The sequence below is a fragment of the Cynocephalus volans genome, chromosome 3, assembly GCF_027409185.1.
Source record: "Cynocephalus volans isolate mCynVol1 chromosome 3, mCynVol1.pri, whole genome shotgun sequence".
Lineage (NCBI taxonomy): Eukaryota > Metazoa > Chordata > Mammalia > Dermoptera > Cynocephalidae > Cynocephalus > Cynocephalus volans.
Genome location: NC_084462.1, coordinates 66,532,398 through 66,604,176, shown reverse-complemented (window position 1 = coordinate 66,604,176; position 71,779 = coordinate 66,532,398). Strand labels below are relative to the sequence as shown.

Genomic DNA, 71,779 nt, shown 5'->3' with positions numbered 1-71,779 from the left:
GGAAGGAGGGGATAAAAAGAATAAGAAATGTTTCTTGCCCTCAGAACAAGCTCACAGTCTGGTAGGACATAAAAGAGCACAGACATGCTTCCAAACCATGTGATCAGTGGGGTGGTAGCAGCACTCCTCAAACTGGGGTGTGCACAGGAATCACCTAGGGTCTCGTTAAACTGCACATTCCAAATCAGCAGGTTCAGGGTGGGGTCCAAGAGTCTGAGTTTCCAACAAACTCCCAGGTGGTGCTGATGCTGCTGGTCACACTGTGTAGGGAGGGGATAGCGGGAAGCACAGAGGTTGTGGGGGCTTAGAGGAGGCACTCTGTCTGCCTTTGGGGGTGGGGGAAAGCTTCATGGATGAGGTGGGACCTGATGGGTCTTGGCTGGTAAAAGCTGGGCAAGGGAGGTGGAGAAGGTGTTCAGGAGGAGGGAGCACTGTTTGTGGAGTCCCAGAGGCCTGAAACAACACTGCAGATCTGGGAAGGGCAGGGGGTTGAGCATGGCTGGAGGGGTTGCAAGCAGGGCTGGCCTTTGGCATCAGAAGTTAACCAGACAGGTCCCTGCTGTCCCAGACCCCCACCCAGCCTGTCCCATGGGAGAGGCAGGGCCATGGACAGACCAGCACAATCCAGTGTGGCTGCTACTGAACTGGAGGTAAGCACTGGAGTGGTGGGAGCCCAGGCTGGGAGCAATGCACGCTGCCTGGAGTCAGGGAAGACAACTTGCGCAAAAGGACCATTGGGCCAGGGTCTTGGGGGGCAAAAGGGATTTTTCTGGGGGGAGAGAGGGGGTGAGGAGTGAATGTACCACTAGAGGGGCCAACATGGAGATGCAGAAGGCTTGGGGGCTTGGGAAGAGTGTGATTTCCTTGAGAGTAGCAACTACATCTCATCTGAGTCATCGGTCACTGTACTCCCCATGCATAGCACGGAGCCTTGTTAGTGTAAGGCAAGGCCAGGCCCAGTCGACAAGGTCGCCCAGGGCCTCTACCCCAAACCCTCACTCTGTCACTTTATTTGTACACACCATGGTCAGAACATCAGCGGCAGAGAAACTGGTTATATCAGCAGACTTGGTTGACAGATGGGGCTCTGGAATCTGTAGTGTTATGTAGTCTTGGGGTGTTTCAGAGTTAACAGTGCTGGGTAGTGGCCCTCACGAGGTCCCTTCCAGTCTTCTTAGGGTTTATCATAGCCCTCGAGACAGATTGCTAGTGTTCCTCCACATGCATTCTCTCCCTCTTCCTCTGGTGAATAGATCATCTGCATTTTAGCTGGGTACACAGCCTCTCAGGCACAGTGCCCACAGTTACCAGGGGAGCAGACTTCCAAGCTGGGGCAGGATGGAGACCAGAGGGGTGGCCTAGGAGGTGGGAAAGAAAGGAGTTGGGCATTTCTCCAGAGGGAGGGGCCTGCATCTCAGAGACATTTCTCAGCTGTATCTACATGACTGAGGACAGGGATGGGGATGGACACATTCATGAAATGGCCCTGAGGTCATGATGTGGCGCTTGGTTCTGGCTTGCTCCCTCTCCGCTCCCCAGGAAGGCACGCTGCATTCACTCTTCACATGGCTGCCTCCGCACACCTGCAGCCTGGGGGCAAGCACATCATACGACCTGCATGCCACGCTGGGGGCGGGGCCGCACCCAACCAGCCACTCTCTTTTTACCTGTCTTTGTGAAGAGCGTGTGTTTAGGATGTGGGGATAGGACCAAACTGGCCAGGGCCAGGGCTTATTTAAGGACCAGGGTCAATGTTCAGTCTGTGACCAGGGTCAGGAGTGTTCAGGGTGAATAGCCCAGGGCAGAATCAGGAACTGGACAAAGACAGAGACCAACCTGTGACCAGGATTGGGCTCAGCTGGGGTCAGGGTCACAGCTTAGTCTGTGACAAGGACCATAGCTCAGTCTAGAACCAGCGGCAGGAGTCTGGGGCCAGTTTTTGAAGGAGAAAGGGTGTTAAGCAAACACTGTGGGTGACTTCAATTTCATTTGTTCCCCAGGTAATAAATCAAAATGAAAGACTGTCATAGTATAAGTGTGATTTCTTCTTTTATATCATATTTAGCCTTCATTTTACTTCTGGGTCCTCTCCTTACTCTTTTCGCAAACTTGTGGTTTAGACTCTCTGTCCCATTTGGTAGCACAGGGTGTGCAGACACAGAGGGGTAAATTGAGCTGCCTGAGTTCTCACAGCAAGTTCAGAAAGGGATGCAGCCAGGAGAGAGGCCAGTTGAGCAAGTGCCCAGCACAGGGCAGCCTGGTGGACTCACAACTTCCTGCAGTGTTTTGGAGACAAGCCGCAGGTCACCCTGAAACCCATGGGCAGGCAGGTGGATGGGCAGCCGGCTGGAGGAGTTGGCAGCGGGGACGTCCCGGATCAGAGCCTTGGGCCACAGCCAAGGCTGTTTAGCTGGGGGAGAGGGAGAGGGTGGCGGTGTATTCAGCCTGCTCTGCAGCAAGCCCCAGGGCAGGTGCCAGCAATTTGCTAGTCCTGAGTGATGGAGCTGGGAACTGCTGAGTGGCCCAGAAGGGCAGGGACCCCCCAGGCCCTCGTGGGCACGCTCAGCTGCTGAAGGAAATATGAAGTGACGGTAAGTGACAAAATCGAAAATGTAATTAAGACAGATGGAACTAACCGGCGGGGATGATAAAAGCCATTCCCCAGGCCCTGAGATGTGACGCGAGGTCGCAGGACGACCCCATCCTGGCCACACAGCCGGCAAAGAGGAGGCAAGGGAATGAGCTTGAGGAGAGGAGCCAAGCTCGGGGGAGGACAGTGAGCAAATTGAACTTTGGCTGCAGTGAAAGAGATTTAGGTCAGATACAAGGATGAACTTCCTGGGGATGAGGGTGGTTAAGCACTGGGATAAGTGTGACATCATCTGCTTTTCCCAAGGACACAAATGTCCCTCCTGGACAAGCTTGACACAGGGGCCTGGACAACTTGACCTCTCCAGTATCTGTGGGAGTAAGAGATGGCTCCTTTATCAAATGAGAGGCTGCACAGGTGGAGGTGGATGATGGCATTTTGGAAGAGGACAGTGGGAAAGGGGCTTGGCATATAACCAGCTCCAGAGGGCTTCCTGCTGGCCAGAGTAAAGGTCAGCCAGGTGCCATGGGGGTGAAGTCACAGTGCTCGCACCTGACTGTAAGGACAGCTCCGAGGGACCCCTTCTTCTCCAGTGCTACTGCTCCCCAGTTGGACCAGGAATAGAGCGGGCATGGTGGCCACTCCCTGAACTCACAATGCCTGACCCTGGGCTCTGCAGAGGCTCTGATGGAGGGAAACTCAGGGCCCACAGGAAGAGCCTGTCTAGACCCTCATAAGAAGTGGGATGGCTGGGGTCCATGGGGAGATTTGTGCGAGAATCAGCGAGCTCAGCTCCAACATCCAGACAGGCTAGCTTTGCCAGCCACTAGCGAGAGAGCTGGCCTAGCTTTGCTTTGATGAGTTGAACTGGCTGGCTTTACTGGCCCCCGTTCTGCCTACATCCTGTGCCAGTTCTCTGTGCTAGGCGAAAGGGCAGGTTGGGAAAGTGGCTTCTTTATGTTTGGCAAGCTCCCAAGTGGGCGGGAAAGAAGGGACCTATACTCCAATTCAAGGCAGTCATTCAGTTCCCATTTATTGAGCATCTACTCTGCTTCAGGTTCCCCAAACCCTGACTCCTCAAGCCACAGAAAATGAAACCTGATTTGAATATATGACATCCCTCTGCTTTAATGATGGTGAGGGGTCAAAGTCACTGTGTGCCCCCTTCCCATGGCCAAGAAGTGGTCAGATGTACATGGTGGGAAAGGAAGCCCATGCCCTGTGCACTGTCCTTGCACCAGGAGCTGGACCATGAGTTCTGGCTCCAAGGCCAATCCTGCAGTCCTCTATTGCCAGGGAAAATGTAATGGAGACAGGTTGGTCTTGCCACCCCTGGGCTATCTTTCATTACAGGACACGTCCTTGTTATGGATACTGAGCATAAAACAGGCCTGCATCATCCAAGAGATCAGAGAGCCACTCCATCATTTCAAACACACCATCCATCCATCCGTCACAGGCCCAGCATTTATGCTTGCAGCTAGAACACTCAGATAGCAGACTGGGATTTATCGAGGGCGTTAAGTCGTAATTTACGCCACTCTTTTTCCCTTTTAGGAACAGTCTTCTTGAAACGTCTCTGTCTCCCTGACTCACCATTCCTAATGACCCAAGATGCGGGCTTCTGCCTACCCACCTGCAGCCCTCTTTTGGGGGTATTTTCTCTATTATCTCCCCCATCCCCATGGGTCAGCCTCTTACCCTGGGGAAGTCCTTGCCTCTGGCCTCAGAGAAGGGACCCCCAGAGTGTAAACTGTATGTCGAGGAGGAGATAGGCCCGTGCCTGATTCGTTGCTGGATCCCTCTCCAGGGGACCCCCCAGTCCCTCACCCATGATGGTGCTAGGGGAACAAAGGCCACTCCAGGTCATGGCCATGTAGCCTTGGAGGAATCACTTTCCTCACTGGGTCACCTTCTCCTCCATGAAATGAGAGGGCTCATGGATAAACTCTGCCACTTCTTCCTGCTCTAAATCTGGCAAACCACATGTCCTAGATGCCCCTGCTCTCAGGGCCAAGCCTAGCAAGGGTGAATGTTCCAGAGTGTCAGAGAGAAGTTGGAGCCAAGTACCAGGCCTGGGGCTGTGAATACAACACTCCTGAAGGGCAGGTGCTGGGGCTTCACTACTGATTTCTCTCCAACCCTTCCCTCTGCTCTTTTCTTTTCTTTTCTCTCTCTCTCTCTCTCTGCCTCCCTCCATCATCTCCTCTCTCTCCCTCCCTCCATCATCTCCTCTCTTTCCCTCCCTCTCTCTCTCTCTCTGCCTCTCTCCCCTCCCTTTTCTTTCTCATCTGACTTATGTTGGCCTTGAACTTTGCCATCTTCTTTATCATGAACTACTTGCTTCACACCGTGTCTTGCCAGACTAGAAATAGTTCCAGTGTTGACCCAGACCCAAGCCAAGATCTGAATCTGAAGCCTCAGTCCCCGAACTCTGATTGGTCTTATTTACTGTTATGGCTGAATTGTGTCCCCCCAAAATTTATATGTGAAGCCCTAACCCCCACTACCTCACAATGTGACTATATTTGGAGACAGGGCATTTAAAGAAGTAATTAAGGTAAAGTGAGGCTATTAGGGTGGGCCCTAATCCAATGTGACTGGTGTCCTTATAAGAAGAGGAAGTTTGGACACACACAGACACAGGGGACATTCTCTCAGAAAGAAGACACATGAGGACACAGCAAGAAGGTGACCATCAGTAAGACAAGGAGAGAGGCTTCAGGAGAAACCACACCTGCCAACACCCTGGTCTTGGACTTTCAGCCTCCAGAACTGCGAGAAAATACATTTCTATTGTTTAAGCCACCCAGTGTGTTGTGGGAACTGTATTAGTCTGCTTTCTGTTGCTTATAACAGAATACTTGAAACTGAGTAATTTATAAAGAAAAGAAATTTACTTCTTACAGTTTTGGAGGTTGGGAAGGCCAAGGTTGAGGGGTGCATCTGATGAGGGCCTTCTTGTTGGGGACCCTATGAGAACGCCACTCATACAAAGAGTCCTGTGGCAATGCAGGGTATCACATAGTGAGGGTTGAGCAAGAGCATGTTAACCTGCTTCTTTCTCTCCTTATAAAGCCACTGGTCCCCTCCCATGAGAACCCATTAATCCATTAACCCATTAATAGATCAGTGAATGAATCCATTTACATGGGCATACTCCTCCTGATCTAATCACCTCTTAAAGGTCTCACCTTTCAAATACCATAGTCAGATTTCCCCCTCTCTTATCACGGTTACAGTGGGGATCAAGTTCCAACATGAGCTGGGGGGACACTTAAACCACATCAGGAGCCCTAGCAAACGAATACATTGATGTTCCGTGGCCTTGGTGCCTGTCTTTAGAGACCCTCTTGGACAGACTGCAATGATGGAGAAATATTCCTGAACCTGGGTGTTGACCATTGATATTCTTAGAAGCTGGGAAGCATTTTCACTCTAATATCCTACGTCCATTTTGTATTCTTTTGAGGTTGTAGCTGTCCAAAGCCTTGAGCTCCAGGGACCCTTCCAGAGGAGGTTGTCCCAGGTTAAAGTTGTGTGAGGTAAGGATTGACATAGAGGAAACTCGAGTGGCCGTCAACATCTGTCTTAATAAAATAATTGACATAGTTGTGACTATGCATGTTAACATATGTTAACTTTGTTAAAAGAATAAAGTATCTTTTGATCATATATTTAAACATTTTTAAAAAATCTGTAATATATTTACATGGTTCAAAAATGAAAAAATATAAAAAGTATAGAACGAACGTTTTCCCTTCTTTCATCTAAGATCCACCCAGTTCCCACCACCCCCTCGCGCAAACTGCTATTAATTTCTTATGAAGACTTCTAGAGCTTCTTTATACCTACATAAGCAAAACCAAAGATGTATTCATACCTCCCCTATTTAGTATCCTATGCATGCTGTTCTGCTCCTTTCTTTTTCACCTAATGAAATATCTTGGAGATTTGTTTATTTCTTAATAAGTGCTTTCATTCATCTTCACAGCTGTGTAGTATTTCATTGCACAATTTATTTACAATTCAAAATCCTCCCACATCCTATGCATAACATAAGAATTTCTGAGACACTCGATTAAGTTCCATTATCCACAGGAAACCTCTGTTAACAATATGATAGATACATCTTTATCTGATTTTTTTGAGATTAGTCATTGTGGCTTATAGAATAATTTTTTAAAATAACAGTTCCAAATTCTTTTTCTTGTGACTTATTAACTATGCTTTTTTTTTAGTTTCTTTACAATAGGCTCCAGACGTATTTTAAATTTGGAATTTATTTTTAAAGTTAATCTTATCAATCACTTATTCTTAAGATGATTTTCAGCTACTATGTGCAGAGGTTTAATGTTATCACTTTTATTTTTCATTTTACACAATTCAATATATATCATACATTTTTAAAAAATGCTCCTGCAAGTGGTTTACAGGAGAGCATATCTTCACTAGAGGATGTTTGAGATAAAAGATCAATATGACTTATAGCAGTGGTCCCCAACTTCAGTTTGTGTAAGAATTGACTTGGGATGCATAAGACTCCCCCCACCCCAGGATTCTGATCCGGTAGATCTGATATTGGACCAGTAAGCTGCATTTTAGTAAGTTGATTCTGTCCTAGGCATCTACAGCCCTCTCTTTGGGAAGCCCTGATGAATGGGAAAGGAGGCAAGGATTATATTCTATGCTGAAAATATTGAGGCTGTTGCAATTAATCATTAAATTTAGCTCTGAGGTTCCTGGCAGCTCAGACCAAAGTTGAACCAAAAGGATATAGTGTTCTTCCAGCCAGAACAAAAGGCTAGTTTTTCAGGAGACATAAACATGTTCCTGGCATTAAATTCCAAGCAGAACTGATCATGGGAGCCATTACTTAAGGTACATTGAGCTATACAACAGCAGCATCTTCCATGACAGTCCCACAGAAAATGCAGATACGTTCTTCACCATTACTCTGCAGAAGTCATGGACCATCTCCAATCCCAGGTCAGGATGGTTTTTCTGCAGGAAGCCAAGCCAACGTGGACCAACCAGAGGGGTGATAAAACATGGGCCATCTGTGAAGGAAAGTACAGACACCTGTGATGCTGTCAGAAAATCTGAATGGGGGTGCTCGACGTGACTGAAGAGGGAGAACAAGGGGAACACTCCATTCCTGGGGCTTCCAAACCTAAGGGGAGGCAGGGCCCCTGTTCCTGATGATGCCCAACCTGAATGAGGAAGCTCCTGTTCTTACCCCAAGAAGGTCCTGGAACAATGTGGCAGGAGGGAGGCAAGGATAGACAGCTGTTTCCCCATTTTTTCCATCTAAACCTTTGAGCATTTCCTGAACCTTCAGCAACTGGGGCCACTTACTCATTCAGCGTACAGCTCAAAGATTGTAACATGGCAAACACTCATGGGGAGGTGGGGGTCGGCAGCAAGCAGTGTGTTCCCCATCCCGCTGTCCCTTGGGTATCTTAAAAACCTCTAGTGTTCTATAGCTTCCAAGGGGAGGTGAAAGTGAATGTCTAATATTCTAAATGTGGTCTCAACCCCAGCCCCTGTCTACTCACATTTAGGCAGGCCGAAACATTGTAAACCCATCCCCCCACTCTCTCCTTGGCTCTCCCCCACTCCGAATTGGAGAACGGCCTTCGTATCCCAACTGCCATCAGGATGTCCAAGAAGCTGTGGTAACTGAGGATAGAGCTGAGTTGGAATAGATGAGCATATAGCTCTGGGTGCATTCAGCTTATCAGATGAGGCCTGCTTATCAGATCCAGGACAGATGCAAGAAGTCATTTCTCCTATAAGACAGAAGAGACCTTAGCAATTTTAGTAGGGATTGCTAGTTATATACTAAAATTCATCTTCCCCTTCTTCCATAACAATGCAGTTGTAGCTAGTCATGTGGCTCCTCTGCTAGGAACTATATTTCCCAGCTCCCCTTACAACTAAGTGTGACCACAAGGCCAAATTTTCAACAGTAGAGTGGGCACATAGTATACAATTTCTGGGCCTGCCCCAAAAAACCTAGGAGGTGTGCTCCACCATGCTCCTTTCCTATGAACCCAAACTCAGACAGGCCTGGGACCCAGATGCAACCAAGCAGATAAGTACAGTGATTCTTAATCTTTAGCATGCATCAGAATCACCTGGGGGGATCATTAGATCATAGATTTCTGAGCTCCATCCCAAGAATTTCTGATTCAATAACTGTGGGGGTGGGAAATAAGAATTTGCATTTCTAATAAGGTAATGCTGATGCTGTTGGTCCAGGGACTGCACTTTGAGTAGCAAGTCCCTAAGGCATAACAGAGGAATGAGATGGAAAGAGCCTCCATCCCTGAATGACCATGTAGAGCAGAGCCTCTGTATACCTGGAATGTTCATCTTGGATTGATATATCAGACTGGTTTTTTTTGTTTTGTTTTGTTTTAAGCAACTGAATTATTACTGGGTCTCTATGGTTCAGAGTCAACTTTACACTAATTAATGTGTTAGTCATGTAGTCCCCTTGTCTTGAATACAGAAGGAGATGCTGGGGCCCAGGAGGGAAAGGATATGCCCAAGGCCACGTGCCAGTCTGGGGGTAAACCACAATGAGAATCCAGATCGCCAGCTCCTAGTGTCAGCCTGAGCCCTACTTGCAGATGCTGGGTGCCCTACAGACTCTTTTACTTGGTGTGACAGGCAGAATAATGCCACCCCCACAAATGTCCAATTCCTAATCCCTGGAGCCTTTGAATATGCTACGTTAACATGGCAAGGAGGCATTGAGATTGTAGATGGAATTAAGGTTGCTACTCAGCTGACCTTAAAATAGGGAGATTATCCTGAATTACCCAGGTTGGCCCAAGGTAATCACAGGTCCTTAAAAATGAAAGGAGGAGGCAGGAGAACAGTCAATGCCAGGGTGACACGGTGTTAGAAAGACTCACCTGGCCATCACAGGCTTTGAAGATAGAAGGGGCGGGCAGCCTCTAGAAGCTGAAAACGGCAAGAAAACAGATTCACCCCCGGGGCCTCCAGAAGAGAAGACAGCCCTGCCAATACCTTGATTTTTAGCTCTGCGAGAGCTCACTAGACTTCTGATGTCAGAACTGCAAGGAAATGAATTTGTGTTGTTCCAAATCACCAAGTTTGTGGTGATTCGTTATGGCAGCCGTGAAGAACTAGCGCATGTGGGAACTGTTCCCGCTGTGGGCTGATGAGGGTGGGCCTTTGCCTCCACTGCCTCCCCCACAGCACTGGGCTCAGGGCTAGGACCCGAGGGAGGAAGGAGGCAGAGGACCCAGCAAAGCCGTGTGGATAGGGATGTGTGTCCTTTTCCCCAAAACCAAAGAGAAAGACATGTTTGTGTCACGATTAGGAGCACGCTCTAACCCCTAACTGCTATAACTAAACCCTGACTCTGTCCACAGATTCAACCTTATTTTGGGCTCAGCCTGAGCCTTCACCAACTAAACATTTTAGAAAAAAATGCTGACCCCTCAGGGTCAAGGTCAGGGTGTGGCTGGCACAAATTAGCCCTGTTCCCATAGTTTAGCTTGTCCTTGGGGACTTTGAAGAAGAGGCTGCTCAGTTAGGACATGCTCCCATTGAACAAGGGCTGGTTAGGGAGGGGGTGCTGGTGGCAGGGGACACACGGGGACCTGGGGGAAGGAAAGGAAAGTGTGAGGATGGGATCTGGGCCCTATAGAAGCCTCCGTCTTTGGAAGTGGGAGGCTGTGGGGGGACCTTGTGGACCTGGGAAGGGCATTTGTTCTCCGGGGATGGAAGCACCAATCTTGACGGGGGTTCCGTGTCCCTGGAGGACTAAGAGGTAGTCTGAGGACACTGCTGAGTGAGGGGTCCTGCAATTGAAAGAGCAAATGTCTGCCAGAGTGGAGGATTGATTTGGAATCCTCACTGTCTCTCCCAGGCCCTCTGTGCCCCAAAAAGAGCCTGTCACCTCCCTGACATACCTCTCTGGGACCTGCTCCCACCCCACAGTGGACTGCAAGTATTCCGTAAGTGCTCTGTCCCAGCAAGGCCCCCCTGACCTCCTAACCTCCTTGGTCTCTGAGCTCTGACCCTTCGGCCCTGCCTCACTGCACCTCCCTACTCCCTGGGCCACACTCTTGTCTGTACACCCTAACAGGAGTGTCCTGAGAAGAAAGCCCTGTTTCTTCCTGGGAACAGGCACTCATGGCCAAGCCAGGAGTGATGGAGGTAAATAAAGGACAGTGGCTGAGGGAGCCACTGCAGTTGGTGTTCGCTGGCAGACTGTGGAGGGTTGGTGAAGGCAGGAACCCAGAGCCAGGGCAGGAGCAGAAATTAGGAGGCCTGGGATTTAGACTCAGCCTTAAGACTGCCTCTCTGTGTGACCTCAGGCAAGTCCCTTTACCATCACTGGCAGAGCCTTACTTTCATCACCTATAAAATGGGAGTGTTCACCACAGGGGATGATATATGGAGTAGGGCCTTAAACATGCCAGGAATTCTTACTCAGCTTGCAAATTAAGAATAGGCAGAGGGAGTGGAGCCTGCACAGCTGGCTGGATTTCCCATGCCTTCTGGGCCAGGAAGAGGGGAATTATTCCAAATCAGGCAAATGTGGATGAAACCCAATAATCTTATACTGAAATGGACTTCTGAGGCTCAAGGGGGTGGGAGGTTGTGGCCAAGAAGAGAGGGAGCATTAGGTATGTGTCATCTACCCATCAGGCCAAACAGCTCTGGAGGCAACGGCTGTATGGAATGGCTCTCAGAGTCCTGTGTTTGTGGCCAGCAGGCCAGGCATTCTTCCAGCAGGGAAGAACCTAGCCTGTCCATCATTTATACATTGGTGTGAATTCTGTGGCTGGTTTACCCCTTCCCAAGGAACTTACCTAGCAGCCTGAACCCTCCAGGCAAATACAAGATTCTGTCTCCTAGTAAAGGATTCTCAGACATCACAGTAAAAAGAATTGGCCATGAAGCCTTCAGCTATGAAGCTACCCCTTTCACTGCTCTTTCAGTTTGACTCAGGCATCCCTGGATCCCAGGAATTCCAGAATGATCTGTGTTGCCCTTCACACCAGGATGAGCAGAGAATGACCATGCCAGGAAAGCAGTGAATCCTCTACTTCCTGGGGGTTCAAGACTAGGAATCAGCCTTCTAGAGCTTGTACTAATGATATGCAGGGTCCCTCATATTCCTGAATAGCTTAGATTCCAAGATTCTGTGTGAGGAACAAGCAAGCAGGGACTGTAAACACTGGTGGGTGTCCCACAGGTCTCCCTGGATTCCCTGACCCCTCTGTACAAGGTTACTTTGTGGGAGAACATCAGAGTGCAGGCCCAGCCCTTGGAGCTCACTCCCCAGGCCTCCTGCATAAGGGACACGTGAGTGGCCGCCATCCAGGTTGCTGGTTTGCACATCATTCTCCAGTCCTGCCCAGCTGCAGGCCTGAGAATGAGTTCAGAGGCACAGGGAGCCCCAGCCTGGGTTTGCCTCCATTCCATGCCTGAACTCCCCAAATTGCAGGTGGCACATTTTGCTTCCTTTGGACCAAGAAGGGACTGGCAGTTTCTCCACCATTCTGGCTCTGATTAGATGGGAATTCATGTCAGAAAGGGCTGGGATGGAATAAAGAGGAGGAGAAGGGCAGGAAACTAGGAAGGAGCTAACATGTAGAGAGGTCCTACTCCATGCTCAGAATGGTGGGGTCCCTTTGCAAGCATTCGTTCATTCCTTCAACTACTAATTCATTCACAGATTACTTCAACCAACACATAGTGAACATCCACCACATGTCAGGTCTGGCGCTGTCTTTGGGGAATCCACAGAACAACAAATGCTATGGAGGTTATTTTATTTACCTTTCACAAGATCGCTGTGAAGGATGGATTATTCTTCCCATTTTGCAGATGAGGAAAATGAAGATCAGAGAAATTAAGCAACTGACCCAAGTTTACACCATTTGTATGTGGCAATGCTGGGAAAGAGGAATTGGCTTTTGATTCTGTTACCTTATCCCTTCCTACTATGTGCCTGTCTTCACCTGTAAAATGGGGTGCAGATCCCTATCTGCAGGGTTGTTGTGAAGATTAAATGCAATGCATGTTAACACTGCCATGATGTAGATACTCAGTAAGTGGCTCATGATGCAGTGGCTCCAAGTCCTGTGTTCTCTCACTTCCTTATGTGGTTGTTGGAGACAGCTGCCACAGAGCTGGACTTAGGAGCTGGGGAAGAAAGGAGGCAATTAGGGGCTTTGGAAAACCTGGGTCCTGTGGGAGGTGGATATTTATCAGTGTGTCACTGAGTAATAACTGAGCACCTGTCTTGTATTCCAGGGATCTGAGAAGGAGATGGGAGACCCAGAAGGTACACCCTCTACCCATCCTTGGGGAACTCTCAGCATGGCTGGGGAGGCACAACAAACACATCAAACAACATAGGACAGAGGCCTGGCTGTGTGTTCACATAAGTGCTACAGGAACCCAGAAGTGGGCATGGATAATCAGGAAGCTTCCTGGAGAAGGAGAAACTTGAGCTGGGCCCTCAGAGGATCTAGATGGGTGAAGAGAAAGCAGCTGATAAGTCTCTTAAGCAGGCCCAGCCACTGGGAACCCTGGTTTTAGTTGTTGTTGTTGTTGTTTGTTTTTTAAAATTATTTAAAAATAATTATAGCCTTCAAGAAGTTGCAAAAATAGTCCAAAAAAATCCCAATTACCCATCAGCCAGCTTTCCCCAATGGTATGTGGGAATGTGGGGATAGCTACAGCACAATATCAAAACTAGGAAACTGACATTAGCATAATACAACTAACTAATCTACAGACCTAACTCAGCTTTTACCAGATTTTGCATGCACTCTTTTATATATGTATGTATTTATAGCTCTGTGTCACATGTATAAATTCATATTACCACCATTAAAATCAAAGTATAAAATGGATTTATTGCCACAAAGGAGCTCTTTCAAAAATTGCCCATATTATGCTCTGTACAGGCACCAGGAATGTGGCCACCCCTGTGTTCTGCTCATCAGACTGGGAAGGTTTGCTTATCTTGTCCTGCTCTGCCCAGTGAGATTTTTCCAGGGAAAGCAAGTTGGGGCCTGGGTGTCCATGGGGAGATCTTCTGGGGTTGGCTGCAGTCCTATGCACAAACCCTTCTGGAAGAGGCTCACCTTGTCACTTTCCTGCAGAAGGAGAGACTGAAACCCTGAAGATGTGGTCCTAACAAGGTGAGGCTTGGACAAACACCCTGAGATTCAGCACCACGGACAGATCCAAAGGCATCTGCGAAAGCCCAGAGGACTTACAAAGGCAAGAGGGCTGGGTGCTTCTCTGGGTTGCCTCTTAATCTGAAAATGAGCCAGCCCTGGGTGAGTACTCACTCCCCACCCTCACCCCTCCAAGGTCATAGGGCAAGGAAGTGAGAGGACACTTCAGGAATGCCGATCCCTGCTTGCCTGACTCCTATCCATTATTCAAGGCTCATCCTAAGTCTTTTCTGTTCTGAGGATCTCTCCTTGACTGTCCCACCTTGCCGGCTCCTTTCTCTGAATTAATTTACCCCAAGAGCTGGCAGCACTATCCAAGACAGCCCGGGAGCACACCCTGTGCTTTTCTCTTCCTGCTCCCACATATGAAGCTGCACCCCCAGCCAGAATGTGAAAGCCTTGGGGAAGAACCAACTTGTTCTTCACTTGTCTCTTCCACTTTCTCCCTCCCCTTCCTACCCAGTATAGCTCTGCACAGGGCCAGGCACTCAGGGTCTTTCTGGAGGACATTTTTAGCCAAGGGATGACTCTGACCCTATCTGGTTTTCCTTCCAGAATCCCATCTTGGGCATCTTTTCTGTTTGGCATTGTTGGGACAGGGGGCCGAGGGAGCATATTTAAACATTAATTTGCTAAATTTTCCTTCCATAACTCCTCATCCCAGCTTTCTTCTCTTTCTCCCATAATCTGTAAGACCCTTTCCCCTTGGAAACTCTCATCCATGGCCTGTATTGTCCCTGGAAGTCTTTGTTCATCCTGAAGTTGGCCTCACCAAACCCAGGGAACAGCTTCCCCAGCCACCTCCCCCACTGGGATCATTGAGAAACCTTGTCATGGATGCTGTGTTGCATGCAGATGGCCCCTGCAGGACTGAAGAATTTATTCTCCCAGCTGCTGGGAAAGTAGTCATTTGACAGCCCCTCTGGGGATTGCCTCTGCTGAAGATAGAGTCCTTGACCAAGGTAACAACCCCTTCCCAGGCAGTCCACTCCCAATGACTGGTCAATGACAGAGTACAAAGGCCCAGCTCCCTCATCCTAACACTGGACAACTCTGAAGGGTCATCCCAGCTTCAGAGCTCCTGCAGAATCAGCTGAGACCTTCATTGAGACTGCATGGCTGCCCAACTTCCCCTCTGCCCAATCCTGCTTCCCTCCCTCCCCCATTAGTATTTGTCCTGAGACCACTCTGATAAGCTTTTTGCATACTAGTCACCTCAGAGTCTGCTTCCAGGTGAACCCGACCTGTGACATCTCTAAAGTCTTGGCCCTGTGGAATTATGCTTCTTGCTAACCATTTCACTACTTGGACCCAGGCTCACCAGAGCAGAGGAGAGTTGCCCTGCATCTCAATTTCCCACAAGTCTCCTGAAAGTCTCTGTTTACTTCACTTTCTATGACAGCCTTCGGCCTTGCTTCTGGAAGCAGGCCTCCCCTGAGGCTCCCTGGGTCACCTGGCACAGTGAAACAGAGTTTGAAAGCAAGCAGATCAGGGTTTGGGCCCCAGCTAGGTGACCTTGGGTAAGTTACCTAATCTCTCTAAGACACTATTGCCAGATCTGGAAACAGATGATAATAAAAACATCATAGGCCTGTTGTGAGAGTTAAATGATACAACACAGTAAAAGCATTTATAAAGCCCAGTGCCTGGCATATAAACACAAATACATGCTCAGTGTATATTAATTCTCTCTTCTTTTGAGTTCACTTTTCAACTAATTGCAAATTAATATATTTATCTTATTTTTTATTGTGGTAAAACACATATAATGTAAGAATTGCCATTTTAAGCATTTTAAAACATATAATTGCATGGAATTAATTACAATCAAAGTACTGTGTAACTACTACCTCTATCTATTTCCAAAACTTTTTTTGTCATCCTCAACACAGACTCTATACCCATTAAGCAATCACTTCTCATTATTCCTTTCTCCCTGCTTCTGGTAACCTCTAATCAACTTCTGACTCAAATTTTTTTCTTTTTAATTTATTTTTTTAATTGACTTATGATAATTGTATGTATTTATGGAGTACGGTACAATCTTTGGGTACATTTATACAGTGTGCAATGATCATATGCCAATTCATATTTCTAATATTGAAATATTCAATTTCAATAGTATCGAGCATCATAATATAGAGTGAGCATCACAAGTACAGATAGAGTATAAGCCTATAGAAAAGGTTTCAAATTTTCCATGTAATGGATTAGGGATGTGGGGTGGCAATCATTCAGTTTAACTCTCCCTGAATGCTTGTTTTTCATGCTGTTGGAAAATTCTTGACATCTGCAGAAAATTCCTCATGATGTGAGGAACATCAGGTGTTTTCATTTTATCCTAAGGGGAAATGGAGCCCAGCCAGGCCACCTTTTATACCTGGATGGAGCAGAGACTGTGTCCCCTTAAGACACCAGGATCAGCCCTCCTTCCTAAGCAATAGGTAAATGGGTTGGAGAGGAGGTGGTACCTTAAATCATGGCTGCTTGGGCCACATAACTAGGTGTTGGCATCTGGAAGAGAGGATGTGAGCACACAGCCTGTTAAGAGAGTTTTGTGGAAGTATAACTGGTCCCTAAAATAACAACAGTAAGTATCCAACTCCCTGACAACTATCTCTTCCCCCAAAGCAATGATCATCTGCTCCCACCACCATCTCATTGCTCACTCAGCCTTTCTTTCCCCAATCCCTCTCTCCATTCCCCAGGCGAGCAGGAGAGGCCCTGACCTCCCCAGAGCTGTGCTGCCTCCTTAGTGAGCATACTTGGTGAGCATACTTAGCATACTTGGACTGGGCTTGCAGGGAGGAGCTGGAGGGGGCCTGGGGAGCCTGGGGCAGGAAGCACACATTCCTCTCCAGCTGAACCTTTTCTGACGAGCTTGGACCAGCACACAGCGAAACCCATGCACAGGCACTGGGCTCAGAGAATGCTGAATTCAGCCCCAATTAAAGGGCCATCTCAGGGCAGGCTGCAGGCACCAGCAGCTGCTATTTTGGGACTTGGTGAAGACACTATCTTCTCTCTCTCTCCTCCATCTCTGCTCTGTTTTATTTTTCTCCTCTCTCTCCCTTCTCCATTTCCATTCTCTCTCTAGCTTTTTCTGCCTGAGTTTGCATTTCTTTTCATCTCTTGATTTCTCTGTCTCTCTGTCTGCCCCCATCTCTGTGACTGGGTCTCACTCTAGATCTCTATGATCAAATCAATTTGACAAATACTTATTCCCACCTCCAACTGTGCCAGGCCCTAGCTGGGATCTGGGGAAGAAGGGATGTGCAAGCCCCTGCCATTGGGGAGCCCCGGGGTGTAGTCTGCATTTGTCTGCTTCTCCCACCCCTTTCTGCATCTGTGCCTGCCCTGCTGCTCCTCCCCAGGAATCCCAGGGCTTGCTTCTGAAGACTAAGGAGAGGATTCACATTCCAATCATCCCATCCCCTAGTCCACCTGCAGTTTCTGTAGCACCAGGTCCCCAGCCCTGCCTTTCAGTGTCGACGACTTCTGTCCTCTTCCCCAGGCTTCCAGATCCAGCAGCAAAAGAAGGGCTGGCATTTCCAGAGTGAATCTGTGGCAGTAAAGGCTCTAGAATTCCCAAGAGGCCCAAGGCCACGCTGCCTCACCACCCTGGCCCCAGGGAGGCCTGGTCCAGTGCCTGCAGTGTAAGACTGTTTGGTGCCCCTGGGTGTTGTGATTTTTATTGTAATCTGGTCTTGAGGTCTCTCTCTTGAGAGTGGCCATAAGCCAAGATAGCCACTTTGGAGGAGAGCCCTGATGGACGGAAGTTAGGTTCGGGGGTGTGTTCAGGTGACATACAATGAGGAAGGGAAACCAAAATGCATGAAACAGAAGAAATTTATTACTTACAGATTCCAGAGGTTAGGGATGCCAATAGGAGGCTGGCAAGAAGTCCAGAGGTGACAGGGATCTTGACCGGCTGGGGGGTGGGGAGGGGAGGAGGGAGAGAAGCCATGGGGTGATGCCTTTATTAAGGTCCCTTCAGCTTTCTCTCAGGGGCTGTGGATTGGCTAGTTTAAAGAAAATACCCATGAAGGGGGAGAACATATTTACATGACTCTGGCATTGACCATTAGGTTTTATTGTGGACAGCAGCTGGGGAGTGTGCTGGGTTTGGGGTCAGTGGGATGAGGAATGAGCAGGCTGTATTGCAAATAACCACACAGGGAGAGGAAGTTTTAACTAGGTCAAAGGGATGGGGTATGACTGGGTTTCAAATAACTTGGGCCTAAAAACGGATGCTGATGTAGCAACTAATGTTAGACAAACTTATGACACTGTGTCAGCAGGCCGTGCTCCTTGTCAATCAAGACTCAGGATTCATAGACCAAGCCTCTTCTCTTCTCCTCCTCCTTCCAGAGGAGCGGGCTTCCCTGAAGGGCTCCTGGCAGGCTACACGCTGGGATTGTGCGGAAGTCTTCTCCCCATCCTCTCCTCCTTTCAAATCCTCACATCCTGCTAGGCCCACTCACTTCCCTCCTTCCTGATCATGCGGCCACCCACCATCACCCGCCCAGCTCCTGCAGCTCTGTCACCCTGTCCCGTGGTCTTGATATTGAGTTCTCCCACCATGGTACCTGCTGGCCAGATTTAACCTGACCCACTGTGCTCTTTGACACCAGGTGTGGAGTAGAGGCATTTAATAGGACCCACCTGTGAATTTCCCAGGTCTTTTCCATCTAGGTCCTTCTTCAAGGAGCTTCCCTTCCAGGGCACCCTCATGTACTATGAATGGGGGAAGAGGGAGACATGGCAACTTTTTACATACATTATTGAATTAATAATTTTTTTTAAATGAGCACCTACTATGTGCCATGCACTATAAGCCATTTTCAGATGTGTTGTCTAATTTGATTCATAGACCACAGTCTTTTTGGGCTGGCCTTATTAATCCCATTCTAGAAATGAAAGAACCAAAGCCCAAAGAGGTCACCCAAAGTCAAATCATCAGGGCTGAGGTCTCCTGATTCCTCAGCCAGGGCTTGTTCTGAAACACAGCTCCAGGCTGTAAATAAAAGATGGTGCTGAAACACTTCTACAGAGCACAGTTCTTCCTCAGAGAAGTCCTAATTTGAGATTCAGGAGCCTCACTGCCTTTAGTAGCTGCTTAAGAGCAAGACCGAGCTCTTCAGGAGAGACAGACAGGCACCCACACACTGAGCCAGACTCAGGCCTGGCCGGACCTTGTAGCAGAGCAGAGGAGCCCTCACCCTGGGCCAGGCAAGCACAGATGGTGACAAGTTCTCAGCCATGGGGAAGAAGTGGTACTTCCTGAGCTGGCATTTGCCAGAGGCTCCCAGGCGGCAGGCAGAACTGAGACCCCATCTCTTGGTGGGAAGCAGGTCAGCTTGGCCAAGCTGCCTTTGAAGCTCCCCTGGGAGAAACTACATCTTGGAGCTTCCCTGGACAATTGTTCAATCATCTCCCTCAGGCCTATGGCATGAGGGCTTCTGAAGCAGGCTTTGGAGATGGAGGGAGCTGAGCCTGGGAAGGCGCTTTGATGCTGCCTTTCTTCGGTGTCTTTTTTAAGTTCCCTCTGCTCTGTGTCAGCAGTACTGTCATGTCGGGGTGTGCCAGAAGAACAAGAAGCAGGCAGGGGAGTGCAGGCTGCTCCTTCCTTGTGCCAGGGCCCTTGTCGGCTGCTGTGCAGAGTCAGGGACCCCAAGCCTGCCCAGAGCCCTGACTTCTGAGGGCCCCTGGCTCCAAGCTGGCCTGCCCCATGTCTCCCTCGCTTCTAACCAGCAGACAGCCTCCCAGAGCCAGCCCTTAGACTTCAGAAGACCCCAGTCCTTTGGCTCCATGCCCTGAACCCAGGCCTGAGACTTCTCTCCCTTGAGTATCACAGTGATCTTAGAGGTCACCAAGTTCTACATTCTGAGTCACTTCTCTAACCCACTCCATCTTCTTTGATTCTACCACCTCTGCCAGGTACAGACTTTCCTCAGCTCCTGAAGAATGTCATCACTCATGATCTTCCGGCCTCCAATCTGCTCCATCCATCCCAGAGCCAGCTTCCTGACATGCACATTGGGCCTGCAGCCTCAGCTTCGTTTCCTCCCCTATCCTTCTCCCGACAACCAAGGCTTGGTGACTTGACTCCTGTTGACCTCTCAGCCTTGTTCCCACTCTTTCCCTGCAACATGCCCCCCTGAGCTTGGCCATGTGCAGCCATGGTCATTCCTCAGACATGCCCACCTGTTCTCATGCTGTGATTTTGCCCATGCTGTTCCCTCTGCATAGGACAGAATTCTCCCACTCCTATTTAAAGGCCCTAGTCCACTCCTATTCTACTCAGCTTCTAGACTCCATTCAGGAGGCATCTTCTCCTGAAAGCCTTTCCTGGCTGCCAGGCTGGGCCTGTTCCTCCCTTGGGCTCTCTTCCTGCCCATGTACCCAATCCTGGGACTTGCCATGCTGGGCTGTCACTGCTGGAAGTGTGTCTCCTACAGAAAACTGTGCCTCCAGGAGGGCAGGAGCCATGTCTGAGTTGCCTCCTTGGCTCCACAACCTGACACAGCAGGGATTATAAGAAACAGTCAGCCCTTCTCCAGTCCCATGTCTGGTTGAGGTGGCAACATACACACACAGACAACTACCTGAGCCCTCACAGGACCAGGCAGTGTGAACTAAGTTGAGAACTGAGTCAGCAGGGAGGCTTCCTTTGAGAAGGCAGGATTTGAGCTGGGTCCCAGAGGCTTACTCTGTAGCTATCCAGGGATGTGGGTGTAGACACCTGTGCCAAGGCTGGTGGAAAATGACTGTGGTGGATACACTGATGGGCCCAATTCTTCTGGGTCCCTGTGTCCATGCCTTTTGCCATGTACCATTTAAATGTCCTCCCACTACGAATGGAGGTGACTTACCCCTCCCCCCTTGACTCTGGACCCAGCCACATGACCTGCTTTGGCCAATGGGAAGCTAGCAGACATGCTACAAGCAGAAGTTTGAAATGGGCTTTCACACTGGAGCCTACTTTCTTGTGCCTCTGCCATCACCATGAGAACATGCCTGAGCTAGCCCACTGGAGAATGAGAGACTTATGGAGGAGAGCCAAGTCATTTCAGTCCCCCAGCCAAGGCTAGCCTAGGTTGACTAACCAGCCAACCTCCAGAAATGTGAGTGAGCCCAGTTGAGAACTGAAGAACCACCCAGCAGAGCCCAGCCTAAATTTCTGACCCACAGAATAGTAAGTTAAATACTTATTACTTGGGGGAGCTTCTTACATAGCATCATTGGACAATACAGTGACTAAGGCCAAGGTGACCAGCCTCTGGAAGGGCAGGCTTATCCACAGTGGTGCCCACAGTGGGGGGCACATAGGGAGTCTGAACAGGACCCCCTTTCCTTCAACACTGTCCCCTCCATTCCAACCATCTTGGGCTTTGCAAGACCTCATTCATGTCCTATATCTGTGCACAACCTGTTCCCTTCTCCTGGAATGCCTGTCCCCATCTTGTCCTCCTTGAATGCTGTTCACCCTTTATGACCAAGTCTTTCCCTGAAAGTTTGTGGATTCACATCCTTGCAGCCAATAGAAATCTCCTGGGAATGAGGTGAGGTATAAGTGAGTAAAACTCTCCTTTTACTCTCTCCCTCCCTCCCTGTGACTCACTGTGCTTTGGCTGCAGCTTTATTGCAGCATGTTCTCTTTCACAGCTCTCAACCTATGGGGCTGTTGCTGCTCCTGGACAATAAGTAGGTTCTGGCTGCTGAGGGAGCAGGCCTCAAGCACCTGGATCTCCCCAAGCCTCAGCACAGGGCCTGGTTTCCAGATGTGTCCTGGGAGGGGATGGTGAATAAAGATGGATAAACTTTCCATCTACTGATTTTGGAAAAATGTGATGTGACACTGTAAAAAACCCGAGTTGAAATCCAAAGACCCATTTCCAGTCCCTACCTTGCTCTGCAACATTTGGCAGGAACTGCCCCCCCTCCCAAACCTCAGTTTCCCCATCTGTATAAGGAGGGGTTGTGCTTACGCATTTCCCCACTCCCTGCCAATGTGGATTGCATGCTATGGCATGTGCTTGTGCATCCAGTCCCCTGACTGCCAGCTCTGGCCTGGTTCCTCCCACCCCTCCTCACTGGCCTCACTTGTAGCCCTGGCCAGGCCTTTGGATAGTGGTGGCTAATGAGTTGGCCTGACTTCTTTTGATTGCCAGCATCTTCCATTTCCTGAACCCATCCGTGGGATAATGAGGCCTTGGTATTGGGAGTCATCTCTTCTAAAAGCTCTGTTGGGCAAAGTTGGGTCCCTGCCTGATGGGAGAGGCCTGGCCTGTCTTCAGGAAATTCATGTGTGTGCGCACACACACATACACACTCACACACACACCATCATTCAAGGCTCCTCTCCTGGAAGTTTCTGCTGGGCCAGAAGGAAAGAATGCTGACTGGCTGCATTTTCCTCCTTTAGAACCCCCTGGGGTCAGCTGAGCAGAGGAGAGAGGAGAGGAAAATGGGCCAGTGCAAAATTAACCCAAGAGGGGAAGACCTTTCCAAACCAGCTTACTGAAAACAAGGATTCAAGATCTCAGAAGCCAACAGCCAGTCTGGTGCATGTTAGAGAGCAAATCTTCCTGGGATGCAGAGCAGAAAGGGAAGCTGGGCCACTGAGCTAGATATTATGCTCTGGCCAATATTGTCACAGCTCTCTACAGCATCATCCCCAGAGATGCTCATCTCCTGCAACCCCTCGAGATCCCATGAAGGAGCCTAGGGCAGGAGTTCATGGATCTCTGTGGCCTTTTCTGGGGCTGTAAGATAGAGGAATGCTGGGCCACTGAGGCTTCCAGGGACAAGCCATCCCCGACAGTGAGGGGCTGACCCCGTGTGGCATCTAGAGCTTTGCTTCTGCCGTCTCCCCTGCTCTGCCTCCTCCTTGTCTGCCACCTCTCTCCAGCAGAGGAGGCTTGAGGGTGCGTGGAAAGGCTGGGGTGTATGCAGATGGGCTGCTCACTCACTGCTCTGTTCTCACCCCACCCCTGTGAGAGCTAGAGGCAAAGATTAAGAAGCTGGAAGTCAGAAGCCTGAGGTTCTAGTCTGGGTGTTTGCACTTGGTACATTTGTGACCTCAGGAAACCCAACTCTACCTTTAGATACCTTGATGTCTCATCTGCAGGTAAGAAATAATAATGCCCACGCTGTCAAATGACCGCAGGGATAGGAAAGACTGTCTGAAACCATAAGGCTCTATACGTACAGATGTTTTCATTATTGACACCAGAGAGGTGGTCCCCAATGTGCTTGAGGCCTCACGTTCCTCCTTTGCTGGCCTTTTGCAGTCTAGGCTTTGGGGAGCACAGCCAGGATGTAGCCCCTGCCTCCCACCTCGATTCCCCACTTCCTGTCCCCAGCCAGCCATCTCAACAGTCTCAGCAATCTCAGAACCCCCTGGGGCTCATCCCTGGGCAGGGCTGTCAGGGAGTAGAGAGGGAGATGTTCTTGGGTCTTCTCTTCAGAAGCTCCCTTCCTGGGTGACAGAGCCCAGACAGAGCGTGAGTGGGAGCTGGTATGTGGGGCTTACACTCTCAGAGAAGGGAGAGGGTGGTGTGGGCTGGAGGAGCCAGGGAGGGCTTCCTGGAGGAAGGGAGGGGCTTTTGCTGGGCATTAAAGGATGCAATTGCTGCTGCAGTGAGTATGGGCCTGGCGGATTGAGGTCACAGAGCCCCAAAGGCAGAAAGAGAACCAAACTCTAAGGTATATACTTGCTTGGCCATCCCAGGTCTAAGGAATAGATGCCCCTGCACAGACTGCCTCTCCCAGAGTCCCACAGGAGGGCAGCTAACGGTGGCTGGTGGGGAGTTCGAACAGAGGCAGGGATGGCAGTATGGCCCAGACCTCCCCTTCTGCTTCTGTCATAACAGCTTTTGCTCTGAAAGAAGGAGCACAGGGTTGAGGAGTGGCTGACTCAGAATGCAAGCCTGTGAGTGGCTCTCTGCTTTTGCCAGATGGAGGCCAATTATCAGGCCTTGGAGCACAAGGTGTCCGACTTCCTGTCATGGTGAGAAGAGGCCAGAGAATCCTCCTCTGTCCCCACATATTCTGGGTGTGTCAGTGCAAACCACCCCTCAGAATTAAACCCTCCACATCCATGGGCTGTCTGAGCCACTTGGGGCCTGTGGGGGCAGAATGGGGATTGTCACATGCAAACTAGGGATAAGGAACCGGAGTCCCAAGGAGGAGAAGGGGTTTTGCTGGAGCATCAAAGCCCAGGACTAAAACCTGGACCTCCTGCTCCTCAGATGAGTCAAGACAAGCTAATCAAATAACCTGGGTCAGTGCAGACAACTTAACAGAATTGCTAGGGGCCAAAGAATCCGTTTTGGAGTAAAAACTAACGACTATTCATACAAGCCTGCCATACGCATCGTGCTGGACACCTTGCACAGGGTCTCACTTAGTACTCACTTCCACCTGTGAGTTAAGCATCCTCAGCTCAGAGGCCTGGAGAGTCTGGACAGGTTTTTCAAACCATCCAGGAAGACATGGCAGAGCCGGGGTCTGAACAGCGGTATCTCTGAGGCCAAAGCTCTGTGTCTTTCAGTCACCACTTGGCAACACCAGACAACTGTCTAGGGAGGAAGCAGTCATACAGGCAAGAGTGGGGGTCCTACTGCTGGCCCCTCACTTCAGCTTGGCTTTCCAACTTCCTTTCCCAGGGCCAGGGACAGGACCTGGCACCTGTGGGAATTGGCTCAGAGAATAATCACCCCAGCAACAGCAATAATTTTATGCTTGCTGCTGCCTGCTTCTACTCATACTGCTACAGCTTTCTATGCTAAGCACTCTACACACACATGTACTTTATGTATATCATCTCTCTAAATCTTCAAAACAAACCTTCATGATAGGACCTTTTTTATTCACACATTACAGATAAGGAAACTGAGGCCCAGAGGAGTAAAGCTGCTCTCTGATCTGTTTCCAAAAGCTTGTTATCTTCCACAGTCTACACTGCCCATGATCTCAGGTGGAAAGAAAGACATCTTTCCAACAGCGGGAGTTGCCTGAGAGTGGAGGAGATGCGCCCCTGTCAATGAGGGTTTTTTTGGGGGGGGTGAGGGGGAAGGGACTGTGCACACAAAAATACTATTTATAGTTACCTTTGAAAAATTAATAATCAATTTATTAAGGATACACATTTAAAAGCATAGCTCTTCTTAAGGATTAAGTTCCACTTACCAACCTTATTGTTCTATTTATAAATGTAATAAAATAAGAACAAGACCTTCACTTTTTCACCACTTTAAGTTTGATTAAATCAAGTTGAAAAACTAAACTCCTTTAAACAATCAGTGCCATTTACAATTTAATTAAATTTGCTTAAACAATTTCAGCTACATTTACACTTTAATATATTTGATTTTCCTACATAACTTAAATGTCTAATCGAATAAGCAAAACCTTTTCATCATGTAGCTGAAAAACTATTGTAAATCTAATAAATTAAAGTTATTAATATAACTTTCACATTCCCTTAAATATTGCAATACTACTTGCAAAATTAGTCAAATTCTCCCATACCTTTCAACTTAAAATTACATGTCTATAGGCTTCTGATTACAGCTAAGATGGAGTAAGCACACTTCACTCTCTCTCCCACTGCTGACAAATAAAAACCCTGGAACAAATACATACAGCAGTGTCTAAGAACTCTGAAAAATAAATAATAGTGGGTGGACTGGAGGAAAATAAATGCTCAAAGAATGGCCAATATGTCAGGGAGTTTTCTGGGTTGTTTTTTTTTCCCTCCAGTATCTCCTGGCTTGGAGTCTAGAGAACCCAAATCCCAGAACCATGCAGTAGACACACACACACACACAGTCTCTAAGAGAAACCCTCTCTTTCTGGCCACAGGACTGGGGACAGGGACCTTTCAGGATAGGGGTGGGGAGAGAATCCCAAGTTTTTTCTCTTTTACTCTTCTGGGCATGCACCAAGGAAAACCCAGATCATGAAGCTACACTCCTGTAGTGTTGGTGGCACAGGACCTAAAACTGTGGGAGAAAGTTCTTCTCTTTGGCCAGAGGAACTGAGAACAGGAACACCTGTGGGGATGTGGAGTACATTGTGTTAATTTTTTTCTTTGATCTTGCTTCTTCACACAGGAGGTGGACCCAGTCAGGGTAAATGTGCAACAATATGGGGAGGCTAAAACCCCTGATTTCTAGTCTGAGGATCAGAAAAAAAAGGCCTGTGGGAACCAGAGAACATGAGAAAAATCATGGAGAGTGGGGGAAAGAACTGTCTTATATCTGTGAATGAAGTCCTAAATTCACCCTTGAGTTGTGCATATGTAGAACTGGCTCAAAGCAGAAGGCAGGTCAGGACCTGTGGCCTGAACAGAATTGAGCTAATTACATAGTATTCGAATAGCTCCAAGTTACTCCATATACAGTGAACCAGAGAATCTCAACTATTCTCAAAGGTAAAGGCAATTTACATATGCTGGCACTGAGATAATCCAGATGAGGATATTATCACACAAAAATTTAAAGCAGCTATTGTAACTACAGTCCATGAAGTAAAGAAGAATGGTCTTTAAATGAATGGAAAGATAGAAATACTCAGCAAGAAAATGAAAACTATTAAAAAAAAACAAAAAAAGCTCTTGCTCTCTCTGCTTCTACCATCTTGCAATGTGAGACCCCTGGGTCACTGTCGCCACCACCAGATGGACTTTGGACTTCCCAGCCTCAGAAACTAGACTGACCTGCCAAACCTTGGAAAGGAAAAGAAAGAGTACATCTGCCACTCATTCCGAGAAAAGGGAGACCCCGAAAAAAGGGGGGAAAAGAAAAAAGACGCCCAGAAAAAGGAAGAGGACATCTACTCATCCCAGCAAGAGGGAAATCCCGGTCTCCAAAAGTCTGAACATCACCTGGAAACTCCACATCCCTTACCATCCCCAATCCTTGGCCTGGCCCAGTGTGCACGAAGCAGGGTGACATCCAACAGGGGAGGCAGGAGCTCCGTGAGGACCACACTGCCACTGCATGATCCAGCAGCCTGGCTCAGTGTATGCAGAGCAGGGAGATGTCCAGCGGGGGAGGCAGAAGCTCCTCAGAGACCACACCACCACCTCACGATCCAGCAGCCTGGCTCAGTGTGTACGGAACAGAGAGACATCCAGCAGGGGAAGCAGAAGCTCCATAGAGACCACACATCCTGTGGGGGGGCCACCACTGCACGATCCAGCAGCAGGTAGGCTTCACCACCACCACCTAGCTCCATCCCAAGCCAGGCCCAGTGCGCACAGAGCAGGGAGACACCCAGCAGGGGAAGGGGAAGCTCCACAGAGACCACATGCTCTGCGGTGCCTCTGCGCATCCCAGCAGCCTGGCCCAGTGCACATGGAACAGGGAGACGTCCAGCAGGGGAGGTGGAAGCTCGGCAGAGGCTACGTACCCTGCAGTACTGCCCCATGACTCAGCAGCCCAGCCGAGTCCAAGCTGACCAGAGAGGTGGCTCCCCAGAGAGGCCCAAGACCTGAGGCAACCACACACACAAGGCACTAGTGGCCAACTGAGCAGTCACTGAGGTAGCCATACCAAATTGGCAACCACAGCAACATCTAGTCAGACAATAGTGTCAAACCTGTGGACTATGAAACCCCCTGCCACAATGAATAAACATCAAAGAAAAGATACCAGAAATATGAAAAATCAAGAAAGTACACCACCAAAGGGTAATAACTCTCAAGCTCTAGATCCCTTAGAACAAGAAGCCCTTGAAATGTCTGACAAGGAATTTCGAGTGATAATTCTAAGGAAACTGAATGAGATACAAGAAAACTCAGCTAAACAGCATGATGAAATGAGGAAAAGTATACAGGACCTGAAAGAAGAAATGTACAAGGAAATGAATGCCCTGAAAAAAAATGTAGCAGAGCTTGCCGAACTGAAGAATTCATTCAGCAAAATAAAAAACACAATGGAGAGTTTAACCAGCAGGCTTGTGGAAGTTGAAGAGAGGACCTCTGAACTTGAAGATGGGCTGTTTGAAATAACTCAGGCACACAAAAAGAAAAAAAAGAAAAAAGAATCAAAAGCATTGAAGAAAATCTGAGAGAGATATCAGACAACTTTAAGCACTCAAATATACAAGTCATGGGTATTCCACAAGGGGAGGAAAAAGGAGATTGCATTGAAAACATATTCAACAAAATAGTGGCAGAAAACTTCCCAAGTACAGGAAAAATCACAGATCTTCAGATCCAGGAAGCTCAAAGATCCTCAAATGTATTCAACCCAAAAAGGTCTTCTCCAAGACATGTTATAGTCGAACTGGCAAAACTGAAAGACAAAGAGAGAATCTTAAAAGCTGCAAGAGAGAAGCATCAAATCACCTATAAGGGAGCCCCAATCAGACTAACATCAGACTTTTCATCACAAACCCTAAAAACCAGAAAGGGATGGGATGATATATTCAAAATACTAAAAGACAGAGATTGCCAGCCAAGAATACTCTACTTGGCAAGGCTATCCTTCCGAAATGAAGGGCAAATAGTATATTTCTCAGACAAACAAAAACTGCGGGAGTTCACCACCACACGACCACCCTTACAAGAAATCCTCAAGGGAGTACTGGGTTTGGTTCCTGAAAAATAACTACCACTGCCATAAAAACCCAAGAAAAATCAAAACCCACTAGTATAATAAAAATGACATTCATGAAGAGAAAACAAACAAACAAAAAGGCTATCTACAACCCAAGGAACCAACAAATACAGAAAACAAACAGTAAATCAGAAAGGAACAAAAGACACCCAAGACAACCAAACAATAATCAATAAAATGCTAGGAATAAATCAACACCTTTCAATAACAACTCTTAATGTAAAAGCCTTAAATTCCCCAATCAAAAGACACAGACTGGCTGACTGGATTAAAAAGGAGGACCCAACTATATACTGCTTTCAAGAGACCCACCTCACCCATAAAGACTCACATAGACTAAGAGTGAAAGTATGGAAAAAGATTTACCATGGAAACAGAAAAGAAAAACGAGCTGGAGTAACTATTCTTAATCTGATAAAATAGACTTTAAACTAAAAACCATAAAAAGAGATAATGAGGGACACTACTTAATGATAAAAGGACTGATCCATCAAGAAGATGTAACAATCATAAATATATACACACCCAATGTTGGAGCAGCCAGATTTATAAAACAAACTCTATTAGACCTAAAGAAGGAAATAGACACTAATACCATAATAGCAGGGGACCTGAACACCCCACTGTCAATATTGGACAGATCATCTAGGCGAGGAATCAGCAGAGAAACACAAGATCTAAACAATACTCTAGACCAATTGGACTTGGCAGATATCTACAGAACATTCCATCCAACAACCTCAGAATATTCATTCTTCTCATCAGCACATGGATCATTCTCCAGGATAGATCACATATTAGGTCACAAATCAAGTCTCAACAAAATCACAAAAATTGGAATTATCCCATATATTTTCTCAGACCACAATGGATTAAAATTAAACATCAATAACAAACAAAATTCTGGAAACTATACAAGCACATGGAAATTAAACAGCATTCTACTTACTGACATACGGGTCCAAGAAGAAATCAAGCAGGAAATCAAAAAATTTATTGAAACTAATGAAAATAATGATATATCATACCAAAACCTGTGGGATACTGCAAAAGCAGTACTAAGAGGGAAATTTATTGCATTAAATGCTCACTTCAGAGGAATGGAAAGACAGCAAGTAAACAACCTACTTCACCTTAAAGAACTAGAAAAACAAGAACAATCCAAACCTAAAGTTAGCAGATGGAAAGAAATCATTAAGATCAGAGCAGAACTTAATGAAACTGAAACCCAAAAAACAATACAGAAGATCGAAGAATCAAAAAGTTTGTTTTTTGAAAAGATAAATAAAACTGACAAACCATTAGCATGGCTAACAAAAAAAAAGAGAGAAGATTCAAATAACAAAAATTAGAAATGAAAAAGGTGATATTACAACTGATTCATCTGTAATACAAGGAATCATTTGAAACTACTATAAACAACTATACGCCAACAAATTTGAAAATCTGGAGGAAATGGATAAATTTCTGGACACACACAAGCTCCCAAAACTGAGCCATAAAGACGTAGAAAATCTCAACAGACCAATAACAATAAAGGAGATTGAAGCTGTTATCAGAAGGCTCCCAACAAAGATAAGCCCAGGACCAGATGGATTCACAGGAGAATTTTACTGAACATTCAAAGAGGAATTGACACCAATTCTTTACAAACTATTCCAAAAGATTGAAACAGATGCAAATCTCCCAAACTCATTCTATGAAGCAAACATCATCCTGATACCAAAATCAGGTAAAGATACAACCAAAAAAAGAAAACTAAAGGCTGATATCCTTGATGAATATAGATGCAAAAATCCTCACTAAAATACTAGCAAACAGAATACAGCAACACATATGAAAAATTATTCACCACGATCAAGTGGGATTCATCCCAGGGATGCAAGGTGGTTCAATATACACAAACCAATAAATGTGATACACCATATTAATAAAATCAAACACAAGGACCATATGGTCATCTCTATAGATGTTGAAAAAGCATTTGATAAAATTCAACATTCATTCATGACAAAGACCCTTTATAAGTTAGGTATAGATGGAAATTATCTCAAGATAATTAAAGCCATATATGATAAACCCACTGCCAATATCATCCTGAATGGGGAAAAGCTGAAAGCTATTCCTTTAAGAACAGGAACTAGACAAGGATGCCCACTCTCACCACTCCTATTCAACATAGTGTTGGAAGTACTAGCCAGAGCAATCAGAGAAGAGAAGGAAATAAAGGGCATCCAGATTGGAAAAGATGAAGTCAAACTGTCCCTGTTTGCAGATGACGTGATCCTATATATCGAACAGCCTAAAACCTCTACAAAAAAAAAACTCTTGGAGTTGATAAAGGATTTCAGCAAAGTAGCAGGATACAAAATCAACACACAAAAATCAGTAGCATTTCTATTCTCCAATGGTAAACATGCAGAAAGAGAAATCAAGAAAGCCCGCCCATTTACAATAGCCACCAAAAAAATAAAATACTTAGGAATTGAGTTAATGAAGGAGGTGAAAAATCTCTATAATGAGAACTACAAACCACTGCTGAGAGAAATTAGAGAGGATACAAGAAGATGGAAAGATATCCCATGCTCTTGGATTGGAAGAATCAACATAGTGAAAATGTCCATACTACCCAAAGTGATATACAAATGCAATTCAATCCCCATCAAAATTCCAAAGACATTTTTCTCAGAAATGGAAAGAACTATCCAGACATTTATATGGAATAACAAAAGACCACACATAGCCAAAGCAACACTGAGCAAAAAAAATAAAGCTGGAGGCATAACACTACCAGACTTTAAACTATACTACAAAGCTATAATAACCAAAGCAGTATGGTACTGGCATAAAAACAGACACACTGATCAATGGAATAGAATAGAGAATCCAGAAATCAACCCACACACCTACAGCCATCTGATCTTTGACAAAGGCACCAAGCCCATACACTGGGGAAGAGACTGCCACTTCAGCAAATGGTGCTGGGAGAACTGGATATCAACATGCAGGAGAATGAAACTAGACCCATACCTTTCACTATACACTAAAGTCAACTCCAAATAGATTAAAGAATTAAATATACACCTGAAACTATAAAGCTTCTTAAAGAAAACATGGGAGAAACACTTCAGGAAGTAGGACTGGACACAGACTTCATGAATACGACCCCACAAGCATGGGCAAGTAAAGGAAAAATAAATAAATGGGATTATATCAAACTAAAAAGCTTCTGCACGGCAAAAGAAACAATTAACATAGTTAAAAGACAACCAACCGAGTGGGAGAAAACATTTGCAAAATATACATCTGACAAAGGATTAATATCCAGAATATACAAGGAACTCAAACAATTTTACAAGAAAAAAACAAGCAACCCAATTAAAAAATGGGCAAAAGAACTAAGTAGGCATTTCTCTAAGGAAGATATACAGATAGCCAACAGACATATGAAAAAATGCTCAACATCACTCAGCATCTGGGAAATGCAAATCCAAACTACACTGAGATACCATCTCACCCCAGTTAGGATGGCTAAAATCCAAAAGACTCTGAACGATAAATGCTGGCGAGGTTGCAGAGAAAAAGGAACTCTCATACATTGTTGGTGGGACTGCAAAATGGTGCAGCCTCTATGGAAAATGGTATGGAGGTTCCTCAAACAATTGCAGATAGATCTACCATATTACCCAGCTATCCCACTGTTGGGAATATACCCAGAGGAATGGAAATCATCAAGTCGAAGGTATACCTGTTCCCCAATGTTCATCGCAGCACTCTTTACGATAGCCAAGAGTAGGAACCAGCCCAAATGTCCATCATCGGATGAGTGGATATGGAAAATGTGGTATATCTACACAATGGAATACTACTCAGCTATAAAAAAGAATGAAATACTGCTGTTTGCAATGACATGGATGGACCTAGAGAGAATTATATTAAGTGAAACAAGTCAGGCACAGAAAGAGAAATACCACATGTTCTCACTTATTGGTGGGAGCTAAAAATAAATAAATAAATTCACACGCACACACACACAAACCGGGGGTGGGGGGAAGAAGACATAACAATTGCAATTCCTTGAAGTTGATACGACAAGCAAACAGAAAGGACATTGTTGGGAGGGATGGGGGAGAGGGAGGAGGGAGGGGGGTTTCGGTAAAGGGCCACAATAACCAACCACATTGTATATCAATAAAATAAAATAAAATATTTTTTTTTTAAAAAAGAACCAAATGGACACTTTATCATTAAAAAAAGACAGTAACTGAAATAAGAAATGCCTCATGTGGGTTCAACAGCAAAATGAAGATGATAGAAGAAAGAGTTGATGAACTTGTAAATAGATCAATAGAAAGGATCTAATCTGAACAACGGAGAGAAAAAAGATTAGAAAGAATGAACTTCAGGAACCTGTGAGACAATATCAAAAGGTCTAATATTCATGTCATTGGAGTTCCAGAGAGAGGGAAGAAAAAGCTTAGTGCAGAAAAAAATATATATTTTTGAAGAAATCATGGCTGAAAACTTCCCACATTTGGTGAAAAGACATAAATTTATAGATTCAGGAAGCTCAGTAAATCCCTCCGAATGATACATTCAAAGAAAACCTGGCCCAAACATATCTTTAATTGCTGAAAACCAAAGATAAAGAAAAAAATTGAAAGCAGCCAGGGGAAAGCAACATATTACATAAGGGGAACATCAACTAAAATGACTACAGATTTCTCATCAGAAATCATGAAACTCAAAAGACAGTGGAACAACATATCTAAAGTGCTGAAAGGACTGTTAGCCCAGAATTCTATATCCAGTGAAAGTATTTTAAAGGCCACATAAAGACATTTTTAGATGAAGGAAAACTAAGAGAATTTATTGCCTGCATACAGATCTAAAAGTAATGCTAGAGGAAAGTTTTTAGAAGAAAGAGAAATAATACCAGAAAGAAACTTGAAATTGTAGGAATGAAAGAAGAGAACAGAATGATAACAGCTAGATAAATATAATAAACTATTTTCTCCTACTTAAGTGCTTTAAAATACGTATAACTGTTGAAAGCAAAAATTATAACATCACATGATAGGGTTTTTAATTTATATAGATGTAATATATATAACAACTACAACATAAGGGAGGAGGGGGAAAGGATCTATACGGCTGCAAGGTTTCTATTATTCACTGGAAGTGGTAAAATATTAACTCTAAATAGAACATAGAGTTAGGTATATCTATTATAATCCCTAGAACAACCACTTCAAAAAGTATATAAAAGATATAGTCAAAAAGTCAACAGAGAAATAAAAATAAAATATTAAAACAATATTCAAATAATCCAAAAGAAGGCAGAAAATGGGAAACAGAGATATGAAAAACAGAGGTGACAAACCAAAAACCAAACAATAAAAGGTAGACCTAAATCCAACCATATCAATAAATATATTAAATATAAATGGTTTAAATGTACCAATTAAAAGACAGAGATTATCAGATTAGATTTTTTTTAAAAGACCCAACTATATGCTATCTGCAAGAAACTCACTTTAAATATGATGAGATATATATAGAGAGAGATTAAAAATTAAAAACAATTAAATTATGAAACATTATTTTTAAAAAGATGAAATGGCTATTGACATAGTTTGGATATGTTGTCCTCCCAAAACCCATGTTGAAATTTGATCCCTGATTTGACAACATTGGGAGGTGTTTGGGTCACGGGGACAGATCTCTCATGAATAGATTAATGCCCTCCTTAGGGTTGTGGGATAGTGAGTGAGTTCTTGCTCTGTTTCCATGAGAGCTGGTTGATTAAAGGACCCTGGCATCTTCCCTTTCCCTCTCTCTCTTGCTTCCTTGGCCATGTGATCTTGCATCCACCAGCTGCCTGTCACTTTCCACCAGAGTAGAAACAGCGTGAGGCCCACCCCAGATGCTGCTGTCCTAGAACTATTAGCCAAATAAACTTTTTTTCTTATAAATTACCTAGTCTTAGGTATTTTGTTATAGCAACTCAAAAACAGACTAATATAGCTATAAGAGTACCAGGCAAAGTAGACTTCAGAAGAAGGAAATATATCAGGGATATCAGGGATTAAGATAAATGTTACATAATGAGAAAAAGGTTGATTCATGTACAAGTTATAACAATCCTAAGTGTGCTGGCCAGTTAGCTCAGTTGGTTAAAGTACAACCTTATCACACCAAGGTCAAGGGTTAGGATCCCTGTACTGGCCAGCTGACTAAAAAAAAAAAAACCAAAAAACAAAAATTACCAATCCTAAACATGTATGCACTCAACAATAGAACTTCAAAAAACATGGAGCAAAAAACTGATAGAACTAAAAGGGAAATAGACAAACCCAGTTACACTTGTTACACTTGGAGACTTTAACACTCATCTGTCACTAACTGATAGAAAAGTAGAAAGAAAATCAGTGAGGATATAGAAGACCTTATCAACACTATCAACCAATTTGATCTAACTGACATCTGTAGAAGGTTCCACTCCCAACAGCAGAATGCACATTCTTTTCAAGTTGCTGCAATATAGATCATATTCTGGGTCATAAAACAAACCTTAACAAATTTAAAAGAATTGAAATTATACAAACAATGGAATGGACCATAATGGAATTATACTAGAAATCAATAACAGAGAAATATCTGGAAAGTCCCCAAAATGCTAGAAGGTGAACAACACTTCCAAATAATCTGTGGGTCAAAGGGCTATGAGGTTGAAGAGCTAGGATACTAGCCCAGGAGGTTTGGCCTAGGAGCCCATGCTCTTGACCATGTGGCCTTTCAAGGTTTTTCAGAGCATTGAATGCCAGGCTAAGGACTTCAAAATTTGCACTGTATTTAGTAGATAAGCATTTAAGGATTCTCATGTGTAGAGCACTATTTGCAAATGGATGGAGTTGGGTGTGGTGTGGAGGGGGGCAGGGAAAGGGGCAAGACAAATCTGCATCCTGCCCCACCGGGGAGGCAATGTGAAATTAAAGTCTGGATTTTTCAAGGTTTCTAAAATGAGACATCTTAGAAACAGAGCCCATCCTTCCTTTTCCACAGAGGTTATTTTCACAGTCTTTCCAAGATCTACACATGCTGGTGAACTGGCAGCTCTGGGGAGAGGAGCATGTCTCTGCCATCAGACAGGGGCTTTCTCAGGACAAAGGTCATGTAACCCCATTACAACGGAGGTTTTCCAAGGAATAACTAGCCTGTGGCTCTGGACAAGTTATTTAACTTCTTTATGTCTCGATTTCTCATCTTTACATCAGGGATATTACTTCCCACAGGCCTGGCCCTGACTTTGGGCTGAGCCACCTGGAGAAACAGCTGGCAGGGAATTTGAACACCTGGCTCCTGGTAGCTGCTGTGGGACCCTGACTGGAAGGTGGCAAGGTGGGGGTGGGCGGAGGTCTCTCTAGTTTGCAGTAAGGCTTGGAGGAAGACCTCAGCATGGCAAGGAGCGGGACTCTTGCCTCCAGGGGCCAGGAGTAGAGGCAGGGTAGGGCACATCCTCTCCAGACTTTGATTAGCAGCAATGACAGGGATGGTTTCTGTTCTCTTTGAAGCAGCAGAAAGATCAATCCTTCTTATCTCAGCCTCTCTGCCCAGTGGCATCACGTGCTTCTCCTGCCGTTGATGCTGCTACTCTCTCGGAGAAGACCAGAGCACAGGAGGTAATGCCCAACCCAGCCCTTCCCCCTCCCCCCACCTCTGCCTCCTTGCCCACCTGCTGGAATGAGGGGAATAAGTAGAATCTGCCACTTTCTGGCCTTCACTTGGCCCGGGGGGAGGCAGGGATGAATATCTATGCACCAGGATATAAGACCTTCCATGACTCTTTTATCAGGCTTTCACAAAGGTTCCCCCTCGCCGGGCCACTCCCTCTCTTTCTTCAAAGTCTGGCTTTAAAACATCACCTTTTGCTGAGATCTAAAGATATTGGGCCAGGAGGCAGGACACTGGATTCTAGTTACAGGTCTGCCTTTGATTTGTTGTGTGACCTTGAACAAGTTACTGCCCTTCTCTGGAACTTACTTTCTCATCTATGAAGTAGAGTTGCTGTAAATGTTTTTTCAAGGCTCAATTAAAAACTCCACGGTCAAGACCAGTCTGCGGACAGGGCCCAAGTTCAATGTAGGTTCAGGTTATAGAATTGTTTTTCTCAGATTCTGTCACAGAAGAATTGCCTCTATAACCTTGACCTGACTCCTTATCTTGGCCCAATGTTTTTCTGTGCAACACCATTAGTGGAAACAGATGCTTTGCTAGTGGAGCAGCACCCTGAGTGTGCGGGCTCTGCCCGTGAGGGGCAGGAACAATTCCATCCGTGCTGTCTCCAGCTTGTCTGAGAACTGAGAGAAGCAGAGAAGGTTGGCAGGGTCACTCTGAAAGGCAGAGGGAGGAAGAGAACGGGGCGAGGGGCAGGGAGGGGTGGGAGTAGGGGGTGGGGGGACAAAAGTCCTGGGACCTTCTGCCTCTGGGTGTTGTGTGTTTATGATCATACTACGTTGGTGAATTTGGAGTAGGGTCAGGGGCTTACTCCGTGAGGGTACAGCCCCTTCCCAGCTGGTAAGTAAAAGAGTTTCAGATGCAGAGGAAGTAAGATCCTCTACTTGTCTCCTCTCCCCACAGGAGGTCCCAAAGACAAAGGGCAGAGACCACTGAGTCCTGCTCCTCCAGCAGACCCAGTGAGCTGATGCTGCTTCCAGGCACCAGCCTTTCGAGAATCCCAGTAATAAGCTTCCCATATGTGCTCTCCAAGACACTGACAAAACTACCTGTCAGGCTGGATGCAGACTCCTCCAGGGTCTCCCAGGGTGTGGAGGATAGAATAGTTCCAGAAAAAGGAAAGAACAGGCAACAGAGTGAGAATGAAATATGTCCAGTCTCTCTGCTTCTGCCTGATGCTGAGTGTGCCAGGCCAAACCTGGAACGTCCTCTCTGCCTCTAGGACCAGAGGGTGTCGTGTTGATCGTCAGCCTCCTCCTTTACCTCCCCACACCCCAGCTCACTGTGTCCCCTCCTGGCACTCCAGGCACCTGGGGTCCTCCTGCTCTGCCTGGTCCCTCACGAACCCTTCCCTCCAGGACGTCTCCTGGGTCAGCCCTTTGCCCTCTGCCCACTGCCCTCATTGGCCTCCTCAGCATGGGATTGCTGCAGGAGGGGGGTCATCTGTGACTTGCTGTCATAACCAGCAAGGTTCAGAGGTGCCTGGCATCCTGCCCAGGTGTTTGTCTGTGGGGAGCGGGCATGTGTGTGTGCATGCACTTACTACAGAGTGCAAGTTTTGCATAGAAGTGAGTTGCCCTGGACTGATTTTGTGCTGTGATTTCTAAGGATGTAAGTGTAGGTATGTTGGAGGCTGAATATTGAAGCCTGTGGTCCTGCATTTTATGAGTGCTCATGGACTCCAAATTTGAGGGGTGTTGCGTATAGCTTGAGAAGTGATATATGTGCCCAAGGGCAACGTTTGCTGGCTACCTGTGCACTCTGAACATCTTGGCCACTTCTCCTTTGCCTGGAGGAGTTTCCTCCTGGCTCTGTCTGGCCTCACTGCCTCTTCTGCATTGAAGGGAGAGCCCTTGACCAAATAACCCATTGATCAAGGGTCAGCAGCAACCTCAGTGATCACAGCTGCCCTCATGGTCCTTTCTGGCTGGCCCAGATGGCCACAGCAGGCAAGAGGGGCTGACTGAGCCTGGAGAATCCCAGTAGCAAGCTTCTTGTCAAGTACAAGGTTATCCTGGGCATGATCTGTAGCAAGTAATAACACCACAAACAACTGCCATTTACTACGTGCTTGGAATATGCTAGACACTGTGCTAAGCACTTCACAGACATTATTTAAACCACACAACAATTCTATAAAGTACCCCATTTTACAGATAAGGAAACTGAGTCTAGGAAATTAAATGACTTGCCCTGGATCATATAACAAGTGGGGTCAGAACCCAGGTCTGTCTGACTCTAAAACTCACGCTTCTCTCTCCCCATTATGATGCAGGAAGAGGAGCGTAGAGCTCATATCCCCCCAAACCCACACTTACCGGAAAGATCTGTCTGGCTTGTTAGAGACAAGCCTTCATTCACAGAAGGAGCTCACCTTTACACCCCTGGATTTATGATCCAAAACTCCCTGATGGAGAGAACAGAAAGGGGAGGTGGGCAGAGGAAGACAGCAGGGTCCTCATGCCGAGAAGGCCTCCCAGAGCTGATGGAGAAAACACAACTGAGCTCTGGAGGAGTGAGGAAGTTTGATTTACAGACCTTAGTCTGCATTCAGTGTCCCTGCAGCCCATCTGCGAGGTGTGCGAGATTCCACGGCCTGTTCTGTGGCTTCCATCGGAAGACTGCTTTATGGTCACTCCAGGGATGAGGCTGCTGGGGAAGAGACTCGGGTGAGGGGTCAGAGGCACCCCTGGACACACACAGCTGCCCTTGCCTGCGCTGGGAGACTCTGCTCATTCCCTTCTCTCCAGGATTTAAGTTGCAGGGAAAATGCATTATTTTTTCATTAAAAATTCATTTTGGAATGGATAGCCTTCAGAGATGTAATTAGCCACGTTATTTCTCTCCTTAGCAGTCCCCAGTGTTTGCTGGAATTTCTTGTCCTTTTTCCTCTCCATTTCACTCTTTCTGTCCTTGTTTTAATCTAGGTTGCAACATTTCCCTACTCCCATCCCCAATTATCACCACATACTCTGCTTTTGGACTGAATAACAATTTTTAAATCTGGAGGGGGAGTTATAGCAAACTCCCCCTACCCACCCTCTTCCCCACTGGGCTGTAGGATTGCAGTCCCTTGAGCCAGCAAGGAGCTCAAATGTACCCGCCACTGCCAACAAGACGGAGAAGGCAGCTCCATGTGACACAGAAACGGCCTGGCTAGGCAGAGCTAGGAAGGCTCCTGGCTTCCCACATGCTAGCTAGGGGATGCCAGGCAAGAAACCTAACTTTTCTGAGTTTCTATTGCCCTCAGGGTGATCAAGGCTGGCACTCACATATATAAAGCACTTCACTCGAGGGATATAGCAAGTGCCCAACAAAAGGCAGCTGAAATTGGGATGTCCAGAGGCAAGAGGGGGCTTCTGGAGACCAAATGAATGGGAGACATGGACAGCAGAAAAGGCACAGCCTGGGCTTGGTGAGTCAGAGCTACCTGCTTGGTGGTGCCCCAGGAACTGGGCTAGGGGTACGTGGCAGGGAGAACCATGAGGTGGACCCCTTAGGGAGCAGGACTGGGTGGGCTGAAGTGGAGAGAGTTCTTAGGGTTCAGCCTTAGCTGCCCAAGGCTGAGTGCCTCTCTTTTGTCCAGAGTTGCTCTTATGGGCTAATTCTGGTACCTGTGACAGCTGGCTGGGAGGCGGACCCCCAGTTCCTTGGAGATGGCCCAAAGAACAGCAAATAACACCTTGGCACCCCAGCAAGCTCAAGGGACTTCCAGGGTGGCTGGGCTGGGTATTGCTCTGGGGAAACTCCAGCTACCTCAGTGCTCAGAACAGAGCTGTTTCTACACCCAGCACCCCCACCACTCTGCTCCCCTCATACTAGTGACACTTGACATGCAGCCATCTCCATCATTGTTAGAAATACTGTGCTGTGTTGGGGTAAGGGCGGAAAGCTTGATGCCAAAAATCTAAACTTATCCTGGTTCCCCATGAAGAGGAGCAAGGAGAAAAATACAGCTTTAGCATAAAAGACCTTTGGCACTTGGCAATGAAATAACATCAGAATGCACAAGATTTATATCAAGAACTGGAGTGCCCAGACTTATTCATGGGTGGATATCCTTCGAAGGGGCGACACTTCTTAGCAGGGACGTATTGCATGGCATCTCACAGAGCGGTGTCATGTTGCCTTGATGTGAAGGGAACTGGAGTGAACTCGGTTTCTCATATTGGCCTTCCCTGTTTTTCTATAGTAGTCCTGGTCCCTTAGGTTCCCGGAGACATGCAGACAAGCAGAAACTGACTAGCTCACAGGATTTTGAATTTGTGTATGGATGTTACTACAAGTCTCATGGAAGAAGGCAGCATCTTGACTCGAGTCTCATGCATAGAAGAAAACTTTCACAGTGATTTGTACGGACAAGGCCTAGGCATTCATAATAACAAATAAGATGCTCAGGATAACTACTCCCACCTAGTCCATGCCTCCTGCGCTCCAGGGCCACACTGGGCTCTTTAAATACACTGCTTCATTTACTCTTCAGTTCTGAGAGGTATTGCCATTCCCCGTGGTACATACGAAGATGCTGAGATTCAGACAGGGCAAGACATGGTGTCAAGCAAATGACTTCTGTTACCCCTCCAAGGAGGAGTCCCACTGCGTGGAGCATAGCAGAGAGCAGAACAATGCCTGCTACCAGGAGCAGCAGTTCCAGGATGGCAACCCACTCCACGGTTTGCAGGTGTCGCCAAGAAAGACACACCTCACAAGCACCAGATGGAACAATGTTTTATCACATAGAGAAGAGACAGCACACGATCAGATTCAGTAGTGAGCCAGGGGTCTCTCGTCCCGCAGCCGACACAGGGTGATGTTCTGCATGCACCCCTCTCGTGCTGCAGATGAAGGACCCCATTCCACCACCCCCCACCCACCAGAACAGAGATAGCAGTGGTGTTGGCCAGGTGTGACATGATGCCCAAGCTTAAGCAGAACAAAGGAGCACACAGTGAGCCTGGAACAGGGAAAGTGATTCCCACGTCAGGCAATAAGCCCAGCACAAGCTGTGAGTCTCCTTATCTTTTGGTCAGGAAATGTTTTGAGCTCAAGGCCACTCTTATGAGTCTCAGCATGCATGAAACTGCCTTTCCCAATAGATGGGACCAAGTTACATTGCCGATGGGTAGGAGGGTCAGGATCTGAACCCGAGTCCTTCAGGCACCAAAGCCTATGAGCTTTCTCATTGCATCAACACTGCATATGTGAGGATGAGAGGTCTTCTCTAGACACCTTCCACATCTGCCCTCCCTTCTCCCCACCATAACCCATCAGCTAATGGACAGCCCGATTCATCAGAGAAAAGATGGGCCAGGTGGCTTTCTCCCTCCCAGGACTTCTTTAATGCGAATACCAAGAATGATATTTTAAAACCTGGGATTCTTGTGCCCTGTAGGGTCCCAATGAACAGAAATTTAAGGCAGAAAACTAGGTTCCCATCAGGGAGGGAAAAGTGCATAAAAGAAAAGTAATACATGGGAATCTAAAGCACTTGGGCAATTATGTAAATAAATGGACATTTATTTCCATTCAGCCCTGGAAAAAAAAATTGACATATGTAAATCCCTTTTAAGAATCTGAAAAAGACAGGAGGGGTGGATCAAAAACCTTCTTTGCTTCAGTGCAGGGTCCTGTAATTCTGTTTGAATATTAAGCCTCCATGTGAGGCTTTTGCAATATGACTAAACCATATTGGCTAATTTGAGGAAGGGTTATTACCTGCAAGTCACAGATAGGGAGCCAGAGGTTACAGAAAGTTCAGTAGATAATTTATGTCTACCACATTCATTTTAGAAGCCACGTTGGATTTAGCACTTAGATTTTTTCCAACTCCCTGCCTGATCCTCATCTTCTCAGGGAAAAATTGCAGTTAATTCTTGGTTGTCTACATTGTTAATGTGGAGGAACAGAGGCATGGATAATCCCAAATGATGAGTAATGCCCACGCCATATCTCCCACTCTGGACATTTGCTTTGGAAACTTCTTACAGACCTCAGAATGAAGCCACCCTGATGTGGAAGGGATGTCCCATCTTTATTCCACCCTTCCCTGCTCAAAGCTGCCCACCTCCCTCTCCATGAAGACCTAGGGGCAGCACACTGAGGGATAGAGGCTCTTACTTTCTAGGTTGGGCTGGGGTAGTGGAGGAAGGCAGATAATAAGGTGTTTTGATTTGAAAGGCCTCTTGCAGCGCCAGAGGCTAGCAGAACAGTAAACGAGACAATGAACTGTGTCCACTGAAGACTTACATGCAGATGCTGATTCATTATATTAATAAAGATGTGAAAGCCAGAGGTGGAGTGTATTCTGATTTCATGGCTGGGGAATCTATGGCTCAGAAGGGGAGAAACATCCAAATTTGAGGTCAGAGTCCAAATTCCAGCTCCAAGCTCCTGATTCCAATTTGGTTCATCTAATAACCAGCATCTCCTAACAACTAAGGATGCTTTAAAGCTAGATAAAGATAAATTGGTCTGTACTCCCAGAAGCAAGCATTCAAATACCAAATCTGAGTCACCTGAGGAGATTTATCAAAATACATTCTCCAGGCCCCCAGCCTAGACATATTGATTCTGAATCTTTTAAAGCAGTACCCAAGAAATCTGAAGCTTGGATTCTAGGTATTCTCCAGGTTTGGGTACTGGTCTGGAGGAATAACAAGCTAAGGGAGTCCAGAGGAAGAGCCAGAGATAAGGAAAAGGGATTCATGGCCCACATCTTCCAGGAAACCCACTCTGACCAGCCCACACTGATCCCCATGTCCTCTGACTCCAACCTCCATTGCACACCCTGCGTGTACGGCAATTTTTCTGGTGACTAGTAGGTTTAGTCCCTTGGCTCCTGTGTGTCTTACCTCTGAAGGTGACTGCTCCCATGTTCCAAGATCATTGTGATGAGGGTTCCAGGGCCCTTGTGACACACAGCTGGCTGGCTCTGTTCAAGTGTGGGAGGTCAGGAGAGGCCCAGTTTCTCTTGGGAATGCAACTCATCTCCTAAAAGGAGCACCTTCCCCTGCTCACTGAGCTCACTAGGGCTCCAAGTGAGCTCTGGTCAGAGGCTGCTTTGAAGACATCTAGCAGGGGCCATGACCACCCTCTCTCCTGAAAACAGCCTCTCTGCCAGGCAGTCAGCCTCCTTCATCCTGGTGCGTGTTCTTCATCAGCTCTGAGTGGCTCCCTCCCCAACCTCTGGTTTGCACTGGGGCCATTTTCCCCTACTGGGTGGGAAAGGCTAGAACCCTGAGTTGCATAAAAGGTATATCAGGGGTGATTGTACTTTGGTCTCACCATCAGCGCCAGCAACGGGACTGAAAAACCCAAGTCCCTTTCACCTTCTCTCCAAGACAGTGTTGCCTTCCTCCCAGACGTGTCATCTAACCTTATTGAGTTTTAGGTTTGCAAGTTCAGTCCTGAAGATGCTGATGAATTTTCTTTGGTGCTTTTGCCAACAATTTTGGTATGCTGCCACCAGGTGGCAGTAATGCTTTTATTAGTAGGTGATTCCAAGCCCAGTCAATAAGATACATCAATTCATTACATGTCTGCCTCAGTCATAAAAAAATTTTCCAGCAAGTATTTTTTAAAAATTATAATAACTATTTATAAATGACATTAAACAACCTCAAATCTCATTAATCATAGTGATTAAGAGAGTGATATATAAAAATGTAAAATGGGCACCTCTCTCCCTGAGTTTTAAATGTTATTGCTTTTTTGAAGATAATCACCAGGCCTCAATTTGAATTGTCTTTGCATATTTTTTCATTTCTCTGAACTTAGAGAAGGCTAATAAAATAAACTATCACATAGCATTTATGTACAATTACTGTTCAAAATGCTGTATTTGTAGTCATTCATTCTCATCACAACGCTTTGAGGAGGAGAATGCTATGATCCTCATTTTATGAAAGAGAAAACTGAGGCACGGAGACTTAGTAACTTGCCTATGGTCACACAGCTAGTAAACAGCAGAGCCAGTATTTAGACCCAGGCAGGTGGGCTACCAAATCCATCTCCTAAACAGTGACTCTCGAAGTGTGCTACCAGAACGTGCAGCATTAGCATCAACTGGGAACTTGGAAGAAATGCAGATTCTTGGGGACCAGATCATCTGAACCGGAAACGCTAAAGGTGGGGCCCAGAGAGCTGTAAATCAGCCCTCCAGGTGATTGTGATGCATCACTAACTTTGAGAACTGCTGTTTTAAACCATGCTCTTAATTGCTATGCCATATTTATGCTACACCCTTCACACATGGGCTTATAACAATCACCGACACAGTGAGCTCCTGTTGCTATTGGTGTTGTGTCTTGTTCTCAGGTGGACTGGAGTAGAAAACAGGTTGAGAACTTGAGCAGGATCAATAACCTTCCCCAGACTTTTTTGGAGGCTCTGTTGCTATGACTATTCATAGAAACTTGGCATCAAAAACACTCATAGAAAGTTTTTTTTAGCCTCCAGTGGCTTTTCTATTTTACTGAAAATACTGGAGAAAATCCCTAACCCGATCATGCAGAGGGAAGGTGGAATAGGGAGATGTGTGCCTGCAGCCAAGGCCTCTGGCAGCAGGCAGCTGTTAGAGGGTTTGAGTCACTTTAGGGCTCTCACTTCTGGTTTCTTTTCCCAGGGAAAGCAAGGTCAAGGTTTCCCCAGGTTTGCTGATGGAGCGCTTTAACCTATTTAGACACACCCTGAGGTTGGAAGGAGGTTTCCGCAACTGCTCTATCTAGCAGTACTCTCCCCAGGAGACTAGAAAAGGAGCACCACAGAGTCCAGCACCTCGTGGACTACATATTTCCCCCTCCTGCATTGCCAGGTCATTGTACCCAGATTGTGGGGAAGGGTGTTAATAGGTTGGTGGGGCAAAGAAGGGCAATGTGGGAGTGTGAAGATGGGTTTGAGAGGCCATTGAGTTGACAATCTCTGTCACTTTGAAGGACCCCAGTTACAGGTTGTCTGATTTCTGGCACAGATAGGTGGTGTGGATACACTGGGAGAAGGTAGAGAAAGGTTTTCACATGGACGTTTCCCTTTGTCCTTTTGCAAGACTAATTCAACACTGGCAAAGTAGGCAGATGGCCAATTGCTGCAGGTAGTGGCTTAGTGAGGCAAATTCTCCAAGTATCAGCAGATGCCTTCTTGTGATGTTTCTCATCTCTGCCTTATTGCCTTGATGCCACATCTTTTTTTAAGGTGTGCTGTGCATATCACTTTAATTTCAACATTGTCTCCCTTTCATTGTGTTTGACCTTTTTAAAAAATCTTTGTTCATTTTATGTTTTGATCTGTGAATGGCATTTGATTTTAAGGTATACCTTTTGTTTACAGCTTGTATATGGTATATATCTTTTATTCAACCTGAAAATCCTTGCCTTTTACCCACTCTACCTGCCCACCCCCCAGTGGCATGGCATTAGGGTTAAGCACTCTGACTCTTGCTCCAAACAGCTCTGGGTTCAAATCTCAGCTCTGATACTTGTGTGCGACTTCAGATATGCTAATTAACCCCCTATGGCCTCAGTTCCTGGATTTGTAAAATGGTGTAATAACGATGCCTACCTTGTAGGTGGCTATAAAGATTAAACAAGTTAATATAGATATAGATATATATGTATATATATTTATATAGCTAGATAGATAGATATGTATATATATTTTTATATATGCACATATAGTGCTTAGAACAGTGCCTGGCATATCATAAATTGCTTTTTAATGTTTACAACTAATAAGAGAATTTAATGCATTTATTTTCATAACTTATTTCTCTGGGTTTCTATTGGTTTTTGTGCTTTATCCTTTTATTAATTTCTTATTCTTTCCTGTATTATTTGCTTTTATTTTTTAAAGTGAGTTAAAAGAAAAGTCTCCTGTCCCTATAATTCCTGATTTTTAAAGCCAAAACTAAAACTATTTCTTTTGACTCCGTCCCCATATGTAAGAAAGAAACTGAATTTATAGTTAAAAACTTCCTCACAAAGACAACTTCAAATCAAGAAGTCTTCCCTGATGAGTTCTACCAAACATTTAAAACAGAAATAACACCAATTCTACACAAACCTTTCTAGAAAGTTGCAAAACAGGAATATATCCCTATTCGTTCTATGAGGCCAACATTCCCCTGATACCAAAATCAAAGACATTACAAGAAAAGAAATCTATAGACCAATATCCCTCACAAACATTCTTAAAAAATGCAAAAATTCTAAAAAAAAAAAAATTTAGCAAATAGAATTCAATGACATATAAAAAGGATAATACATCATAACCAAGTGGGGCTTATCCCAGGAACGCAAGGCTTATTTGCTTTTCAAAATCATTCAGTGTAATTTACCCTATTAACAAACTAAAAAAAGAAACACCACATGATCACGTCAATAGATACAGAACATCATTTAATAAAATCCATCATCCGTTACTGATCAAAATTCTCAGCAAACTAGGAATAGAAGAGAACTTCCTCACCCTGATAAAGGGCACCTACAGCAGGCCTAGAGTTAGCGTCATGCTGAGCTGTGGACGCCTGAATGCTTTTCCTCTAAGACTGGGAACAAAACAAGTGTGTCTGTTCTCACCATTTTTATTCAGCATTGCACTTGAGGTTCTAGCCAGTGCAGTAAAACAAGAAAAAGAAATAAAAGGCACCCAGACTAGAAAAGAAGAAGTTAAACTGCCTTTATTCACAGACAACATGATCATCTGTGTCAGAGTTGACAGACTTCTTCTATAAAGGCCAAGATAGTATTTTCAGCTTTGCGTGCCATACAGTCTTTGTCACACCCATTCAACTCTGCCGTTGTAGCATGAAAGCAGCCACTGACGATACATGAATGCATGGACATGGGTGTGTCCCAATAAAACTTTATTTGAAAAAACAGTTTGGAGGCTGGATTTGGCCCATGAGTCATAGTTTGCTGAACCTTGGTCTGTGTAGAAAATCCTGTGCAATCCACAAAAATTGTACTAGAACTAAATGTGTTGATCTAGGTTGCAGGATACAAAATCAATATACAGAAATCCATTATATTTCTATATACTAGCAATGAACAATTGGAAATTTAAATTAGAAAAAAATAGCATCAAAAATATGAAATACTTGGAGATAAATCTGACAAAATATATGAGTGACCTACACATGACATTGCTGAGAGAAATGTTAAAAGACCTAAATAAATGGAGAAATATACTGAGTTCATGGGTCAGAAGTCTCAATAGTGTCATCAATTCTCCCCAGATTGATCTATAGATTTAATGCAGTCCCCATCAAAATCACAGCTGCCTTTATTGTAGAAATTGAAAAATTGGCTAAGATTCATGTAGAAATGCATTCCTAAAGTTAATGCATTTCCTTTTATAATTGACCCCCGTACACAGTCCAGCTTTGCCTATTCCCTTCCACTTTCTGCTGCATTACACGCTGAGTGTGGCAGGCTCTGAATGAGCACATCTTGGAAGAAAATGATGGCGGTCAGAGGGGCAGAAACTTGGCTCTGTTGGCAGTGACAGTGTCTATGCAGTTGGGGCGTGATATCAGCCAGACCCTGCTTCCCAAGGATAGGCTGGCACTGAGTTTCTTGGTAACTTCATGGGCCCATGTGTCCTATTTTTGTTCAAAAGACAGAGTATGTTTGAGTTACTAAAGGATGTGTTTCTCAATCCATTTCCATCAAACATGCGGTTAGTGGAAATTACCCCAATTTGGGGCCAGTGGGCTCTTATTTTTAGTTTCCAGTGATGTTTTATCTTCTAATACCTTGTTACTCACTCCAGCATCATTAATCACCTGGGAGCCTATTAGAAATGTACTATCCTGGGTCCCACTCCAAATTTCCTGAATCAGAATCTGCATTTTAATAAGGTCTCAAATGATTTGTATGTACATTTAATTTTGAGTCACACGTGTACACATTCAGGTGTATATTAATGGAAAATTGAGGATATTTACATCAGATATGTCTAGTCATCTTCTGAGCTCTGTCCATCAGCACATCTTTGTCCACAGTGTGGCATTTTGAGATAGTCTTCTCTTTTTTAGGGAGAGAGGAATCTTCTTCTATTCCACTAGGAACCCTAACTCCTGGTTATTATTTTATAAGCATTTTTAATTACTTCACATGCAGGGCACTCATGTCCCCCTGACACATACACATGTGTGCACACACACATACACACCACACATACACACCACACAGACATATACAGCCCCCAACACACACAACCTCCATCTAAACCAGAAACCATTGCTTGTGATGAACTATTTTACATTTTCAGGAAAGGATAAAATGGAGCTCATGAATGTGTTCAGTGCTTATTTTATGCATTTCCATTGTCAAAGCAGTATACGTTATTATAGAAAAAACTGAAAACAAAAGAAAAAGGAAAAAATTACTTGCCCTGTATCACTTAAAGGTATCATTGTTGTTTTTAGTGGGGTTTTTACTTTTGCTATTTTTCCATTCTTTTTTCTAATAATTTTTACAGTGGTTAATGCACTATATATTAAAATTTATGTGGTGTAGTTTTTATAATATATAACAGACATAGTACATAAAGAGGTAGTACTATGAGTACTATAACATAGTACTGTAGAGTATGGAACATACAGAGGTTGCTGAATACACAATTTTGTATTTTTTTCTGTTAACATTTGTATTTTTGCAGATTATTATTCATTTCTTGTAAACATCGATTTATATCCCTCACAATACTCCATTGAGAATATAAACCATAATTTACTTAACTATTCCCTTATTGCAGAACATTTAGAGTGCTTGCATTTTTCATTTTGGTAAGTAATATGCAATGAAAATTATTGTGCATACAGTATTTTTTCTACATATTTGCAGTAAGTTTTCTCAGGATAGATTTCCAGAAGTGAGTCAGAGGCTGTGAGCTTTGATTCATATTGCAAAGTCCAGAGCATATCATTTAAAAATCACCCTTAAAAGAAAAGCTGAAGTTTCCCAGCAGAGGGCTGAACTGGTTGTCTTTACCAGGTGAAGAGAAAACCGGCCATTGACAAGACAGAATGGGATAGCTTCTTTGATGAGAATGGTCACTTGGCCAAGTCACGGGACTTCATTTGTGTGAACATCCTGGAAAGGGTACGATCCCCAAGCTAAACTTGGCCTTGGCCTGAAATGGGGCGGCATGGATGGGCAGGGGGCCAGTGTGGCATTGTGTGCAGCCCTCGTGGCAGGCATCCAGAGGGCCCATGACCTCCCGCCTCCCACCCCAGGGTCTGCACCCCTTCGTGAGGACGGAAGCCTGGAAGTTTCTCACGGGCTACTACTCATGGCAGAGTTCCCAGGATGAGCGGCTGACGGTGGACAGCATGAGGAGGTAGAAGATTCCAGGTCCTCTGTCAGGGGAGGGTTGGTGGCCCTGCAGGTGGCAGGTGGTGCCTGCCCCAGCCCACAGATTCAGTCTTCCCCTCCCATTTGGATTTCTCTTTCCAAGAGAGAAACCCCCGTGGCACTCCTGATCCAGGCCTGGCACCCAGGAGGTGCAGACCAGTTTGTGCCCGCATCTTCTCTCCCCCAGCCTCGTTTACCAGCCTACCAACTGCCAGGCATGGGCTTGACCCCAACAACTCCTCTTACCTCCCTCTTTGCCCCGCAATCCCATCCTTCTCTGTCCTGTGCATTCTACCTCTGAGGCGGGCCTTGAACTGCTTCTCCCACCCTCTTCTCTGGGCCCCATCCCCCACTCCACCTCCTCCCTGGCCCTCATTCCCACCCCTATGGCTGAGCTGCCTCCTGGGTCTGGTCTCCCACTCCCTGCCCATACCCAGCATCTCCCAGTGCCCAGGGGGAGATTTATAAAACCCAGTCTGGGCTGCTCATCCTCAGGTTAAACACCCCCAGTGGTATAACTGGCAACACTTTAAATAGCACATCCTCTCTCTCAAGGCCTTGGCTTCCTCCTGGTCTGGTCTTGGCTTCCTCCAACCCCAGCACCTGACATTCCAACCACACTCCCCAATTGCTTACCCCCATCCCACCCTGCCCCAGCACAGACCACATTTGCACCCCCTCTGCCCTTGGTTAACACCTTCCCTCCATCTGCCATGGCGTCCCCATCATCTGCCTATCAAAACCCCACCTTTCCTTAAAGGCCCAGATCAGACAGTGTACCTCCTCGAAGCAGCCCTCCTGGATCTTTCAAGGGAGCCAGGGTGAGGCACTTTGGTTCAGTAGGTAACAAACAGGCTTTGAATTTGGATGGTCTTAGATTCGGAAGTCAGGTTCAATTCCAGCACTATCATTTACAACCTTGGTAAACTTGCCCATGAACTTCACTGTTGAAGTCTCAGTCTCCTCCTCTGTAAAATGGGGGTAACAGTACATTTCACAGAGTGGTGGTGAGGGCTGAATTAGAAACCACAGGTTAGGCAACTTGCACAGGGGAGGAACGAGTAGAGCAGTGTTTATGATCTTGATGGGAACGCTTCCTCCCTGAAGCCAAAGGCCCTTGATTTGCATGTCTCCTGCAGCATGAGGCTGGAACTTGTGTCTTCTCTACCAGGCTCATAGCAAATAAACAGGACCTGCCCCCAATTCGCTTTTGTCCTGGGCCCTCTCCAGGCTTGGCCTGTCCATGGAGGGCTCAGCACACACACACAGGTTGAGTCAGATTGCCTAACTGTTGAATTCCTCCCCATCAGAGGTATTTGGCCTGGGCTGGCCTCACCAGTCTGGGAGCCTGGAGCAGGGGGCTGAGCCCATCCCCAGGGGGGTATCCGGTCAGGATGTGGGAAAGAGTCACACACAGGGGACAGCCTGGGCAGTAGGGGGTGTAAGGGCCAGCCTGGGAGCTCAGAGTCACAAGAGCCCTGACAAAAGCCCACCTATATTAGTTTCCTGAAGCTGCTGTAACAAAGTTCCTCAAACCAGGTGGCTTACAGCAACAGAAATTTATACTCTTACAGTTCTGGAGGCCAGAAGTCCAAAATCAAGGTGTTGGCTCCCTCTGAAGGCTCCGGGGAGAATCCGTCCTTACCTTCCAACTTCTGGGGCTCCAGGTGTTCCTTTCTCGAGTCTATGACACTCTAATCTCTGCCTCTGTGGTCACATGACCTTCTCCTCTCTCTCTCTTATAAGGACACTTGTCATTGGGTTTAGAGTCTACCTGGAAAATCCAGGATGAGCTCAGCTCAAGATCCTTAACTTAATTACAGCTGCAAAGACTCTTTTACCAAATAAGGAAATAACAGGTTCTGGGGGTTAGGGTATGGATATGTCTTTTTGGAGGCCACCATTCAGCCCACTACACCAACTAATCACATTCTAGTGATGAGCATAAAACATTGCCTCCTTCCAATTCTGGGGCATAGGCGCCAGTTTTTCCCCACTCTACAGATGAGGAAACTGAGACTTAGAGAGGGAAAGTGACATCCCAAGGCTTGACCCCAGCTGCAGACGGCTAGTTATTAAGTTGTGGAGCCAGGATTCAGGTGCAGCAGTTGGACTACAGAGCGCAGGAGGGTAGACTGCAGGTACACATTAGAGAGTGGGCAGGGCTGGCGCAGGCTGAGGCAAGGGGAAAGGAGCTCAGTCGGGGCATGGCTGGGCCAGGGTGCTGCCCTGTATCCCTGCTGGACTAGGTAGCTGCTGCTGCTGCTCAGAGTTCTCCCCCACTCACCAGAAGGGGAAGGCCGCCTTGTTCAGCCTCAATTCTGTCCTCACAGGAAGAACTATGAGGCCTTATGCCAGATGTATGAGAAGATTCAGCCCCTTCTGGAAAACCTGCATCGGAACTTTATAGAGACTCGGAATAACATCGGTGAGCAGAGTGGGTGGAGAGGGCTGGGCCAAGGGGAGGGCTTCAAGCCATCTCTGCCCCTTCTCAGCCATTGCCAAGGAGGGGGGTCCTGGGAGCTGCCTGATGTGTGCCTGGAATTTTGCCAGCCAAACCTTGGTTAATCCACCCACCAGTCTCTAGTGGGTGCCCCTGGATGCCGATAGCCCGTTTCCCTGGCCACGTGCTGCTCCCATAGCTTTGTCTTCCTCTCTTCCTCCATTTGTCTTGAACTGGGTTGAATTTGAATTGGACAGAGAGGAAGGGGGGACATGCCTGGCAGAGTGTATGGCCTTGTCAAAGATTTGGAGGTGGGAAGAAACCCAGACAGCTCAGGGTGTGGTGAGGAGTTGAACCGGGTGAGGCTGATATATCATTCATAGCCCTTCCCCGGATGTCCTGCCCCCTTGGGGTGGTGGAATACACTACCCATGACCCTCTGCTGGAGGTGACCTGGTGCCACCTGCCTATCCCTTGCCCCTAACCTAGTGTATGACATCCAGAAACTCTATGACAAAGACCCCCTGGGCAACGTTCTCATCAACAAGAAGAGACTGGAGAAGATCCTGCTTCTAAGTTATGTCTGCAACACACAGGCAGGTGAGCCAGAGAACTAAGCACCCCTGCTAGCCCCCACTTCTCAATTCCTTCCTGGGACCTGGCCCAGCCCAAACCCAGGCTCCATGCCCTGCCACCGGCCCCGCATCACCTGTCCCCCCTCCTCCACAGAGTATCAGCAGGGCTTCCACGAGATGGTGATGCTTTTCCAGCTGATGGTGGAGCACGACCATGAGACCTTCTGGCTTTTCCAGTTCTTCCTGCAGAAAACGGTGAGGGCTGGACCTGAGCTCAGGAATCCCTCATTCTCTAAACAACTGAGATTGCTCAGGCACTGGCAGCCCCAACCATTCCCTCTAGCCCTGAAACAGTCCTGTGGGCCACAGAGGGGCCTGGAGGGCAATGCCAACCCAGTGGGGTGTGTTCTAAGGGGAGCAGGGAGCTGGAGTTAAGAAGGAGGTGAAGCAAAACTCTGGGTCCAGCTCTCACCAAACCTTGGAAGAGCATGGCTGGCCTGGCCCAATGAGGGAGCTCTCTCCTAGCATTCCCCTCCCCAGACTAGGCTCTCCTCCCTGCAAATAGTCTGTGGCTCCCCAGGTCCTCCAGAAAATCCATTAACCTTAGCCAGGCACTCGAGGCCTCCTCTTTGGTCTTGTCTCTCACTGCTCCCTTCATGTAATCTGCACTCCAGACATAGCAGGGGACTCAGTTGTCCCCAGGTGCACCCCACACTATCCAGGTTGAGGGATTTTGAAGGCGCTGCTCCCTGGAACATCCTCTTGGAAAGCTTTTCCTTATGATCTGTGAGAGGCTGCCCAGAACCCTCCCTCCACCCCTGCGACAACTGCTTGCTGCTCTTTCCTGGTCCTAATTGGTTCTGACCCAAAAGCGTGTGTGCGTGTGGAACAACTGGGCTCTCTAGATTGATAGCCATATTTGAGACATCTCTGCATCCCCACCGCACGCACACACACACACACACACACACACACACACACACACACACACAAATGTACACAAACACACACACAGCCACCCAGAAATGCACACATATTCAAACAGGCACACTTGCACCACAGGCATAGAAGTGCATACACACACACCTCCAGGCTCCTACGGAGACACGGGCCTGGCCTGCAGCCAGACTCACGCAGGGCCTCCAAAATTGGAGTTGGGGGAAACAGGGCTGGCTCTTCCGGTGCTCTCAAGCTGAGGAGGACTCAGTTTCCCTTCCTCCCACCCATCTTTTGCAGGAGCACAGCTGTGTCATCAACATTGGAGTGGGTAAGAACCTAGACATGCTCAACAGCCTCATCACCTTCCTGGACCCCGTGTTTGCTAAACACCTAAGTGAGTGGTCCCCACCGCCTGCCACCTCACACTACCCAACACCAGGGCAGGCATGGGAGAGGGCCAGGACCCAGCCAGGACAGCAGTCCCCAGTCACACGGGGAGAGGCAGGAACATTTAATCTTCTGTCCAGGCTCTGGGAGAAGGGTTCATCTGGATGGGGTTGGAGTATGAACAGTTGAAAATCGACCCCAAACAGTCTCCAAGGGCAGTTAGTGAAGTAACAGCCAGGGTTCTGGTACTTCCCAAGTGTTTTGTATGCTCTGTTGTTTGGCCTCACCTGCGTGTGTTTGCTGCATTGTGCGTATTGTCCCGTTTTCCCCTGACCACAACCTCCCGGGCTGGTGCCTGCTTCTCTCCCCACAGAAGGGAAGGGTGCAGGGGTGGTGCAGTCCCTGTTTCCCTGGTTCTGCCTCTGCTTCCAGCATGCCTTCAAGTCCTTCGACGACGTCTGGAGGCTCTGGGAGGTGAGGCACTCAGCCGGGGACAATCGGGATGGGCCCCACTCCTCAGGTGTGTGAAAGCTGCAAGTGTTCCTTGCCTCCCCCTTTATTCCTGGCTTTGGATGGCACGTGTAGCTTGGGTTTCATTAGGCCATCACCTCTGCTCCACCTTTTGGAGAAAGCTGGAGTATCAATTTGTTATTCTGTTCATCCAGTGCAAAGGCCCCACTGGCTGTGCCTGCTGCAGGGCAGGCAGAGCAAAAGAAGGGACCTCGGGCCTGTGCGGTGGAAGCCTGGGCCTGCAGCTCAGCTTCCCTGCTGCTTTCACTTTCCCTCAACCAGAAGCCAGCCTGGGGCCCCCAGGAACACCTGTAGTCCTTTGACCACAGTCCCTGGGGCAGATGGACCGCCTCAGGAACGCTCCACCACCCATCACTGCCCTGCCCGGTGGGTGCCACTGCCTGCAGGACCCAGCCCAGCCACCAGCCTAGCATTCAGTGCCCCATGAGTCAAGTGCCACCCTCCTGGTCTGCTGGGCTCCATGCCCAAGTCCATGACCACCCCCAAGCCTTTGGTAACACCCCTAGATTGTTGAATTCTCATCAACCCTTGTTTTGACAAAACTCCACTCAAATTCGATAGACAGTTTCCCAGTCTCCCCTGCCCCCGTTTTCCCCCTCCCTCCATCTAATGAATTCCCTGAAGTCTTTATCTCTGAATCCCTCAGTAGCCAGCATAAGCCTAGAATTCCAGGGGTACTGTGAGCACTTGCCTGAGTAGTGAATGAATGAATGAATGAATGAATGAATGAATGAATGGGTCCGCAGTGAAGCCCAGGAATGGCTGACCCTGGCACGTGGTTGGTGGGCACCTCACCCTCATAAGGTCCCCTGCAGTGTCAGATCACAGGGCCAGGCTGAGACCCACCCACCTACAGGTTCTGCTGACAGGCAAGCCCTGCAGGAACTTCCAGGTGCTGGTGGCCTACAGCATGCTGCAGATGGTGCGTGAGCAGGTGCTGCTAGAAAGCATGAGCGGGGATGATATCCTCCTGGTGAGAGCACCCTTGGACCAAGCCCACCCCACCAGCTCCTGCAGTCCCCAACACCCCACCCAGCCCTGCTGAAGGACCTGGGCTTGTGGGCCACTGTGCCTCAGTGCCACCAAGACAGGAAGAGCGATGGGGGCTAATGTAATGAGCACGGTGCTGAGGGCTTTTAATAGACTAGCCCGTTTAAGCCATGAGTAGCCAACAAAGAGGTGCTGTAATGATCATTTCATGCTGCCTTAGCACATGCAGAGACTGAGGCCTTGAACGATTTAACCATTAGGCTAACTGCCTCATGGTTAAACCCTGGCACACTCCTATGGCAAAAGGACCTAGAGTTTTCCAACATTTTAAAAAAGCAACCGAGGTCTTTGAATAAACATCTTAGGTGGCACCCCAATGACTCCTCCTTAGAAGCCCTGAAGACACTTGGTGGAACCCCAGGACTCCCTAGAGTCCAGTATGAAAGCTACATTTACCATCCCCCTCAAAATATAAAATTTCAGGCATTGTGCCACGGGGCTAGGGAGAGATCAGGCACCCCCCAGTGATGGCTGCTAGCAGCAGCTCTCTTCCCTTGGTGCTGCAGACAGCTTCCTGTGCCCAAGAGCACAGGGAGACGTTTGCCCCACTCCCACCTCTACCTTGCCCTCCCACCCCTGTCTCCCTGCACAGGCCTGCAACAACCTCATCGACCTTGATGCCGATGAACTGATCTCTGCTGCCTGCGTGGTTTATGCTGAGCTCATCCAAAAGAATGTAAGTTGCCCCAGTGATTTCTCTTCCTCCTCCTCCTCCTCCAAGAAGCCTTCCCTGATCTCCCAAGCCCAGTCTAAGGCAGGCAAGTTTAACTTCAGAGACAGTTTGTGCCACATCCTCTGCCACCAACCCATGGAAGTTGCTCTGCAGGGTCTTCTTGCTGTTTGCATGTATAGCTCCTATCTCCCTGGGCAGACTGCTTTGTGAGATCATGTATCTCATCCCGCATTCTCTGTGTCCATCCCAGTGGGTCTGGGCAAGGTCTGGGCAGCTAGGAGCTCAGGAGAATGTCACTGGCTGAATGAACTGAAGAATGAGACTGACAGAGCAATGTCTGTCCACCTTGCAACTGCCAGAACTCTGCTCTTCCCCAGGTTCCTCAGGCTTTAAAGGATTTCTTTCTCTGAGGACATCAAGGCCACAATGGACAGACACCCTCAATGCACAGGATGAAAGTGGTTCATCAGCTGTGATGGCAGGATCAAGTCCGATGGTGCATTAGGGTGAGGGAGTAGGTAATATAGCCGCTGTAGAAACTGCCTTCTGGAGTAATGGTTTGTAATGGGCAGTATGTCTCCTTTGACCTTGGGGCTGGGGGAGGGGGCACATGAGGGCAGAGACAGGACTGTACAATAAGAAGAGAGGCCTGTTGGGTGTGCAGACACACTGTGAGGCTAGAGAGAGGGCACACACTGAGAAGGCAGTGTGGGTCAGCAACTCTTCCCTACAGAGGGTTTTCCAAGGCTGCAGTGGTCCACATTTGGAAGCAAATGGGTAAGGGTAGAACCAACTCTGAGAGCTTCCAGACTCTTGTGGAAGACGAAATTGAACACATCTAATAAGGATTAGTCAATAGCTGGGACTCAGGTCCTGAGAGGAGGCCTGATCCCAGGGCTTTGCCCCTGCCGGTTGCCTGCCTTGTTCCCAACACACCAATCACACACTTACGTTGTTTTTCCAGAGCTTCTCTGCTAGTCTGTGGAAGGACACAGCTCAAATCGCTGACTAGCAGGCAATTTTCCTGGTTTCAAAGCCTCCCTCATAATTGCACCTTCCTTTCTCAGTCTGCAAATGTGTCTTCAAGCTAGGCTGCATTTTTCAGCCTTGTTCAGTCTTTCCAGAGAAGCCAGTCTTTGCCCTTGCCCAGGCAGTCCATGTTGCCCTGGGGCAGAGGCAAGTCCCTCCTGCTCCCTCTAGGCTATGCCACGGCCCCAAGCCCCCTGTCCCGCCTGCCCTGTGCTCTGGCTGGCCTCTCTGAAGGGTTCCCTGAGGGCAGGCATTAAGATTGGCCAGAATGGGCTGAGCCTGCAGAGGGGTTGGGGCTGGCTAGGTGTCCCTAGAGCTAACCCCAACACACACACACACTCACATACACAGCCCTGCCCAGTGGCAATTTTTTTCAGGAGGGCTGATGGATGGGCAAGAGGGATCCATTGGTTTTGCTGTGGACCCTGGTCCTCAGGGTAACTTAACCATCTTTCTCACTCTTCAGCTAACCACTCCTCCCTTCCGCTCCCATCCTGTCATTCTCAGTGACCATCACTCGAAAGGCACTATGTCCTCAATTAGAGTCCAGTCTTCTCCTCCCCCTCAGGTGACAATTTCCCATCCATGGCTGGCTCTGACCCTTTTAGCTGCTGCATCTTTGCTGGAGGGGTATGGGAGGGTTGGGGTGCTGAAGAGTAGGGCCCTGTCCCCCGTCCCCAACAATGTCTTTTCCTCATGGCTAAAGAGCTGGTGTTTGCTGGGCAGGAAGGTACATGGGTGTAAATTCCTATACTGCTTCTCCTTAGTTTTATTTTCCTGAGACAGTTTAATTAAACATGTGTCCTTGCATGGAATACAGTTCTCCAAGAATGAAACTGTGTTTGCATTTTGCCAAACAACCGGAGAAAAACACATCTTGCTAAGTTAACCTTGGCCTTAGGAAGAGAAGAGTCAATAGAAACATCAGATGTGCATTTTCTAATGGTCTTTTGGCTGGTGGCATTAGTTGGCCTATGATTTTTGGTTGGGACATACACAGAATGCCAAACATCTACTTAAAACCAAAAAATTCAAGAACTCACCTTCTAGACCAACTCTTTCCAGACCTGTTTTTGAAGTCAGTGGAGCCCCATTGTTACACAGTCCTTCCCAGGAGCCCAGTGAATGAAGTTTGGGTGGAGATCACAGAGCCCTCCCCTCTGTGATCCTCCTCAAGCCCCCCTGCCTTGAATTTCATAGCATTCTCTCTGGTACCTCCAAGGAACCTCTGGCTTGCTAGTGAGCATGTTTGAAAATCTCTGTTAGGTCTGAAAAATGAAGTGGATTAAGTCATGACACTAAATTGATCCAGGTTCAGAAAAATCCCAGGTGATGAAATCATGGAAGGAAGGAGCCAATCCTCTCTCAGCTCACCTGCAGCCCTGCCAGCCAGTGGACTGTGGATTAGGATCTTCCCACACTGTGGCTGTGCATGTCCTGAAGCCTGCATGGGTGTTTTCTCACTAGTTTGTCATTTACATAACCCAGTATTATTTTTTTCTAGTAAGATCCAGTCCAGAGACAGAACTATGGGAAACACTGAAATCCTAGAGCTTATATTTGCTTAATGATAGGAACTGTGTGGGTCTAAATAGTTTATTTCAACAACATTTATTGAGTACTGTGTTGGTCTGTTTGAGCTGCTATAAAAAAATACCTCAGATGGGGTGATTTATAAACAACAGGAATTTATTACTCACAGTTCTGGAGGCTGGGAAGTCCAAGATCACGGTGCCAGCAGATTCTGTGTCTGGTGAAGGTTTGCTCTCTGCTTCCAAGATGGTGCCGTGTTATTGTGTCCTCACATGGCAGAAGGGGGGCAAAGTGGTTCCCTTCTACCTCCTTTATAAGGGCATGAGTCCCATTCATAAGGATGGAGCCCCCATGACTTAATCATTTCCCAAAAGGCCCCTTCACCTCTTAATACTATCACTATACTATAGGTGTTAGGTTCGGGCATAAATTTGGGGGGCACACCAATATTCAGGCCATAGCAAGTACTTATGTGGGTTGCTTGCTCTACAGGTACCAAAATTCAACAGTTTGGAAAAAAGAGACAAAATCTCTGTTGCCATTACACTTAGAGTTGAGTGGGGACAAGATAATCACCTTAAAGAACACACAGTTAAAAATTTCCTTTAGTGTTCTGAAGGAGAGGAGCATGTTTCTAGGAGAGAAGATAAATTAGTGGTGGTGGCTGTGGTGATAGCCACGGTTGTGAGGATCTCAATGATGATGGTGGTGATGACATTGATGATGGTTATGTTTATAATGCGGGAGGGATCGTGATGTTAGTAATGATGGTGGTGAATAATTGTGGTAGTTATATCAGTGAGGACGATGGTAGTAGTGTCAATGGTGATGGTGGCAGTGGTGAGGGTGACGTCAGTGAGGTTAGTGATGGTGCTGGTTGTTGGTGATGGTGGTGGTGATGTCCATGATGGTGATGATGTCAATGATGTGGTAGTGTTGGCAGCAGAAGTGTGATGTCATTTATGCTGATGGAGTTGGTGGTCATGGTGATGTCAGTGGCAATGGTGATGAGGAAGAGGTCAATGCTGGTGGTGGTAATAGTGCTGATTTTCATTCAGCCAACAAAAGCTTTTTGAGTGTCTACAATGGAACTCCTTGCAGGTAGCATAAGGAATGATGTAAGATTCAAGGGGAGCTTTGAGGGGGACCACAGAGGGGAGGGCTCTGGGATGCCCACTCTCTATTAATATGGGTGATGGTGTTGGTGGTGATGGCAATCATGGTGGAAATGAAAAGAGGGATTACTTCATTCTGGAAAAGTTAGTGCCCAGCACACTTCCAACAAGCGAGACCTAAACATAATATCTTTAAATGAGTCACAGTGACCATGAGCATAGACATAAAGAGAATGGAAACACCCAGGCCCTATCCAAGCTTTCCAAAACTTGGCCCTGGGCCTGATATGAAAGCTTGGATTGGCTGTATTCTTTCCATGATCTCACTCCCACCTCTCCCTCTTTGACTGTTCTTCTAAGCCTCTTCCCTGGAGAATTTATTCATTCATTCCCCTTTCTCTGGCTACCTGATTGACCCCAAGCCCACTCTTTGTTCCCGGAGCTAGGATAATGGCTCTGTACCCACTAACAACTACCCAGAATCACCATATATAAAGCTCCAAGTTCTCTGGGCCCCAGGGTCTGCATTTCTCCTCTCAAAAAGGGAGAAAGGAAGTGGGCTTCTAAGCTCATCCTCAGGCTGGCAGCAGAGACCAGTCCTGGCCTGAAGCCACCAGACCTGTGACCAGTGAGGAGGAGGGATACTCTTTACCTGCATGGGGAAGGACACAGCTGGTAGGAACGGCCTCCACTGCCCAGGACCCAGCCCCAAAGACCAGGAATGGGCTGGAGCTCCAGGAGGTCAGGGACAAGGTCATGTGGCCCCAACCCTCACGGTAATCACAGCTGTACTTATTGAATAATGACTATGTTCCAAGCCCTGTCCACAGGCTTTATCTCTCAGAGTCCTCATATTCAAAAGACAGGTGCAGTCACCACCCTCTTATTTCTGGTAAGGAACCTAAGCACTAGATCACATGGCTAGTGATGGCAAAGTCAGGATGTGAACGCTGACGGGCAAACCCCAGAGCCCTCACTATTACCACCACAGTTCTGGTGCTGGGACAGCTCCCATGTTCACCTCTTTCCCTGCCCACATCTCCCCCACAGCCCACACCTGAGTGTCCTGTCTGGTCCTTTGCAGGGCAGGCCCTCACCTCACAGGCCACCCTGCCCTTGGCAACTGAGGATCCACAGGTGGGCCGAGATGCTCCAGGGCTGGACTATTGGTGGGGGTGGAGGGAGGCATGGGTGCAGGAGGCTTTATCCTACTTCTGTTACCCTTCTCTATGCCTGTTCTGTCCCAATAAGTTTGCAGAAGGCTAAAAATACAGCCCTGTTCATTGCCTCTTGTTTTGAAACAAAGTTCAGGCTGCTCTGGACATTCCTGCTACATTTCTCCTCCAGGACGCCGGCTGGGCTGGGACTCTGGGGTCACAAGGAAATCAGCTGCAGCGGTGAGCATGAGCGAGCCAAGCCAGGCTGGCAGTCCAGGCTTAGGAAAGGCAGCAGGAAGCCCAGGAGGCCAGGCTCAGCCCAGTGCGTGTGCCAGACCAGCACCAGCTCCGGGAGCTGGGGGTAGGGAGAGCTGTGCAGGATTCACCTCCTTCCTTCTGCCCCTGCAGACCCCTCTCTGGGCCAGCCCCAGTGGTGGGGAGATGGGGTGGAATAAGACCAAGGAGAAGAGAGGGGAATTTCCAGTGAGCATCAAGTGCTATTCTGCTCCTTGCCGGCCATCAGCCACACCAGCCAGGAGGGGACAAGACTTATTTCTGAGACCTCAAACAAAAGCAGTAGCTCCAAACTGTCCTGCCAGACCCAGGGGCTAGGTGGACCTGGCATGGGGAAGAGATTAGCAGTTGGAAATGAGGAGGCTGGTGGCAGGGTCGGAGCGGAAGTCATGAGCAACAGCTTTTAGTCTAGTCAGGGCTGCACGTTAGAATCACCAGGGGAGCTTTTCAAAAATAACTAATGCCCAGGGCCCAACAATTAAATCAGAATATCTGGGGGGTGGGGCCAGGGTGCTGGTATTTTTAATATCTCCCCAGGTGATTCTAAAAATGCAGTCAGGGATAAGAACCCCTGAGTTCAGAGCAGGAGCCTGCTGATGGGGGATTAGTGATCAGCTGGTCTGACCCCTTCCTTCCTCAGAGAGGGAATCCAAGGCCTGGGACAGGAGGGACTTGCCAAGGTCTCACAGCAAGTGGACTATGGCCCAGAGGGGACAGGAGTGGCTGTGCAGGTGCTGTCCTGAACTGACACCAAGGAGCAGAGCTTGTCTCTGAAGCTAACCTGCCATTAATGCTCCTCCCTGGACCACTCCAAAGCCTCTGGCTGCCCCCTCTCCACAGGCTCTGGACTCGACCTCCCCACCTTCCCGCCTTAGAGCTGAACAACTCCAGAATTAAGCCTTCCAAGTTCTTTTCTGGACAAGCACATAAATAAATCTCTTTAGGGAATTAATAAGTGCCCAAGTCTCAAAGGCCTGACCCTCACCTGCAGTGATATGCAAATGGTACCCAAATACCCACAGTGCAGCACTCAGAGGCTGGGAGCAAATGGGATGCAAATGTATGCAATCATTATGCAAACAAGGGCAGCCCCGGATTAATGGCCTTGATCCTTCAACCAGACAGCAGCTGTCTCTTTAGGTATAGGCATGGCTGACAGGGAGGGCCAAATTGTCTCCTGTCAGAAGCATCCTGAACAATGGTCAGCTCTCAGGTCAGTAGAAGGGATTGTTTGGACACCTGGCTTGTTGATGCTCTGCTCTGAGAAATCTGGGCAGGGGGCATGTCAGCCAGGCAGAAGGTTCTTCTCTGACTGGGCTCCTTGCCCAAACCCCAGGTTCAATGCCAGGCACTGAGCTTTGGAGGAGACTGGAGGTGAGAGGAATGGTGGAGGTGGTGGAGGCAAGGGGAGAGCAACTGGTGGAAATGATAGAGTTGGAAATAGTTAAGAAGGTGGCAGAGGTGGAGCTGAGGGTGGTGAGGTGCCTGCTAATGGTGGTGATGTGAGCAGTAGAAATGGTGGGAACAACAGAGGTGAAACGGGCTTGGAGGAGATGGTGCCCATGATAGTGGCAAAGACAAACATAACGGAGGTGGTGGTAGTGGCGGCAGTGATGACGGTGACAGTGGGGTGATCTTGGGTGTGATGCTGTGGGTGAAGTGCAGATGACAGAGGTAATTCAAATGTCATAGAGGAAAGATGGCAACGAAGAGGTGAGCATAGTGGAAGTCATGATAAGGAGGAGGATAGTGATGATGGTGATGCAGGTGACAGAAATAATAGTAATGGCAGGTCATGGTGGTGATGGTGCAGATGCAGTGGAGGTGCAAGTAGTAGAGGCAGTGGAAGAGTTGGGGGGGTGAAGGTCATCGTGGTGATCAATGTGGGATGCGGGTGACGGAGAAGTGACAGAGAAGGTGAGGATGATGAGGGGGAGTTGGTGAAGATGGGTTCTCAAAACTCTTAAGCTCAAGAGGAGAGGGTGTTAGAGAACTTGTCAGAACAAAGGAGGGAGGAACATTGACGAGATACAAAGTCTGTTGTGATGGGGAGAGGAAGTGTGAGGCCCCTAGCCACAGACCTAAGGAGAGCTCAGCAACAACACGTGACTTCTCTCTACTCAGCAAAGACTCAGACACACCCCAGTTCCACTCACTGATGGGAGCAGGCCTGAGGTCTCAGTGGAGTGACCTGTGGTTGAGGAAATCAAAGCCTCCATTGGGCCTCAGTTTTCCCCTCTGTGAAACGGGAGACAGTGTGAAAGCCAAGTGAATGTCCTGTGGCTGACTAGCTGTGCATGTGTGGGAGAACGAAGTGGCCCTTTAGGAGTTTGGGGGGTGGTGGTCAAGGAATAGAGAACTCATGATAACTGGGGCTTGGGAGATAGTGATGAATGTCTCCTCAAGAGCTCAGAAAAGGCCTCCACTTCTCCCTCACCTCATCTTGGTCACTACAGTGAAGGTCACCAGAACTGTCTGCCTGATCCTGTCCTCACAGCTCTGTTTCCCTCCTGGAAGGTCAAACCCTAAGCAGGCTGCAGTGTGAACTGGTTTAGTCCATGAATTCTGGAGTCAGACTCCAGGAAACAGTTGTGTGACTGTGGATGATAGACTTAACCCCTCCAAGCCTCTATTTTCTCACCAATGGATTAGAAATAAAAACACCTATTTACAGGTTGTTACATGGATATGTCTATGATGTGTTTAGCATAGTAAACCTCAACTCAAAGAACTGGTGGCTGTTGGGAAGACACTGCAGGATTAAGGTTCAGAATTATCATTTATTCTCTAACCCAGGAAGCAGTAGGCACAGGAGAGAGAACCTCTCCAGGACCTGTGGCATCCCACAGCCATAAGGTGCAGCCTCTGGAATGAGCCGCCTCCTACTTCCTATAGACTCTGCATTTGCATGTGACTTCCTGCAGGGGGACAGCCGCCTCCACAAGCATAGGACTCTCTGGGGAGGCCGGGCTGCCCCGGGGAGTCGGCACCCTACCCAATCACTCCAATCCCTGTGCTCTGGCTGGGATTGGGGATTGCAGGGGAAGGAAGCCTAACTGCCTGGGCCAGAGCTGCTTTGAAGGGCTGGGATGGGGGCAGGGAGAAGGAATCTGTTGTTGTTCCTAGCTATCAGTGGTCCTAAGCCTTCTGGCTGCAGATTTACTGGGAAAGAAGCTTTGGAACAGGGGAGGCATCAGGATCCCCCTGGAAGCATCTCTCAGCAGTCCCAGAGCCCTATGGGCAGAGGCAGTGAGGACCACACCCGGCCTCTAGGCCCCCTTTCTTGGCTCAGAATCCCGCCTCCAACACACACGCATGTACACACTTACTGTGGTCCAGCGTGATTCACTGTGAGTGGTAATAATCATCCTAATGGCCCAAATGATGGCCTGAGCAGAGCAGGGACCTCAGATGAGTCATCTCTCAGAATGGTAATGCGGGCTGGCTAGAGGGGCTCTGTCCATTGGCCTCCTCTGTGGGCTCACTGGTCTTCATCCCCACACGCCACACTCAGGCACATCCAGGGAGCTGCTGTTCTCACCAGCAGAGGCTCTGCTCTGAGAAATCAGAGGCCAGCCGTCAGGGCCGGCTCTTGCCACCAGTCACAGTCAGGGTTCTGTGTGGGGTGGGAATCAGAGGCTGCCTCTGTTTTCTCTAGCCAATGTCTAAACATTACCTGTTTCACAGTGTGAAAATCATCCACGGATCTCTCCTGTGATTTTCCTACACCCAAGACCAGCAGTGTTCAATAGAAATATGATGTGAACAACAAATGTATTTTTTAAATAAGTTAATATCCATGTTAGAAAAATGAAAAGAAAAAGGTGAAAGAATTTATTAAACCTAAAATAGCCATAATATGATTGTTCCAACATGTCATCAATATGAAATTATAAATGAGATTTTTACCCATTTTTGGATACTAAGTCTTCAAAATCTGGTGTATATTTTACACTTGCAGCACATCTTAATTGGGATGAACCACATATAACATGCTCAGCAGTCATGTGTGTCTAGTGGCTCCTGTACTGGACAGTGTGTATTGGACACTTCTGCTACCCAGTGTTCAATAAGTTTGTGTAGACTGTCTGCTGTACAGGCTGATGGGTCTCCTAGGAATCCTGTAGCAGCTGTGGCTGAGGGTATGAGGAGATTCAGTTCTCTACCTGAGAGCCCTGCCCTTGATTCTTCCAGCTAGGGATGCCTTGTGAACCCCTTGGGGAATCAGTGAATCTCCCACCCCTGGCTCACAGCTGGATGGGCCATCAATTCCTCCCTGGGGGGGGGGGAGTCCCAGCTCACAGGAAGCTGCCTTCAGGTGCAGCCCCTACAGAGGGTATGTCAGGTGCCCTCTCAAACCCAGTCCTCAGGAACACTCAAGGCCCCAATCTGCACTCCCAGAGCTCCTTGCCCTGGCCCATGCCCCAGCCTGATGCCAGGGTGGCCCTCTGCTCTGTATGAGGGGATGGGCTTCATGCAGCCTGAAAGGAGGTTACTATTTAGATAGCGGAAAGCAGAGGGTAAGGAAAGAGGTCCAGGGGGGCAACAGTCTGGGCAAAGGTCTGGAGGTGGGATGTGGTGGGAACAGGAGGTGACAGGGATCCAAGAGGAATTGGGTGAGAAAAGGAGCAGCTGTTGCCCTTGGAAATGTGTATGTGTGTGTGTATGTGCATATTAAATGCCAAGTCTGCACAAGGTAGAGCCAAGGAAGTCACTGAGCCAGGGAAGGAATGCAGTGAAGTCGGGGTTCAAGAACATTTATCTGGGGCCCATACAAAGGACTGGGAGGGCAGAAGGAAGTAAGGAAGTAACCACTCCGGGTTGATGGAAAACTAGGACTACAGAGCACGTGTGACCTTCCATGGCTGGCCCCAGGAAGCTCAGCCTGGGCTGGGGGCCTCTGTGCCAGAAATCTGCACAGAGAAGTGGACCAGGGCTTTGAGCGGAACAGCCCAGGAGACCCAGGGCTCCCTCTGCGCATCTTTGGGAAGGATTTGCAGGATCAGTGGCTTCTGGGGATGGGACTGTGAGTTGGGTGGGGTTTGCTTCTTGCTTCCACACACCCTCACCACCCTTCCTATGCTCTGGATGTCAGGGTTAAGGACTGAGCTGCAAACAGCTCTGGGCTCCTGCAAAGCCAACACTCAATGATTCCCAGACCACTGAGGAACCATGCAGGGATTTTGTAAGAATTGAACAAGGCTGACCCTCTGGGCAGACACAGCCCCTTGGCAGATGGTGCCTTTGTGCCAGGCAAAAAGTTCCCAGCACGGGCTGGGTTTCAACCTCCTCCTTTCTCTTGGCCCAGGCCCAGTGCACAAACCATGTGACCACACAGGACAGTCCTGAGTAATTCCTAGTGTTGCAGGAAACTGCATGAAGAGGACAAGTCAAATTTGAAAACCACAAGCCACCAGAGATGAGAACTTCAGATAGGACACCCCCTTCCTGCCTCCTCCTCCTCTCCTGGGCCAGGGGCCCAGAGCTATCAGGATTGAATGAGGGGAGGCATGGGGTGGGGGTGATCTTGCTGGGCCCAGAGTATCAGAGCAGCAGGGTCACAGGCCCAGGTACAGAGCCTGTGTACATCTTGTCTCTCCTGGAGCCTTTCACTTGTGAAAACAATCCTAGGAGAGAGACAGAACAGAGACTAGAGTCTTGTTTTCAAGAAACTGATGCCAAAGGAGGTTAAGTGCCCTGCTCAAGATCACAGAGCTAATAAGCAGGGGTGGGTGATGGGAAGCAAAGTCATAGGGCAGCAGCAAAGAGGCCCCAGGCAGACCTAGGGGAAGTCCTGGCCCTGACCTTGGGCATTCATTTCAGCTTTCTGAGTATCAGTTTGCTCATTTGTAAAATGGGGATAACAGCTAGGGCTATTCCTAGCATTAAATACAGCAGTGTATGAAAAGCACTTACAATTATAGACACTGGAACTAAAACTCCAATGTCTTGCTCAGGGAGAGATGTAGACACATTACGGAGCTCTTCAATAGACGATGAAATCCAGGATGGTAGAATGTTGTCAGAGTACAGGCCTGTAGACCAAAGGAAGAAGGCCCAGAGAGATGTGCCCTGCACAGCTCTGGAGGTGCTGCGCTGTGCCACCTGGCACCCCTTCAGGACCAGGGTGAGCATGGCCTACTGAGGCCTCACAGCTGAGTCCCTCCCCATGAACTGCTCTCAGACAAAAGGCAGCTGTCTCATCCAAGGCCACAGCCCCTGTACAGGGAAGCCCCATCCAGTGATGATGTGGGTACATGGGCCAGGTTCTCTTGGCTCAGTTCAGGGCAGCTCTGCAGGGCCATTGCAGCCCCAGAGCTCCCCGAGTAATCCATCGCAACCGCTTGCAGTTCAGCTGCCCCCTCTGCCCACCCCTGCTCCTTCACTCCCCTTAGGCCAGGGGCCCTTCCCAAGAGCATTCCCCACTCAAATTCCTGCGTGCAAATCTTCATCACAGTCTGCTTCCCAGGCGTATCACAGTAGCCCCACCTTATCCACGGTTTTGCTTTCTGCAGTTCGGTACCCATGGTCAATCACGGCCCGAAATACTAAACAGAAAACTCCAGAAGTAAACAATTCATAAGTTTTCAATCAGTTGTGCAGCATTCTGAGTAGCGTGATGAAATCTCCCTCCATCCTTGCTGGGATGTGAATCTTCCCTTTGTCCAGCGTCTCCACGCTGTATGCTCCCCGCTTGCTGGTCATCAACACTGTCTGCTGCTGACCTCCAACCACTGACATCCTGACAGCTTGAGGATCTAGGATCACCTGAAGCAGATGATCCTCCTTTTGAGTACTGCCAGAGGGTCAATAGCAGCCAAACACCATGTCACAATGCCTACGTCATTCACCCCCCTCTATCTCATACGTAGGTACCGTGCCATCTCACATCATCTCAAAGAGTGAATGCAGTACCATGAGATAGATATTTTGTACTTAGAGAGACCACATTCACATAACTTTTATTACAGTATATTGCTATAATCATTCCATTTTATTATTAGTTATTGTTAATTTTTTACTGTACCTAATCTATAATTTAAACTTTATCATAGATATGAATGTATAGGAAAAAACAGTATATATAGGATTTGGTACTAGCCACATTTTCAAGCTCTGGGGGTCTTGGAATCCAGCCCCTGCGGATAAGGAGGGACTACTGTAGCTTACTCTGGCTGCTGTAACACATTACTGCAACCTTGGTGGCTTAAAACAACACGCATTTACTCCCTTGCAGTTCTGGGTGCCAGAAGTCTGAAATCAGTCTCTCTAGGCTGAAGTCGAGGTGTTGGCAGGGCTGGTTCCTTCTGGAGCCTCCAGGAGAGAATCCATTTCCCTGTCATTTCCAGCTTCTGAGCACTGCCTGTGTTCCTTGGCTCACGGCCCCTTTCTCTCATTACTCCAGCCTCTTGCTTCCATTGTCATGTCGCCTACTTTCTCCTCTCACCTTCTTGCCTCCTTCTTACAAGGACCCTTGTGAAAACACTTAGGGCTCACCCAAATAATCCAGAATAATCTCCCATCTCTAGATCCTTGACTTAATCAGGCCTGCAGAGTCCCTTTTGCCACACGTATAAGGTAACCTTCACTGGTTCTGGGAATTAGGATGTGGATTTGGGGAGGGTGGGATATTATTCAGCCTGCCACACCAAGGAACCTAACCTAAGACAGCAGCTGGATGCTGGCTGTGGCCGTCTTTGTCTGCTGCCCAGCATCCTCTTGTTGACACCCCCCAACAAGGGCAGTCTGACTCCATCAAAGGATAGTAGGAGAGGTCTGGCTGTGCAAGGCTTGCCTCTGAAGCCAGTGAGCCCCCTGCTCCTGATGGTGACATGCAGCTACCAAGAAGACTAAAACAGGCCAGAAGCCTTTCTTTTTTCCACCTCTGCATGTACATCACCTTTCAAGGCTTACCTGCTCCAAGAAGCTTCCCCAGCCCAGACAAAGCAGCTGCCTCCTCTCTGGCCTCCACTGTGCTCACTGGTAGCTCCACCGGTACGTACCCACAGCCTGCAGCATGCATCTGTCCTTGCATGCCTGCATCTCCTCTAGACTATGAGGTTAGGTCTTTCTCAGGTCCCCATCCCCTTTGATGCCTAGCGTGGGGTCTGCTACCCTGCAGAGCAGAGGCCTCATCTGCTTCCAATCAATCAAATAAATGCTTGGAGAACTGAGTCATGCTGAGCCGAGGAGAAAGATGGAGGTGCAAGGTGTCTGCAGAGTGCCCTGGCTGCTCAGTGTGAACCTGCGCAGGCTGGGGCATGCTGGGGAGGCCCTCACCTACGCTTCCATCAACCCAGGTCTGGCAGCAGGTGGAGTGACATGCTGCTGCTCCTGCAGGTCCTCCTGCTGGCTCTCCCTGGCTCAGAGCAATGCCACAACCAGCCCCCAGCTCACCTTTTCCCAGCCCCAGGTACCTTCCAAAACATTCCTGTTTTCCATACGCTTCAGAATAGTCTTTAATCTCTGTATTTCCTTGTCTCTCATTCTTCCCATAACTCACTCGTCTCTCGCTTCTGCCCCTTTATCCCACTGAAACAGCCATCCACAAAGTTACCAACAACTCCGTGTGCCCAATGCAAAGGACTCCACTCAGTCCTTACCATGACAAGCCTCTGCCGCTTTCCACCTGATACCCATGCACTCCGGCATCTCTGATCTCTCTTCAGGAGGGCATTCTCTAGCCTTGGGCCGAACTTAGCCCACATGTGAGTTTGACTGAAATGCCAAGGGGGATTAACACCCCAGGAGCAACCCAGAGGACAGGGATGGGAGCTGGTGGCTAAGTACCCCAGATTCCTCACCCCTCGATGGGACAATTCTGAGGTCTATTCCATAGGGTCCCCAGCGAGCCCCAGGAGCCCTCAGCAGTAGCCTGCTCATTAACACATTCTTATCAGCTTTCCTCTCTTCCCTGCTTGCTCGCATGCTTCCTGGCATCATCTTCCCATGGGTGAAATGACCTCACCCAGATCCTTTTCCAAAGGCCTATTTGGGGGGAAACCAAACTAAGGCAACACGGTGGATCATGCTCCTCCTTCAGTGCTCCCTCACCCTTCGTTCAAGGCCCTCCATGCTCCTGGCCCTGCCTTCTTCTTCCTCACCATCTCTCACCTTCTCCAGCCTCATACTGTGTACTCTGGCAACACTGAATTGCTCATTGTCACCACTGCTCCACAATAGCTCTGTCCCCTCCACACTCGGGCTCTACCCCTGCCTGGAGTGCCCTTGCTCCCTTCTGAACCTCTGCATTGCAGCTCGGTCCAGGCGGTTCATCTAGGAAGCCTTCCCTCTCGAGGAGGAAGCTCAGTCCTTGGGCTTCTCGTCCTACCCTAAGGTGAGCGTTGCTGTGAAGTCAGCTACAAGGAAGAGCTGGCCAGCTTGGTGTGGGGTGTTGGCCGAGAGTGAAGCCTCGCAAGGCTAGAGTGGCTGCTCAGTGGCCAGCCCTGCAGGCAACCTCCCCAGGCTGAGCAGGCCAGCAGGAGGCCCTTTGCTCTTGCCCAGGAGTGTGCAGAGGTCAGCTTGCACCAGCTCAGGAACAAACAAACTAGTGCATCTCTTCCAATTCTCCATGCAGTGACTACTATCATAATTGTAGTCTGAAATTGGCCATGGTGAGAGTATTTACGCCATGGAAATGGGCAAATGCTACAAATCAGGGCTTTAGTTTTCTTCAAAGAGCCACCGTGACCTTACCTCCCAGCTCCCCCGACAGCCTGTAGCTCCCAGGGGTAACGAAATGCTGAGTATGTGTGTGGGCTCTTAGCACAGGTCCTGGCTCTGAATTTCCCTCGAGAGGCAGGGCAGAATCCACTTGGGGGGGGGGTATGGATGGGCAGCATGGTGCCCGGATGGATGTGGGCAGGAGCTGGGACCAGAGTGCAGCTGGTGAGACAGAACCCAGAGCAAGAGGAGCCCATGGGACTGGAGGACCAGGCCCAGGGGTGTGTATGCGTCTAGAAAAGAGAGACTCCAAGAGAAACAGAGAGAGACAGCAAGGAAGAGAGAGACATGGAGAGAAAAAGCGACACAGACAAAACACACAAATAAAAACACAGAGGGAGGGAAGAAGACAGAGAGACAAGTACATAGACACAGAGCTGAAGCAGAGAGAAAGAGCAGAGAACACCAAGGGCAGAAACAGAAGAATCCAGTGACAAAAGTATAAACTGGAGAATGACAAGCAAAGACAGTAGCAGCAGGACAGGGTCCAGGAGGGTGATCAGCCGAGGCCTAGGTGACTGCAATCCCTGATCACACAGTGTTTGGGCTCACATGCACAGGGTAGCTTGCAGGAAAGGCCTAGAGTCCACCCAGAACATAAGCTACTGTGCACCCCACTGCCACAGCATGTGAAAACCTCCTTAGGTGTCAATCAGCTACTTGAAGATGCAAATGTTTGATTGCTTCTTCAATGTAGGCATTAAATCTTCAGTAATTCAATAATGCATTGCCCAATTACTCACATGAGGAGCAATTTTAAATTAGGTAAAAAATA

The 71,779-nt window shown here is 47.6% G+C and overlaps 1 protein-coding gene across 2 annotated transcripts; it reads left to right on the top strand.

The window, feature by feature from the left end:
• Positions 1 to 43,285: 43,285 nt before the first annotated feature.
• On the top strand, positions 43,286 to 56,563 carry TBC1D21 (TBC1 domain family member 21). 2 transcript variants are annotated; one of them, XM_063091915.1, is made up of 11 exons: positions 43,286 to 43,345; positions 49,196 to 49,303; positions 49,438 to 49,541; positions 51,889 to 51,983; positions 52,488 to 52,598; positions 52,728 to 52,828; positions 53,810 to 53,906; positions 54,273 to 54,373; positions 55,287 to 55,403; positions 56,073 to 56,156; positions 56,531 to 56,563. In XM_063091915.1, the coding sequence occupies exons 1-11, from the start codon at positions 43,286 to 43,288 to the stop codon at positions 56,561 to 56,563; spliced, it is 1,011 nt and encodes a 336-aa protein (XP_062947985.1). The 2 variants fall into 2 exon arrangements, with proteins under 2 accessions (XP_062947985.1, XP_062947986.1); XM_063091916.1 differs by lacking the exon at positions 49,196 to 49,303.
• The last annotated feature ends 15,216 nt before the right edge of the window (positions 56,564 to 71,779 follow it).

What these genes read in the sequence shown, in the direction of transcription:
- TBC1D21 (XM_063091915.1), top strand. Translation starts at nt 43,286, where the DNA reads ATGACCACCCTCTCTCCTGAAAACAGCCTCTCTGCCAGGCAGTCAGCC. An exon ending in GTGTGAACATCCTGGAAAGG is followed by an intron (nt 49,304 to 49,437) that starts GTACGATCCCCA and finishes CTCCCACCCCAG; the next exon opens with GGTCTGCACCCCTTCGTGAG. An exon ending in AGAGACTCGGAATAACATCG is followed by an intron (nt 51,984 to 52,487) that starts GTGAGCAGAGTG and finishes CCCCTAACCTAG; the next exon opens with TGTATGACATCCAGAAACTC.